The 72,089-nt window shown below is 47.2% G+C and overlaps 1 protein-coding gene across 1 annotated transcript; it reads right to left on the reverse strand.

Annotated features, from left to right (window-relative positions):
• Positions 1-11,400: 11,400 nt before the first annotated feature.
• Positions 11,401-50,123, reverse strand: LOC129846005 (CCR4-NOT transcription complex subunit 4-like). Its single transcript, XM_055913998.1, has 11 exons — positions 49,903-50,123; positions 35,464-35,683; positions 33,109-33,306; positions 27,600-27,686; positions 27,286-27,387; positions 23,983-24,108; positions 23,597-23,718; positions 19,415-19,630; positions 16,329-16,404; positions 15,131-15,395; positions 11,401-14,742 (listed from the first exon to the last, which is right to left on the reverse strand). Exons 2-11 carry the CDS (start codon positions 35,611-35,613, stop codon positions 14,030-14,032), a joined length of 2,055 nt encoding a protein of 684 aa, XP_055769973.1. The 5' UTR covers positions 35,614-35,683; positions 49,903-50,123; the 3' UTR covers positions 11,401-14,029.
• Between the last annotated feature and the right edge of the window lie 21,966 nt (positions 50,124-72,089).

The raw sequence follows: 72,089 nt of genomic DNA on the forward strand, positions 1-72,089 counted from the left end.
CAGGCAGGAAGTCCAGCTGGATGTACAGCATCAGGAGAAACACACCATGCAAGGCAGGAAGTCCAGCTGGATGTATAGCATCAGGAGAAACACACAATGCAAGGCAGGAAGTCCAGCTGGATGTATAGCATCAGGAGAAACACACCATGCAAGGCAGGCAGGAAGTCCAGCTGGATGTATAGCATCAGGAGAAACACACCATGCAAGGCAGGAAGTCCAGCTGGATGTATAGCATCAGGAGAAACACACCTTGCAAGGCAGGAAATCCAGCAGGATGTATAGCATCAGGAGAAACACACCATGAAAGGCAGGAAGTCCAGCTGGATGTATAGCATCAGGAGAAACACACCATGCAAGGCAGGAAGTCCAGCTGGATGTATAGCATAAGGAGAAACACACCATGCAAGGCAGGAAGTCCAGCTGGATGTATAGCATCAGGAGAAACACACCATGCAAGGCAGGAAGTCCAGCTGGATGTATAGCATCAGGAGAAACACACCATGCAAGGCAGGAAGTCCAGCTGGATGTATAGCATCAGGAGAAACACACCATGCAAGGCAGGAAGTCCAGCTGGATGTATAGCCTTAAGAGAAACACACCATGCAAGGCAGGAAGTCCAGCTGGATGTATAGCATCAGGAGAAACACACCATGCAAGGCAGGAAGTCCAGCTGGATGTATAGCATCAGGAGAAACACACCATGCAAGGCAGGAAGTCCAGCTGGATGTATAGCATCAGGAGAAACACACCATGAAAGGCAGGAAGTCCAGCTGGATGTATAGCATCAGGAGAAACACACCATGCAAGGCAGGAAGTCCAGCTGGATGTATAGCATAAGGAGAAACACACCATGCAAGGCAGGAAGTCCAGCTGGATGTATAGCATCAGGAGAAACACACCATGCAAGGCAGGAAGTCCAGCTGGATGTATAGCATCAGGAGAAACACACCATGCAAGGCAGGAAGTCCAGCTGGATGTATAGCCTTAGGAGAAACACACCATGCAAGGCAGGAAGTCCAGCTGGATGTATAGCATCAGGAGAAACACACCATGCAAGGCAGGAAGTCCACCTGGATGTATAGCATCAGGAGAAACACACCATGCAAGGCAGGAAGTCCAGCTGGATGTATAGCATAAGGAGAAACACACCATGCAAGGCAGGAAGTCCAGCTGGATGTATAGCATCAGGAGAAACACACCATGCAAGGCAGGAAGTACAGCTGGATGTATAGCATCAGGAGAAACACACCATGCAAGGCAGGCAGGAAGTCCAGCTGGATGTACAGCATCAGGAGAAACACACCATGCAAGGCAGGAAGTCCAGCTGGATGTATAGCATCAGGAGAAACACACAATGCAAGGCAGGAAGTCCAGCTGGATGTATAGCATCAGGAGAAACACACAATGCAAGGCAGGAAGTCCAGCTGGATGTATAGCATCAGGAGAAACACACCATGCAAGGCAGGCAGGAAGTCCAGCTGGATGTATAGCATCAGGAGAAACACACCATGCAAGGCAGGAAGTCCAGCTGGATGTATAGCATCAGGAGAAACACACCATGCAAGGCAGGCAGGAAGTCCAGCTGGATGTATAGCATAAGGAAAAACACACCATGCAAGGCAGGAAGTCCAGCTGGATGTATAGCATCAGGAGAAACACACCATGCAAGGCAGGCAGGAAGTCCAGCTGGATGTATAGCATCAGGAGAAACACACCATGCAAGGCAGGAAGTCCAGCTGGATGTATAGCATCAGGAGAAACACACCATGCAAGGCAGGAAGTCCAGCTGGATGTATAGCATAACGTAATGCCATAAGGAAATTATATTTTCTTTATGGCATTTGTGTTCTATGTTTTGTACTGACTCTGCACTCTAAACAGAAATAACATCAGATGTAAAATGGTATATTTCCATTCCATACACAGCCTCTCCTAATAACAGATACAAATTAACAATAGACCTACATATTCTGACAGAGCAATATGCTGGGATTACGTGTGCTGAATACATTTAATCTCAGATTACATGTAGATTTGTGGTTGTTTCTGACAAATCTAAATCCTGGGCCTACATCTGCCAAGCAAGCCCTGGCTTGACTATCTCTGCCCTGCCCAAAACACGACATACAGTGCATTCGGGAAGTATTCAGACCCCTTGACTTTTTCCCCATTTTGTTACGTTACAGCCTTATTCTAAAATGGATTAAATTCATGTTTTTCTCTCATCAATCTGCACACAATACCCCATAATGACATTACAACACCTCATAATGACATCACAATACCCCATAATGACATCACAATACCCCATAATGACATCACAATACCCCATAATGACAAAGCGAACAGGATTGTTCAGATTTTTTTGCAAATTAATAAAAATAAAATACCTTATTTACATAAGTATTCAGACCCTTTGCTATGAGACTTGAAATTGAGTTCAGGTGCATCCTGTTTCCATTGATCATCCTTCAGATGTTGCTACAACTTGATTGGAGTCCACCTGCGGTAAATTCTATTGACCGTCCAAACTGAGCAATCAGGGGGAGAAGGGCCTTGGTCAGGGAGGTGACCAAGAACCCGATGGTCACTCTGACAGAGCTCCAGAGTTCCTCTGTGGAGATGGGAGAAGCTTCCAGAAGAACAACCATCTCTGCAGCACTCCATCAATCAGACCTTTATGGTAGAGTGGCCCGACGGAATCCACTCCTCAGTAAAAGGCACATGACAGCCTGCTTGGAGTTTGCCAAAAGGCACCTAAAGAGTCTCAGACCATGAGAAATAAGATTCTCTGGTCTGATGTAACTAAGATTGACCTCTTTGACCTGAATGCCAAGCTTCACGTCTGGAGGAAACCTTGCACCATCCCTACGGTGAAGCACGGTGGTGGCAGTATCATGCTGTGGGGATGTTTTTCAGTGGGCAGGGACTGGGAGACTAGTCAGGATGGAGGGAAAGATGAATGTAAAGTACACAGCTTGACCTCAGCTAACACACTAATAAATATGTGTTCAGGACCGGTGCCACACAGCAGACAAAGACAGAGTTTAATGTTGGTCCTGCCTGCCGGTTAGTCTTTCCCACCAACATTAACACGGTACCACATTACACGTGCAATATGACGCTCAATCTGATCCTGCACTGTGTTAGTGGTAAAACTCCAACTGACAATTAGTGAGCCACTTCCACCAACAGCAAACAACACAAGTATTTAAGAAGTAAAGGAATGCAAATGTCCCTCCAACCAATTAGCAAAGAGTTGACATCCATCCAACAAGTCAAACCACAGACACACCAAACCACAGACACACCACACCAAGACACACCACACCACAGACACACCACACCAAGACACACCACACCAAGTCCCACCAAGACACACCAAGTCCCACCAAGACACACCACACTAAGACACACCACACCACACCATAGACACACCACACCAAGACACCACACCAAGACACACCACACCAAGACACACCACACCAAGACACACCACAACAAGACACACCACACCATAGACACACCACACCAAGACCCACCAAGACACACCACACCAAGTCCCACCAAGACACACCACACCAAGACACACCACACCATAAACACACCATAGACACACCACACCAAGACACACCAAGACACACCACACAAGTCCCACCAAGACACACCACACCAAGTCCCACCAAGACACACCACACCAAGACACACCACACCATAAACACACCATAGACACACCACACCAAGACACACCAAGACACACCACACCAAGTCCCACCAAGACACACCAAGACACACCACACCAAGTCCCACAAGACACACTATAGACACACCACACCATAGACACACCACACCATAGACACACCACACCATAGACACACCACACCAAGTCCCACCAAGACACACCAGACACACCACACCAAGACACACCACACCATAGACACACCACACCAAGACACACCATAGACACACCTACACACAAGACACACCACACCAAGACACACCACACCAAGACACACCACACCAAGACACACCACACCAAGACCACACCAAGACACACCACAGACACACCACACCAAGACACACCTACACTTGAGCGACGTTAGTGGTTAGTTTCTAGTGGCTCCAGATCATGCCACAGGCCTATTGGTTTCTAACTAGTGCCTGGCTACAGATCATGCTACAGGCCTATTGGTTTCTAACTAGTGCTTGGCTACAGATCAAACTACAGGCCTATTGGTTTCTAACTAGTGCCTGGCTACAGGCTCCAGATCATGCCACAGGCCTATTGGTTTCTAACTAGTGCCTGGCTACAGATCAGGCTACAGGCCTATTGGTTTCTAACTAGTGCCTGGCTACAGATCAGGCTACAGGCCTATTGGTTTCTAACTAGTGCCTGGCTACAGATCAAACTACAGGCCTATTGGTTTCTAACTAGTGCCTGGCTACAGGCTCCAGATCAGGCTACAGGCATATTGGTTTCTAACTAGTGCCTGGCTACAGTTAATGCTACGGGCCTATTGGTTTCTAACTAGTGCCTGGCTACAGATCAGGCTACAGGCCTATTGGTTTCTAACTAGTGCCTGGCTACAGATCATGCTACAGGCCTATTGGTTTCTAACTAGTGCCTGGCTACAGATCAGGCTACAGGCCTATTGGTTTCTAACTAGTGCCTGGCTACAGATCAGGCTACAGGCCTATTGGTTTCTAACTAGTGCCTGGCTACAGATCATGCTACAGGCCTATTGGTTTCTAACTAGTGCCTGGCTACAGGCCTATTGGTTTCTAACTAGTGCCTGGCTAGAGATCATGCTACAGGCCTATTGGTTTCTATCTAGTGCCTGGCTACAGATCATACTACAGGCCTATTGGTTTCTAACTAGTGCCTGGCTACAGACCTATTGGTTTCTAACTAGTGCCTGGCTAGAGATCATGCTACAGGCCTATTGGTTTCTATCTAGTGCCTGGCTACAGATCAGGCTACAGGCCTATTGGTTTCTAACTAGTGTCTGGCTACAGATCAGGCTACAGACCTATTGGTTTCTAACTAGTGCCTGGCTACAGATCATGCTACAGGCCTATTGGTTTCTATCTAGTGCCTGGCTACAGATCATGCTACAGGACTATTGGTTTCTATCTAGTGCCTGGCTACAGATCAGGCTACAGGCCTATTGGTTTCTAACTAGTGCCTGGCTACAGATCAGGCTACAGGCCTATTGGTTTCTAACTAGTGTCTGGCTACAGATCAGGCTACAGGACTATTGGTTTCTAACTAGTGTCTGGCTACAGATCAGGCTACAGGCCTATTGGTTTCTAACTAGTGTCTGGCTACAGATCAGGCTACAGGCCTATTGGTTTCTAACTAGTGTCTGGCTACAGATCAGGCTACAGGCCTATTGGTTTCTAACTAGTGCCTGGCTACAGATCAGGCTACAGGCCTATTGGTTTCTAACTAGTGCCTGGCTACAGATCATGCTACAGGCCTATTGGTTTCTAACTAGTGCCTGGCTACAGATCATGCTACAGGCCTATTGGTTTCTAACTAGTGCCTGGCTACAGATCATGCTACAGGCCTATTGGTTTCTAACTAGTGCCTGGCTACAGATCAGGCTACAGGCCTATTGGTTTCTAACTAGTGCCTGGCTACAGATCATGCTACAGGCCTATTGGTTTCTAACTAGTGCCTGGCTACAGATCATGCTACAGGCCTATTGGTTTCTAACTAGTGCCTGGCTACAGATCAGGCTACAGGCCTATTGGTTTCTAACTAGTGCCTGGCTACAGATCATGCTACAGGCCTATTGGTTTCTAACTAGTGCCTGGCTACAGATCAGGCTACAGGCCTATTGGTTTCTAACTAGTGCCTGGCTACAGATCAGGCTACAGGCCTATTGGTTTCTAACTAGTGCCTGGCTACAGATCATGCTACAGGCCTATTGGTTTCTAACTAGTGCCTGGCTCCAGATCAGGCTACAGGCCTATTGGTTTCTAACTAGTGCCTGGCTACAGATCAGGCTACGGGCCTATTGGTTTCTAACTAGTGTCTGGCTACAGATCATGCTACAGGCTCCAGTTACCTGTGACGATGTCTGGATCCATCCAGCTGGTGGTGCCCGTCCCATAGCTCCCGTCCCAGCTAAGGCTATGTGACATGTCCCCCGGGCCACCAGACCTTGGTCCCGAAACTGACCTGACCCCCGGCCCGAAGCCCAGCGGTGCCCCCATGTGGTGAACACTGGACGAAGAAGAGGAGGCGGAGGTAGAGGAGGAGTTGGGCGGCAGCCCCTCAAAGTTGACGTTGATGTTTGGCAGTAGGGCTCTAAGGGCGTCTTGGTTCTCTTTAATGTTTCTACGCTGTTCTAGTGAACCTCTGACAACACCAATGCTGCTTTCTGCTGCACACAAAACACACACACACACACACACACACACACACACACACACACACACACACACACACACACACACACACACACACACACACACACACACACACACACACACACACACACACACACACACACACACACACACACACACACACACACACACACACACACACACAACACAGAGATACAACCAGCTCAGACCACAGCGGGCAGGAGAGTCAACGATGACGCGTCTCAAAACTCTATTCAATTCAACACGCGCTCCTTGGACCCCAGGAAGAGTAGCTGCTGCTTTTGCAACAGCTACTGGGGATCCTAATAAAACACCCAACAAATATATTAATACATTGACACTCTAAGCAAGACAATCTGATCAAAATCCTAATATTTTTGAATGGACGCCAAATGGCAACAAACGACAGACTTCCTATATAGCATTTATGTTACTAAGTTATTTACCAAAATGTGAATCCAACGAAATTACTCTACTTATCAAAAAGACAAACACACTAAGAAATCTCCTCCATATCTATACAGCACAACATTACACAGAGAGAGGAGAGAGACAGAAGGAGAGACAACGAGAGAAAGAGAGAGAGAGAGAGAGAGAGAGAGGAAGGAGGAGACAGGGGTGAGGAAGGAGGAGAGAGGAGACAGGGGTGAGGAGACAGGGGGGTGAGGAGGGAGGAGATGGGGTGAGGAGAGAGGAGACAGGAGACAGGGGTGAGGAGACAGGGGGGTGAGGAGGGAGGAGATGGGGTGAGGAGGGAGGAGACAGGAAACAGGGGTGAGGAGACAGGAGACTGAGGTGAGGAGGGAGGAGACAGGGGTGAGGAGGGAGGAGACGGGGGTGAGGAGGGAAGAGACGTTGTTGTACATATTTCACAAAAAGATCATGAGGCTTTATCCAGAGGCCATCTCAGGGAACCAGAGAGCCAGACAGGCCATCTCAGGGAACCAGAGAGCCAGACAGGCCATCTCAGGGAACCAGAGAGCCAGACAGGCCATCTCAGGGAACCAGAGAGCCAGACAGGCCATCTCAGGGAACCAGAGAGCCAGACAGGCCATCTCAGGGAACCAGAGAGCCAGACAGGTCATCTCAGGGAACCAGAGAGCCAGACAGGCCATCTCAGGGAACCAGAGAGCCAGACAGGCCATCTCAGGGAACCAGAGAGCCAGACAGGCCATCAGACAGGCCATCTCAGGGAACCAGAGAGCCAGACAGGCCATCAGACAGGCCATCTCAGGGAACCAGAGAGCCAGACAGGCCATCTCAGGGAACCAGAGAGCCAGACAGGCCATCAGACAGGCCATCTCAGGGAACCAGAGAGCCAGACAGGCCATCAGACAGGCCATCAGACAGGCCATCAGACAGGCCATCAGACAGGCCATCTCAGGGAACCAGAGAGCCAGACAGGCCATCAGACAGGCCATCAGACAGGCCATCTCAGGGAACCAGAGAGCCAGACAGGCCATCAGACAGGCCATCTCAGGGAACCAGAGAGCCAGACAGGCCATCAGACAGGCCATCAGACAGGCCATCTCAGGGAACCAGAGAGCCAGACAGGCCATCAGACGGGCCATCAGACAGGCCATCAGACAGGCCATCAGACAGGCCATCTCAGGGAACCAGAGAGCCAGACAGGCCATCAGACGGGCCATCAGACAGGCCATCTCAGGGAACCAGAGAGCCAGACAGGCCATCAGACAGGCCATCAGACAGGCCATCTCAGGGAACCAGAGAGCCAGACAGGCCATCTCAGGGAACCAGAGAGCCAGACAGGCCATCAGACAGGCCATCAGACAGGCCATCAGACAGGCCATCAGACAGGCCATCAGACAGGCCATCTCAGGGAACCAGAGAGCCAGACAGGCCATCTCAGGGAACCAGAGAGCCAGACAGGCCATCTCAGGGAACCAGAGAGCCAGACAGGCCATCTCAGGGAACCAGAGAGCCAGACAGGCCATCTCAGGGAACCAGAGAGCCAGACAGGCCATCTCAGGGAACCAGAGAGCCAGACAGGCCATCTCAGGGAACCAGAGAGCCAGACAGGCCATCTCAGGGAACCAGAGAGCCAGACAGGCCATCAGACAGGCCATCTCAGGGAACCAGAGAGCCAGACAGGCCATCAGACAGGCCATCTCAGGGAACCAGAGAGCCAGACAGGCCATCTCAGGGAACCAGAGAGCCAGACAGGCCATCAGACAGGCCATCTCAGGGAACCAGAGAGCCAGACAGGCCATCAGACAGGCCATCAGACAGGCCATCAGACAGGCCATCAGACAGGCCATCAGACAGGCCATCTCAGGGAACCAGAGAGCCAGACAGGCCATCAGACAGGCCATCAGACAGGCCATCTCAGGGAACCAGAGAGCCAGACAGGCCATCAGACAGGCCATCTCAGGGAACCAGAGAGCCAGACAGGCCATCAGACAGGCCATCAGACAGGCCATCTCAGGGAACCAGAGAGCCAGACAGGCCATCAGACGGGCCATCAGACAGGCCATCTCAGGGAACCAGAGAGCCAGACAGGCCATCAGACGGGCCATCAGACAGGCCATCTCAGGGAACCAGAGAGCCAGACAGGCCATCAGACAGGCCATCAGACAGGCCATCTCAGGGAACCAGAGAGCCAGACAGGCCATCTCAGGGAACCAGAGAGCCAGACAGGCCATCAGACAGGCCATCAGACAGGCCATCAGACAGGCCATCAGACAGGCCATCAGACAGGCCATCAGACAGGCCATCTCAGGGAACCAGAGAGCCAGACAGGCCATCTCAGGGAACCAGAGAGCCAGACAGGCCATCAGACAGGCCATCAGACAGGCCATCAGACAGGCCATCTCAGGGAACCAGAGAGCCAGACAGGCCATCTCAGGGAACCAGAGAGCCAGACAGGCCATCAGACAGGCCATCAGACAGGCCATCAGACAGGCCATCAGACAGGCCATCAGACAGGCCATCAGACAGGCCATCAGACAGGCCATCAGACAGGCCATCAGACAGGCCATCTCGGGGAGCACCTCAGAGTGGAGCGAGGCAGACATCATCCTGGAGAAGGACGACCAAGAAGGTGTAATTGAACTCTCTGTCTGCAGCAAACACAACACAGAGGAGAGAGAACTGCCCCTTATAAACATTCATCTAACTGAATTATAATGCTGTTGTAAGATGGGCTAGGGGATTTGGGGAGCTGGGAGGGAGGGTAGTAATGTCTGCCAAAAAGCTCAGTGGCTCGCTGTGAACTATGACTTGATAGTCAGAGCACACGCAACATAAAACACTGCACACTAACTACCACAACAATGAGAGGCTGTCAGTCCAAAAGCACCTGCTTTCAAAATGGAGACTGTTGGAGGGATGGAGGAAGGGCTGTACAGATGGAGAATGGGCTGTACAGATGGAGGATGGGCTGGACAGGTGGAGAATGGGCTGGACAGATGGAGAATGGGCTGGACAGATGGAGAATGGGCTGTACAGATGGAGGATGGGCTGTACAGATGGAGGATGGGCTGGACAGATGGAGAATGGGCTGGACAGATGGAGAATGGGCTGGACAGATGGAGAATGGGCTGTACAGATGGAGAATGGGCTGTACAGATGGAGAATGGGCTGTACAGATGGAGGATGGGCTGGACAGATGGAGAATGGGCTGTACAGATGGAGAATGGGCTGTACAGATGGAGAATGGGCTGTACAGATGGAGAATGGGCTGTACAGATGGAGAATGGGCTGTACAGATGGAGAATGGGCTGTACAGATGGAGAATGGGCTGGACAGATGGAGAATGGGCTGGACAGATGGAGAATGGGCTGGACAGATGGAGAATGGGCTGGACAGATGGAGAATGGGCTGTACAGATGGAGAATGGGCTGGACAGATGGAGAATGGGCTGGACAGATGGAGAATGGGCTGGACAGATGGAGAATGGGCTGTACAGATGGAGGGGATGGAGGATGGGCTGTTCAGATGGAGGGATGGAGGATGGGCTGTACAGATGGAGGGATGGAGGATGGGCTGTACAGATGGAGGGATGGAGGATGGGCTGTACAGATGGAGGGATGGAGGATGGGCTGTACAGATGGAGGGATGGAGGATGGGCTGTACAGATGGAGGGATGGAGGATGGGCTGTACAGATGGAGGGATGGAGGATGGGCTGTACAGATGGAGGGATGGAGGATGGGCTGTACAGATGGAGGGATGGAGGATGGGCTGTACAGATGGAGGGATGGAGGATGGGCTGTACAGATGGAGGGATGGAGGATGGGCTGTACATATGGAGGGATGGAGGATGGGCTGTACAGATGGAGGGATGGAGGATGGGCTGTACAGATGGAGGGATGGAGGATGGGCTGTACAGATGGAGGATGGGCTATACAGATGGAGGATGGGCTGTACAGATGGAGGGATGGAGGATGGGCTGTACAGATGGTGGGATGGAGGATGGGCTGTACAGATGGAGGGATGGAGGATGGGCTGTACAGATGGTGGGTACAAAACATGGCCAATGACAGTTGATCATCATCATCGACCCCAAACGACCTGGTCAGAAGTTGTTCTACACTATATAGGGAACAAGTGCTATTTGAGACGCAGCCCTAGGCTCAGTCCAGGGGGGGGGCGGGGGTTGAGAGAGAAACTGGCCAATGACAGTTGATCATGTTTTCTGGGCAGCCATCCAGAGAGCAGAGGTGTGTCAGCAACAGCCAAATAAAAAGCTGGTGGACGAATGAGGAGCGAGAGGGGAGGTGCTCTGTTTGTTTCTGTTCTTCACACAGGAAGAGGTTGTTCAGGTCAGAGACCACATGGTCTGATTCCTCTCCTGGTCAGACAGATCTGACTAGTCCTGTTCTTCACACAGGAAGAGGTTGTTCAGGTCAGAGACCACATGGTCTGATTCCTCTCCTGGTCAGACAGATCTGACTAGTCCTGTTCTTCACACAGGAAGAGGTTGTTCAGGTCAGAGACCGCATGGTCTGATTCCTCTCCTGGTCAGACAGATCTGACTAGTCCTGTTCTTCACACAGGAAGAGGTTGTTCAGGTCAGAGACCACATGGTCTGATTCCTCTCCTGGTCAGACAGATCTGACTAGTCCTGTTCTTCACACAGGAAGAGGTTGTTCAGGTCAGAGACCACATGGTCTGATTCCTCTCCTGGTCAGATCTGACTAGTCTTGTTCTTCACACAGGAAGAGGTTGTTCAGGTCAGAGACCACATGGTCTGATTCCTCTCCTGGTCAGACAGATCTGACTAGTCCTGTTCTTCACACAGGAAGAGGTTGTTCAGGTCAGAGACCACATGGTCTGATTCCTCTCCTGGTCAGACAGATCTGACTAGTCCTGTTCTTCACACAGGAAGAGGTTGTTCAGGTCAGAGACCACATGGTCTGATTCCTCTCCTGGTCAGACAGATCTGACTAGTCCTGGGAGGATTTAGTTGTCTGTCAGTCAGAGAGAAAGCTGGATTGTAGTAAAATGGTTTTCAGACAACGTAGCAGCTCAACTACCTAACCATATGCATTTAGATTCTTTGATCAATTTACTATATATTATTATTTTTATAATTATACATTATTTCAAAGCTAGGTAGCCAAACAGTGATGCATAATCTGTACATTTGACCCTGGCATTAACATCCTATGACATCTTCTATACTGTTGTGCTGACTGGGTCAGTCTGATCTGATGGTCATTCCAGCCACTACACCAATACTAGGGTAATCAAGTGCTGCCACCCAGTGGTTCTCTCGCTCATGTTTACCTTTTACTTACCCACAATGCAATGCAATTCAATGACCTCATGGGATTGTTTGTGGACAAAAAACAAATAAATAAAAAGAGCTGCAGGGCTGGGCTTTTCCCCAGTCGTAGCTGCCACTGGCAGAGTCCATGTCTCCATTATAAACACGGCTAGTTTGGAACCTGGATGCGTATTGACTAAGTATATAGCACTACATGTATCTATACTACTGTATATTTCATACATTATCCCCAAGTCCTTCTCACTGACTATTCAAATACATTATCCCCAAGTCCTTCTCACTGACTATATTTCATACATTATCCCCAAGTCCTTCTCACTGACTATATTTCATATATTATCCCCAAGTCCTTCCCACTGACTATATTTCATACATTATCCCCAAGTCCTTCTCACTGACTATTTAAATACATTGTCCCCAAGTCCTTCTCACTGACTATATTCCATACATTATCACCAATGATATGATTCTCACTGAGTCTGTACTGGGAGTCTGGACTGTATCATGTTATCTCTCCACTGAGTCTGTACTGGGAGTCTGTACTGTATCATGTTATCTCTCCACTGAGTCTGTACTGGGAGTCTGTACTGGGAGTCTGGACTGGGAGTCTGGACTGGGAGTCTGGACTGTATCATGTTATCTCTGTACTGGGAGTCTGGACTGTATCATGTTATCTCTGTACTGGGAGTCTGGACTGTATCATGTTATCTCTGTACTGGGAGTCTGGACTGTATCATGTTATCTCTCCACTGAGTCTGTACTGGGAGTCTGGACTGTATCATGTTATCTCTCCACTGAGTCTGTACTGGGAGTCTGGACTGTATCATGTTATCTCTGTACTGGGAGTCTGGACTGTATCATGTTATCTCTGTACTGGGAGTCTGGACTGTATCATGTTATCTCTGTACTGAGTCTGTACTGGGAGTCTGGACTGTATCATGTTATCTCTCCACTGAGTCTGTACTGGGAGTCTGGACTGTATCATGTTATCTCTCCACTGAGTCTGTACTGGGAGTCTGGACTGTATCATGTTATGGGAGATGGGAGAACCTTCCAGAAGCACAACCATCTGCAGCACTCGACCAATCAGGTCTTTACGGTAGAGTGGCCAGACGCCAGCCACTCTTCAATAAAAAGGCACATGACAGCCCGCTTGGAGTTTCCCCAAAATGCACCAAAAGAGTCTCAGACCATGAGAAACAAGATTCTTTGGTCTGATGACACCAAGATTGACCTCTTTGACCTGAATACCAAAGGAAACCTGGCACCATCCCTATGGTGAAGCATGGTGGTGGCAGCATCATGCTGTGGGGATGTTTTTCAGCGGCAGGGACTGGGAGACTAGTCAGGAATGAGGCAAAGATGAACAGAGCAAAGTACAGAGAGATCCTTGATGAAAACCTGCTCCAGAGCGCTCAGGACCTCAGACTGGGGCAAAGGTTCACCTTCCAACAGGACAACGATCCTAAGCACACAGCCAAGACAAAACAGGAGTGGCTTTGGGACAAGTCTCTGAATGTCATTGAGTGGCCCAGCCAGAGCCTAGAGTTGAACCTGATCAAACATCGGGTTCAAGAAACCTGAAAATTGCTGTGCAGCAACGCTCCCCATCCAACCTGACAGAGCTTGAGAGGATCTGAAGAGAAGGATGGGAGAAACTCCCCAAATACAGGTGTACCAAGCTTGTAGAGTCATACCCAAGAAGACTTGAGGCTGTAATCGCTGCCAAAAGGTGCTTCAACAAAATACTGAGTAAAGGGTCTGAATACTTATGTAAATGTGATATCAGTTTTTTTTTTTTTTAAGAAATTAGCAAACATTTCTAAAAACCAGTTTTTGCTTTGTCATTATGGGGTATTGTTTGTAGATTGTTTGTAGATTCATTTCAGAATAAGGCTGTAACGTAACAAAATGTGTAAATAGGGAAAGAGGTCCGAATCCTTTCCCAAGGCACTGTATACATTATTATGGTATGTATTACCTGTGATGGCGATGCCTCCCAGCCCTGTACTGTGGTGACGCATACTGGGCAGCATCCGATCCAGGAAGCTGCTGTGTTGTGACGCCGGACGGTTACCGCCGAAGTGCGTGGTGAAGTTATTGCGCGTCGGAGCCGAGCCTACAGCCGCGGAGGACGTCATCCAGGGGGGACGGCCGGTCTGTGATGAAGACGATGATGATGATGATGATGGAGGCAGAGGAGGCTGTCCGGGGAAGCTGAAGGAGTTATAGACATCCCGTTGTTGAGGGTGTTGGTGCATCTGGGAGTAGCAGTGATTACTAGACAGACCAGAGTTCAGCCCAGAGAAGAAGTGGTTACGGGGTATCAGATCTCCAGGGACACCAGCGCCAGCTTGGGTGGGTACAGAGGAGAGGAGTGAGTGGTGGTGGTGGGGGGGGAAGGGACCTGGGGAGATGGAGAGGGACGGGAGGCTGTCCTGAACGCTGAGCTCCTTCTCTATCAGGTCCTCCAGGGCTTTACGGGTGATGTCGAAGGGATCAAATCCCAGGTCGTCTTCTGACGTCTGTTGTTTGGATGAGCCGAAGCCGAACGCTGCCTGCCAGTCTGTTGAGGACGATACTGGGATGGTATCTGGAGGAGGAGACAGGGACCAAAGATATTAGTCATGTCAAATTTAACAGAAAAAGATTTTAAAACGCCTAGAATTAATACACAAACAAACAAGGCCGCCCCGTCGCCGCCGGGCTAGGCCGCCCCGTCGCCGCCGGGCTAGGCCGCCCCGTCGCCGCCGGGCTAGGCCGCCCCGTCGCCGCCGGGCTAGGCCGCCCCGTCGCCGGCTAGGCTACCTCGTTACCAGCTAGACATTTGGTCTGTGTTGTCCAGCCTGACTCTCAAACCCCCAGTAAATCAATTAGATTACGTGATCTAAAATAGTATAGATCTCCCATTTGTAACGTACGCAGATTAAAAAAAAATATATATACTTGTCATTTATATGCAGGTAGAGTTCCCACTGTACCTGAAGTAAAGAGGCTGTGTGGTTGGGGTGCAGTGGGCCAGGTGTCGTGGTTGTTATGTGTGGAGGTGCTGGGGAACCCACGGAGGCTGCTGGGGATGGGGTTAGGATGGAGGAAGTTGTCTGAGAACAGAGACTGGGACTCGGCGGCAGCCCCCTGAAAGGGAGACCGGCTCGTCACACTGACGGGAACCACTTGGCTGGCTTTGGAGAAACCAGGAGGGCCGGAGAGGACAGGAGGGGGCGACGGAGAGTCACTGTCTGGGAGCTGGGGGAGAGAGAGGGAGGGAGGGAGGGAGGGAGGGAGGGAGGGAGGGAGGGAGGGAGGGAGGGAGGGAGGGAGGGAGGGAGGGAGGGAGGGGAGAGATGAGATAGAGAGAGGAGAGAGAGAGATGAGAGAGAGAGAGGGACAGAGAGGGAGGGAGGGAGGGAGGGAGGGAGGGAGGGAGGGAGGGAGGGAGGGAGGGAGGGAGGAGAGAGATGAGGGAGGGAGGAGAGATATGAGGGAGGGAGGAGAGATATGAGGGAGGGAGGAGAGAGATGAGGGAGGGAGGGAGGGAGGGAGGGGGGAGGGAGGGAGGGAGGGAGGGAGGGAGGGAGGGAGGGAGGGAGGGAGGAGAGAGATGAGATAGAGGAGAGAGAGAGAGGAGAGAGAGAGATGAGATAGAGGAGAGAGAGAGAGGAGAGAGGGAGGGAGGGAGGGAGGGAGGGAGGGAGGGAGGGAGGGAGGGAGGAGAGAGATGAGGGAGTGAGGGAGGGAGGAGAGAGATGAGGGAGGGAGGGAGGGAGGGAGAGAGAGATGAGGGAGGGAGGAGAGAGAGAGAGAGATGAGGGAGGGAGGGAGGAGAGAGATGAGGGAGGGAGGGAGGGAGGAGAGAGATATGAGGGAGGGAGGAGAGAGAGATGAGAGAGGGAGAAGCGAGAGCAAGCGTGAGAGAGAGAGAGAGAGAGAGAGAGAGAGAGAGAGAGAGAGAGAGAGAGAGAGTCAGTCTTCTCAATCAAATTAGAATGAATAAACCATTAGTCAGCAACACTGATTAGTTAAAACATAATAATAATACTGACCAATGTGTAACAGCTTTTCAATCAAAATGTCAAGGAATCAACAGATAGACTTGGTAGATGGGAAGCTGCAGCTCAAATAAAGACCAACTTGGCATAACATTTCCCCCTGAAAACTCGACCATGTTCTCCATCCTACCAGGTTGTGCCGTTCTGAGGAGCCTCCGTGTTGCGTGTCACTGCTCCTGATGACGTCTGGCAGAGCGTCACTGGGGCTGAAAGACACAGCAGCCGGTTAGAACAACCATGTGGTGTGGCGAGGATGACCAGAGATGAAATGTCTAAATTACACTACATGACCAACAGGATGTGGACACCTGCTCGTCAAACATCTCATCCAAAATCATGGGCATTAATATGGAGTTGGTCCCCCCTCTTTGCTGCTGTAACAGCCTCCACTCTTCTGGGAAGGCTTTCTACTAGATGTTGGAACATTGCTGCTATAACAGCCTCCACTCTTCTGGGAAGGCTTTCCACTAGATGTTGGAACATTGTTGCTACAACAGCCTCCACTCTTCTGGGAAGGCTTTCCACTAGATGTTGGAACATTGCTGCTGTAACAGCCTCCACTCTTCTGGGAAGGCTTTCCACTAGATGTTGGAACATTGCTGCTATAACAGCCTCCACTCTTCTGGGAAGGCTTTCCACTAGATGTTGGAACATTGCTGCTATAACAGCCTCCACTCTTCTGGGAAGGCTTTCCACTAGATGTTGGAACATTGCTGCTATAACAGCCTCCACTCTTCTGGGAAGGCTTTCCACTAGATGTTGGAACATTGCTGCTATAACAGCCTCCACTCTTCTGGGAAGGCTTTCCACTAGATGTTGGAACATTGCTGCTATAACAGCCTCCACTCTTCTGGGAAGGCTTTCCACTAGATGTTGGAACATTGCTGCTATAACAGCCTCCACTCTTCTGGGAAGGCTTTCCACTAGATGTTGGAACATTGTTGCTACAACAGCCTCCACTCTTCTGGGAAGGCTTTCCACTAGATGTTGGAACATTGCTGCTATAACAGCCTCCACTCTTCTGGGAAGGCTTTCCACTAGATGCTGGAACATTGCTGCAGGGGGGACTTGCTTCCATTCAGCCACAAGAGCATTAGTGAGGTCGGGTGCTGATGTTGGGTGGTTAGGCCTGGCTCGTTCAAATCCATCCCAAAGGTTTATGATTTGGTTGAGGTCAGGGCTTTGTGCAGGTCAGTCAAGTTCTTCCACACCGATCTTGACAAACCATTTCTGGATGGACCTCGCTTTGTGCACGGGTGCATTGTCATGTTGAAACAGGAAAGGGCCTTCCCCAACTGTTGCCACAAAGTTGCACAGAATCGTCTAGAATGTTATTGTATGTTGTAGCATTAAGATTTCCCTTCACTGGAACTAAGGGGCCCGAACCACTAAAAACAGCCCCAGACCATTATTCCTCCTCCACCAAACTTTACAGTTGGCACTATGCATTGGGGCAGGTTGTGTTCTCCTGGCACCCGGCAAACCCAGATTCGTCCGTCGGACTGGTGAAGTGATTCATCACTCCAGTGAACGTGTTTCCACTGCTTCAGAGGCCAATGGCAGCGAGCTTTACCCCACTCCAGCTGACGCTTGGCGTTGCGCATGGTGATCTTAGGCTTGTGTGCGGCTGCTCAGCCATGGAAACCCATTTCTTGAAGCTCCCGACGAACAGTTATTGTGCTGATGTTGCTTCCAGAGGCACAATAATTTTTTTTACGCGATTCTGTGAGCTTGTTTGTCCTATCACTTTGCGGATGAGCCGTTGTTGCTCCTAGACGTTTCCACTTCACAATAACAGCACTTACAGTTGACCGGGGCAGCTCTAGCAGGGCAGAAATTTGTCGAACTGACTTGTTGGAAAGGTGGCATCCTATGACGGTGCCACGTTGAAAGTCACTGAGCTCTTCAGTAAGGCCATTCTTGTTTGACATTTTTTTCACCCCCTTTTATCTCCCCAATATCATGAAATCCAATTGGTAGTTACAATCTTCACTCATCGCTGCAACTCCAATGGGCTTGGGAGAGGCGAAGGTAGAGCCACGCGTCCTCCAAAACCTTAACCGCCAAGCCACCGCTGCTTCTTAACACCCGCCTGCTGAACCCGGAAGCCAGGGAAATTTCCGTTGTGCGCAGCCCTACGCCAGTAGGTGACAGATAACAGCCACGCCAGTAGAAGAGAGATAACAGCCACACCAGTAGATGAGAGATAACAGCCACACCAGTAGATGAGAGATAACAGCCACGCCAGTAGATGAGAGATAACAGCCACGCCAGTAGATGAGAGATAGCAGCCACACCAGTAGATGAGAGATAACAGCCACGCCAGTAGATGAGAGATAACAGCCACGCCAGTAGAAGAGAGATAACAGCCACGCCAGTAGATGAGAGATAGCAGCCACGCCAGTAGAAGAGAGATAACAGCCACACCAGTAGATGAGAGATAACAGCCACGCCAGTAGATGAGGGATAACAGCCACACCAGTAGATGAGAGAGAACAGCCACGCCAGTAGATGAGAGATAGCAGCCACGCCAGTAGAAGAGAGATAACAGCCATACTAGTAGATGAGAGATAACAGCCACACCAGTAGATGAGAGATAACAGCCACGCCAGTAGATGAGAGATAACAGCCACACCAGTAGATGAGAGATAACAGCCACGCCAGTAGATGAGAGATAACAGCCAGTAGATGAGAGATAACAGCCACGCCAGTAGATGAGAGATAACAGCCAGTAGATGAGAGATAACAGCCAGTAGGTGAGAGATAACAGCCAGTAGGTGAGAGATAACAGCCAGTAGATGAGAGATAACAGCCAGTAGGTGAGAGATAACAGCCACGCCAGTAGATGAGAGATAACAGCACCGCCAGTAGAGCATCGAAGGAGGTTTGAAGGAGTTGTTCTGGAACAGGATAAATTACAATTCTACTTCTCTCTCTTGAGAAGTTAAGAGTCTCATGTTCGTCATGTTTCTTTGTGTGAAAACATTGCAGTGGATCCTTTATAAAAGAAGCAGTGTGTGTAAGTGGGTTGGGGAGGTAATGTCCGCGGATAGTTGTTTAAAGACTGATACACACTTCACACGAACAGAGCGACGGAGCGTCGTATACAAGCGCCTCGCAACATTTTAGCTACACGAGTGAGTTTGTAGAACGGACGCGAGAACACGACGCTCCGTCGCGGGCGCTTGCGTGAAGTGTGTACGGGCCCCCCTTTACCTGGGAGGGTCACAGCTTGAGGAGAAGAGCGAGAGGCCAGTCACAGAGGCCAGACCGATGTCACGTTCTGGTCCATCCGGTGTCACGTGTTCAGAGTCCGAGCCGCCGCCGTTCGACGGCGGGCTCTTACGGTGCTCCGATAGACCGTTGGTTGTTTTCCCCGTGGGTTGTAACGTCGGCCACACGTCTTGTCCGTGACTGTTGTTACTGTTGGATCTGTAGAGGAGAGGAGAGAGAAGAGAGCGAGCGGAGCAAGAGAGAAAGAAGGAATAGTGAATCATTAGAGAGGCAGAGAAGGGAGACGAATGTACCACACGAGTCAAGAGTCAAATCTCAGCTCTTCAAAAGACATCAGTCAAGTGTCAGGTAACAAAATGGATCCCAGGATAGTGTGTACCTCTAAAGAGTTTAGCCCTACCTCTGTAAAGAGCTGGGTTTAGAGCTTTTAGCCCTACCTCTGTAAACAGCTGGGTTTAGAGCTCTACGCCTACCTCTGTAAACAGCTGGGTTTAGAGCTCTTAGCCCTACCTCTGTAAACAGTTGGGTTTAGAGCTTTTAGCCCTACCTCTGTAAAGAGCTGGGTTTAGAGCTCTACGCCCTACCTCTGTAAAGAGCTGGGTTTAGAGCTCTACGCCCTACCTCTGTAAAGAGCTGGGTTTAGAGCTCTACGCCCTACCTCTGTAAAGAGCTGGGTTTAGAGCTCTTAGCCCTACCTCTGTAAACAGCTGGGTTTAGAGCTCTACGCCCTACCTCTGTAAACAGCTGGGTTTAGAGCTCTACGCCTACCTCTGTAAACAGCTGGGTTTAGAGCTCTTAGCCCTACCTCTGTAAACAGCAGGGTTTAGAGCTCTTAGCCCTACCTCTGTAAACAGCTGGGTTTAGAGCTCTACGCCTACCTCTGCAAACAGCTGGGTTTAGAGCTCTTAGCCCTACCTCTGTAAACAGCTGGGTTTAGAGCTCTTAGCCCTACCTCTGTAAACAGCAGGGTTTAGAGCTCTTAGCCCTACCTCTGTAAACAGCTGGGTTTAGAGCTCTACGCCCTACCTCTGTAAACAGCTGGGTTTAGAGCTCTACGCCTTACCTCTGTAAACAGCTGGGTTTAGAGCTCTACGCCTTACCTCTGTAAACAGCTGGGTTTAGAGCTCTACGCCTTACCTCTGTAAACAGCTGGGTTTAGAGCTCTACGCCTTACCTCTGTAAACAGCTGGGTTTAGAGCTCTACGCCTACCTCTGTAAACAGCTGGGTTTAGAGCTCTTAGCCCTACCTCTGTAAACAGCAGGGTTTAGAGCTCTTAGCCCTACCTCTGTAAACAGCTGGGTTTAGAGCTCTACGCCCTACCTCTGTAAACAGCTGGGTTTAGAGCTCTACGCCTTACCTCTGTAAACAGCTGGGTTTAGAGCTCTACGCCTTACCTCTGTAAACAGCTGGGTTTAGAGCTCTACGCCTACCTCTGTAAACAGCTGGGTTTAGAGCTCTTAGCCCTACCTCTGTAAACAGCTGGGTTTAGAGCTCTACGCCCTACCTCTGTAAACAGCTGGGTTTAGAGCTCTCAGCCCTACCTCTGTAAACAGCTGGGTTTAGAGCTCTTAGCCCTACCTCTGTAAAGAGCTGGGTTTAGAGCTCTTAGCCCTACCTCTGTAAACAGCAGGGTTTAGAGCTCTTAGCCCTACCTCTGTAAACAGCTGGGTTTAGAGCTCTTAGCCCTACCTCTGTAAACAGCAGGGTTTAGAGCTCTACGCCCTACCTCTGTAAACAGCTGGGTTTAGAGCTCTACGCCCTACCTCTGTAAACAGCTGGGTTTAGAGCTCTACGCCCTACCTCTGTAAACAGCTGGGTTTAGAGCTCTACGCCCTACCTCTGTAAACAGCTGGGTTTAGAGCTCTACGCCTACCTCTGTAAACAGCTGGGTTTATAGCTCTTAGCCCTACCTCTGTAAACAGCTGGGTTTAGAGCTCTACGCCCTACCTCTGTAAACAGCTGGGTTTAGAGCTCTACGCCCTACCTCTGTAAACAGCTGGGTTTAGAGCTCTACGCCCTACCTCTGTAAACAGCTGGGTTTAGAGCTCTTAGCCCTACCTCTGTAAACAGCTGGGTTTAGAGCTCTTAGCCCTACCTCTGTAAACAGCTGGGTTTAGAGCTCTTAGCCCTACCTCTGTAAACAGCTGGGTTTAGAGCTCTTAGCCCTACCTCTGTAAACAGCTGGGTTTAGAGCTCTACGCCTACCTCTGTAAACAGCTAGGTTTAGAGCTCTTAGCCCTACCTCTGTAAACAGCTGGGTTAGAGCTCTTAGCCCTACCTCTGTAACCAGCTGGGTTTCGAGCTCTACGCCCTACCTCTGTAAACAGCTGGGTTTAGAGCTCTTAGCCCTACCTCTGTAAACAGCTGGGTTTAGAGCTCTTAGCCCTACCTCTGTAACCAGCTGGGTTTCGAGCTCTACGCCCTACATCTGTAAACAGCTGGGTTTAGAGCTCTTAGCCCTACCTCTGTAAACAGCTGGGTTTAGAGCTCTTAGCCCTACCTCTGTAAACAGCTGGGTTTCGAGCTCTACGCCCTACCTCTGTAAACAGCTGGGGTTCGAGCTCTTAGCCCTACCTCTAAACAGCTGAGTTTAGAGCTCTTAGCCCTACCTCTGTAAACAGCAGGGTTTAGAGCTCTTAGCCCTACCTCTGTAAACAGCTGGGTTTAGAGCTCTTAGCCCTACCTCTGTAAACAGCTGGGTTTAGAGCTCTTAGCCCTACCTCTGTAAACAGCTGGGTTTAGAGCTCTTAGCCCTACCTCTGTAAACAGCTGGGTTTAGAGCTCTTAGCCCTACCTCTGTAAACAGCTGGGTTTAGAGCTCTTAGCCCTACCTCTGTAAACAGCTGGGTTTAGAGCTCTTAGCCCTACCTCTGCAAACAGCTGGGTTTAGAGCTCTTAGCCCTACCTCTGTAAAGAGCTGGGTTTAGAGCTCTACGCCCTACCTCTGTAAACAGCTGGGTTTAGAGCTCTACGCCCTACCTCTGTAAAGAGCTGGGTTTAGAGCTCTTAGCCCTACCTCTGTAAAGAGCTGGGTTTAGAGCTCTTAGCCCTACCTCTGTAAAGAGCTGGGTTTAGAGCTCTTAGCCCTACCTCTGTAAAGAGCTGGGTTTAGAGCTCTTAGCCCTACCTCTGTAAAGAGCTGGGTTTAGAGCTCTTAGCCCTACCTCTGTAAAGAGCTGGGTTTAGAGCTCTTAGCCCTACCTCTGTAAAGAGCTGGGTTTAGAGCTCTTAGCCCTACCTCTGTAAAGAGCTGGGTTTAGAGCTCTTAGCCCTACCTCTGTAAAGAGCTGGGTTTAGAGCTCTTAGCCCTACCTCTGTAAAGAGCTGGGTTTAGAGCTCTTAGCCCTACCTCTGTAAAGAGCTGGGTTTAGAGCTCTTAGCCCTACCTCTGTAAAGAGCTGGGTTTAGAGCTCTTAGCCCTACCTCTGTAAAGAGCTGGGTTTAGAGCTCTTAGCCCTACCTCTGTAAAGAGCTGGGTTTAGAGCTCTTAGCCCTACCTCTGTAAAGAGCTGGGTTTAGAGCTCTTAGCCCTACCTCTGTAAACAGCTAGGTTTAGAGCTCTTAGCCCTACCTCTGTAAACAGTAGGGTTTAGAGCTCTTAGCCCTACCTCTGTAAACAGTAGGGTTTATAGCTCTTAGCCCTACCTCTGTAAACAGTAGGGTTTAGAGCTCTACGCCCTACCTCTGTAAACAGCTGGGTTTAGAGCTCTTAGCCCTACCTCTGTAAACAGTAGGGTTTAGAGCTCTACGCCCTACCTCTGTAAAGAGCTGGGTTTAGAGCTCTTAGCCCTACCTCTGTAAACAGCTGGGTTTAGAGCTCTACGCCTACCTCTGTAAACAGCTGGGGTTTAGAGCTCTTAGCCCTACCTCTGTAAACAGCTGGGTTTAGAGCTCTTAGCCCTACCTCTGCAAACAGCTGGGTTTAGAGCTCTTAGCCCTACCTCTGTAAACAGCTGGGTTTAGAGCTCTTAGCCCTACCTCTGTAAACAGCTGGGTTTAGAGCTCTTAGCCCTACCTCTGTAAACAGCTGGGTTTAGAGCTCTTAGCCCTACCTCTGTAAACAGCTGGGTTTAGAGGTCTTAGCCCTACCTCTGCAAACAGCTGGGTTTAGAGCTCTTAGCCCTACCTCTGTAAAGAGCAGGGTTTAGAGCTCTACGCCCTACCTCTGTAAAGAGCAGGGTTTAGAGCTCCTGGTCGTCTCCCCTCCTGAGGTCTGGCTGGTAACGGTGGGGTTCTGGTACAGATCCTGTAACAGCCTCTGCTCATACTCTTGATGCTTCCCTGCCTGACGGAACAACACAGAGCAACACAAAGGACCAGGTTAGAAGGATAAAACCTGCTGTTTAGTCTACACTCCAACACTACTACAATCTAAGGACTCGCATCCCATCTATTCATCTCCTTCTCAAGCATATTGGAGGAGAAGGTCCCAGGTCCCTCCCCTCAGACCTTCTACAATGTGTTTTGAAAGGTAGGAGACAGCATGTGAGGATCGGAGGAAAGATGAATTGAGAAAGAGCCTTACTAAGTATCGAATTGGTCATCTTACCTGCATCTCCTCTTTAGTGAAGCTGGCTGCATCATCCCCCAGCTCGTGTAGATACATGCAGTCAGGTTTGGGACACCCCATGCTCTTCAGAAAGTAGCTGCAGTATTTCGTCGTCCCTAAAGAAGCCTGTAGAACACAACGACAGTTCGTTAGCTGCAGTATTTCGTCGTCCCTAAAGAAGCCTGTAGAACACAACGACAGCTCGTTAGCTGCAGTATTTCGTCGTCCCTAAAGAAGCCTGTAGAACACAACGACAGTTCGTTAGCTGCAGTATTTCGTCGTCCCTAAAGAAGCCTGTAGAACACAACGACAGCTCGTTAGCTGCAGTATTTCGTCGTCCCTAAAGAAGCCTGTAGAACACAACGACAGCTCGTTAGCTGCAGTATTTCGTCGTCCCTAAAGAAGCCTGTAGAACACAACGACAGTTCGTTAGCTGCAGTATTTCGTCGTCCCTAAAGAAGCCTGTAGAACACAACGACAGTTCGTTAGCTGTAGTATTTCGTAGTCCCTAAAGAAGCCTGTAGAACACAACGACAGTTCGTTAGCTGCAGTATTTCGTAGTCCCTAAAGAAGGCTGTAGAACACAACGACAGCTCGTTAGCTGCAGGACGACAGCTCGTTAGCTGCAGGACGACGTCTCGCCAGCCCGCCCAACCAGCCTGGACGACGTCTCGCCAGCCCGGCCCAACCAGTCTGGACGACGTCTCGCCAGCCCGGCCCAACCAGTCTGGACGACGTCTCGCCAGCCCGGTCCAACCAGTCTGGACGACGTCTCGCCAGCCCGGTCCAACCAGTCTGGACGACGTCTCGCCAGCCCGGTCCAACCAGTCTGGACGACGTCTCGCCAGCCCGGTCCAACCAGTCTGGACGACGTCTCGCCAGCCCGGTCCAACCAGTCTGGACGACGTCTCGCCAGCCCGGTCCAACCAGTCTGGACGACGTCTCGCCAGCCCGGTCCAACCAGTCTGGACGACGTCTCGCCAGCCCGGTCCAACCAGTCTGGACGACGTCTCGCCAGCCCGGTCCAACCAGTCTGGACGACGTCTCGCCAGCCCGGTCCAACCAGTCTGGACGACGTCTCGCCAGCCCGGTCCAACCAGTCTGGACGACGTCTCGCCAGCCCGGTCCAACCAGTCTGGACGACGTCTCGCCAGCCCGGTCCAACCAGTCTGGACGACGTCTCGCCAGCCCGGTCCAACCAGTCTGGACGACGTCTCGCCAGCCCGGTCCAACCAGTCTGGACGACGTCTCGCCAGCCCGGTCCAACCAGTCTGGACGACGTCTCGCCAGCCCGGTCCAACCAGTCTGGACGACGTCTCGCCAGCCCGGTCCAACCAGTCTGGACGACGTCTCGCCAGCCCGGTCCAACCAGTCTGGACGACGTCTCGCCAGCCCGGTCCAACCAGTCTGGACGACGTCTCGCCAGCCCGGTCCAACCAGTCTGGACGACGTCTCGCCAGCCCGGTCCAACCAGTCTGGACGACGTCTCGCCAGCCCGGTCCAACCAGTCTGGACGACGTCTCGCCAGCCCGGTCCAACCAGTCTGGACGACGTCTCGCCAGCCCGGTCCAACCAGTCTGGACGACGTCTCGCCAGCCCGGTCCAACCAGTCTGGACGACGTCTCGCCAGCCCGGTCCAACCAGTCTGGACGACGTCTCGCCAGCCCGGTCCAACCAGTCTGGACGACGTCTCGCCAGCCCGGTCCAACCAGTCTGGACGACGTCTCGCCAGCCCGGTCCAACCAGTCTGGACGACGTCTCGCCAGCCCGGTCCAACCAGTCTGGACGACGTCTCGCCAGCCCGGTCCAACCAGTCTGGACGACGTCTCGCCAGCCCGGTCCAACCAGTCTGGACGACGTCTCGCCAGCCCGGTCCAACCAGTCTGGACGACGTCTCGCCAGCCCGGTCCAACCAGTCTGGACGACGTCTCGCCAGCCCGGTCCAACCAGTCTGGACGACGTCTCGCCAGCCCGGTCCAACCAGTCTGGACGACGTCTCGCCAGCCCGGTCCAACCAGTCTGGACGACGTCTCGCCAGTCCGGTCCAACCAGTCTGGACGACGTCTCACCAGTCCGGTCCAACCAGTCTGGACGACGTCTCACCAGTCCGGTCCAACCAGTCTGGACGACGTCTCACCAGTCCGGTCCAACCAGTCTGGACGACGTCTCACCAGTCTGGTCCAACCAGTCTGGACGACGTCTCACCAGTCCGGTCCAACCAGTCTGGACGACGTCTCACCAGTCTGGTCCAACCAGTCTGGACGACGTCTCACCAGTCTGGTCCAACCAGTCTGGACGACGTCTCACCAGTCTGGTCCAACCAACAATGCTACAAGCTCTTTTTTCGCACCCAAATAAAAATCAGTTAAAAAATGTATTCAGGATATGGCAACTAAAATCAACTTTTGTAGACAATGTTTTTGGTTAGCTTGTTAGCTAGCTATCCAGCTCATATAATTACCAGAACATAACTGGAAACGTTTTATTCACCATAACAGAAAAATGATCGCATTACAAGTTAATGATTTACGGCGAGCTGCTAACGGACTGTTGAGAATGTGAAGAAATAAAAAATTAGAATTTAGGTTACCGTGACAACGATCCCAACAACAGGGTCAAAGTTCAACGTCTCTTTCTCCTTGCCGGCTAAGCAATGGCTATATAAAAGATGAATCCCGCGACAAGAAAGAGGTAAAAACGGGGCTGTTTGAAAAAGGAGATTATAAACATCGCCCAATTGTTTTTTACAGCCAACATACAGTAAAATCCTATGTGAAAGGTGTAGAAATTCACATCAGAGAAGCTGACATTTCAAATGTTAATCTGATACAGAGATGCTTATTTTTTTGTCCTGTGCACAGACTAGGACGTACATCCCGTTGTTTATTGTCCCCAAGTTTACCTACAGTGTTCTGCACAGACTAGGATGTATATCCCGTTGTTTATTGTCCCCAAGCTTACCGTCAGTGTTCTGCACAGACTAGGACGTACATCCCGTTGTTTATTGTCCCCAAGTTTACCTACAGTGTTCTGCACAGACTAGAACGTACATCCCGTTGTTTATTGTCCCCAAGCTTACCGTCAGTGTTCTGCACAGACTAGGACGTACATCCCGTTGTTTATTGTCCCCAAGTTTACCTTCAGTGTTCTGCACAGACTAGGACGTACATCCCGTTGTTTATTGTCCCCAAGTTTAACTTCAGTGTTCTGCACAGACTAGGATGTATATCCCGTTGTTTATTGTCCCCAAGTTTACCTACAGTGTTCTGCACAGACTAGGACGTATATCCCGTTGTTTCTTACCTTCAGTGTTCTGCCGTCTACTACTAGGTTGTTGACACACTGTATTGCTCTGAGGGCGTCTTCTGACCGGATGTAGGTGACATAGGCGCTGGCACTGGGGCCCTTTGGGGGGACAAGACCAAGACAATCAATGTGTCAATCAATCAATCTGTGTACTTTATGTATTGCCATTGCAATTGGTGTTACGGCTGTATATTGTGTTAGTAATACATTACTAATGCACTCCCATCAACCAACCAAAATCCCACCAATTTAAAACTACAACATTACTGTCAATCATCCTAGCCCACAGGAAGTTCCCGCCCCCTCATTACCTGTGATCCGGCGTATGAGGTGCTGTTGTTGATGACTACTTTATGGACCTTCCCGAACTTCACAAAATACTCCGGTCTCTTTAGAACCTGGGTCGGGACAGAGAAAACAGAGGGACTGTTGGGATATGTAGTTTGTTTACATATCAAGACATGACCCTTATAATCATGTTATTCTGTAACAGAGGCGTGTTATATTGACGTTATTGGTGTGTTGTGGCGTGTTATTCTGTAACAGTGGCGTGTTATTCTGTAACAGTGGCGTGTTATTCTGTAACAGTGGCGTGTTATATTGATGTTATTCTGTGATTTCAAATAGGAAATGAACTGGACAGGTGAATGACACTGCCGTCCGGGTTTGGCCGGGGATAGGCCGTCATTGTAAATAAGAATTTGTTCTTAACTGACTTGCCTAGGTAAATAAAGGTAAAATACATTTTTAAATTAAATTGGTGAACATATCGTGAAATGCCGATATTAGCTATAAATGCCAACATCGGTATCGGCCCGATGTCTAGTTTAACGCCGATGTCAAAGCTGACGTGCATACCTATATAACGTAGGTACATGACAGTCATATTCAGATCCTGATTGGTCAAATAGTGTCATATTCAGATCCTGATTGGTCAAATAGTGTCATATTCAGATCCTGATTGGTCAAATAGTGTTATATTCAGATCCTGATTGGTCAAATAGTGTCATATTCAGATCCTGATTGGTCAAATAGTGTCATATTCAGATCCTGATTGGTCAAATAGTGTCATATTCAGATCCTGATTGGTCAAATAGTGTTATATTCAGATCCTGATTGGTCAAATAGTGTCATATTCAGATCCTGATTGGTCAAATAGTGTCATATTCAGATCCTGATTGGTCAAATAGTGTCATATTCAGATCCTGATTGGTCAAATAGTGTTATTTGACGTGGATCTTTTTTGACATTCAAAGACCTAAACGGCGTTCCATAGAAATCCTGGTTGAAAATGAAACGACTGAACAACGAAATATCGCAGCAAGTAAGTGAAAGAAATAGGTTTTGATTATGTTTAACTGGTAATGGGGACCTACGTAAATGCCAACAAACAAATTTTGGTGTCAGTGTGTGTGTGTGTGTGTGTGTGTGTGTGTGTGTGTGTGTGTGTGTAACCTTTATTTAACTAGGCAAGTCAGTTAAGAACAAATTCTTATTTACAATGACGGCCTACCCCCGGCCAAACCCGGACGGCGCCGGGCGAATTGTGCGCCGCCCGATGTGACTCCCAATCACGGCCGGATGTGATACAGCCTGGATTCGAACCAGGGACTGTAGTGACGCCTCTTGCACTGAGATGCAATACCTTCGACCGCTGCGTCCATGTGTGTGTGTGTGTGTTAACTATTTAACTGTACTAGAATGCTTAAAAGGCCACTAAAATGTTACATATCGGTTATCGGTATTGTGTTGTTTTTTTTTAGCAAGGAAAATATCGGATATCGACTTCGGCCTGTATTTAGACATTATTAAACCAGAATGAACATGAAGCCGTTACTGTACAATCGAAGCATGCTGTTACTACTTCCTGTTGGGAGTAATTGACATCACAGAACTAGGAGGGGAAAAGGATGATGGAACACATTTCAAGAAGAACTCAAATCTGATCCGCAGTGAGGAGGTTTTCCGATCCGCAGTGAGGAGGTTTTCCGATCCGCAGTGAGGAGGTTTTCCGATCCGCAGTGAGGAGGTTTTCCGATCCGCAGTGAGGAGGTTTTCCGATCCGCAGTGAGGAGGTTTTCCGATCCGCAGTGAGGAGGTTTTCCGATCCGCAGTGAGGAGGTTTTCCGATCCGCAGTGAGGAGGTTTTCCGATCCGCAGTGAGGAGGTTTTCCGATCCGCAGTGAGGAGGTTTTCCGATCCGCAGTGAGGAGGTTTTCCGATCCGCAGTGAGGAGGTTTTCCGATCCGCAGTGAGGAGGTTTTCCGATCCGCAGTGAGGAGGTTTTCCGATCCGCAGTGAGGAGGTTTTCCGATCCGCAGTGAGGAGGTTTTCCGATCCGCAGTGAGGAGGTTTTCCGATCCGCAGTGAGGAGGTTTTCCGATCCGCAGTGAGGAGGTTTTCCGATCCGTAGTGAGGAGGTTTTCTGATCCGTTGTGTTGGTGGTTTCTGTGGAAGGAGTCCAGGGTAGTGAGAGGGGTAAAGAGGGAAGTGGTTGGTGGTTGTGTTGGTGTTGGTGTTTCTGTGGCCCGAGCCGCTGGGCGACGATGGTTTTGATATTCTGGTCACTCTCCGTCCACTTTGACCCAAGCTCACGCATTTCTTTGCAGCCTTTGTTTGACCAATGCTCCCTCCTTTCTCTCCCTTAAAGACTGAGTGAAACCATTGGCAGTAGCAGCTGTGTGATTATCAAACACCACTATCAGGACAGCCAGAAACAACGAGGACAGACATGGGAAAAATGTTTCTGGCCGTGTGCGTACAAACAGCAGTACACGTGAGCAGACGAGGTTAAACCGTGAAAGAATGTGACAACAGAAAGGTATTGTCATGTCCACTTCCAATTTCACCAGCATTGTAACTCAGTATCTTTCTGACACTTCATAGACACATCATTTTTTTTTCTGTGAACAGATGAATATTGTGTCCCGTCTATTTGTGTGGAGGGTTGTTGCTATGACGACCATCCGGGACCACGTCAGAACACGCTGTTGTCGTCGTCCTGTACTTATGTTGTTGTTGTTATTGTTGTCCTGTACTTATGTTGTTATTGTCGTCCTGTACTTATGTTGTTGTTGTTATTGTTGTCCTGTACTTATGTTGTTGTTGTTGTTGTTGTCCTGTACTTATGTTGTTGTTGTTGTCGTCCTGTACTTATGTTGTTGTTGTTGTTGTCGTCCTGTACTTATGTTGTTGTTGTTGTTGTTGTTGTCCTGTACTTATGTTGTTGTTGTTGTCGTCCTGTACTTATGTTGTTGTTGTTGTTGTCGTCCTGTACTTATGTTGTTGTTGTTGTTGTTGTTGTCCTGTACTTATGTTGTTGTTGTTGTTGTTGTTGTCCTGTACTTATGTTGTTGTTGTTGTTGTTGTTGTCCTGTACTTATGTTGTTGTTGTTGTTGTTGTTGTCCTGTACTTATGTTGTTGTTGTTGTTGTTGTTATGTTGTTGTTGTTGTTGTTATGTTGTTGTTATGTTGTTGTTGTTGTTGTTGTTATGTTGTTGTTGTTGTTGTTGTTGTTGTTGTCGTCCTGTACTTATGTTGTTGTTGTTGTCCTGTACTTATGTTGTTGTTGTTGTTGTTGTCCTGTACTTATGTTGTTGTCCTGTACTTATGTTGTTGTTGTTGTTGTTGTCCTGTACTTATGTTGTTGTTGTTGTTGTTGTCCTGTACTTATGTTGTTGTTATTGTTGTCCTGTACTTATGTTGTTGTTGTTGTTGTTGTCCTGTACTTATGTTGTTGTTGTTGTCCTGTACTTATGTTGTTGTTGTTGTCCTGTACTTATGTTGTTGTTGTTGTCCTGTACTTATGTTGTTGTTGTTGTTGTCCTGTACTTATGTTGTTGTTGTTGTTGTCCTGTACTTATGTTGTTGTTGTTGTTGTCCTGTACTTATGTTGTTGTTGTTGTTGTCCTGTACTTATGTTGTTGTTGTTGTTGTCCTGTACTTATGTTGTTGTTGTTGTTGTCCTGTACTTATGTTGTTGTTGTTGTCCTGTACTTATGTTGTTGTTGCTGTCCTGTACTTATGTTGTTGTTGTTGTCCTGTACTTATGTTGTTGTTGTTGTCCTGTACTTATGTTGTTGTTGTTGTCCTGTACTTATGTTGTTGTTGTTGTCCTGTACTTATGTTGTTGTTGTTGTTGTTGTTGTTGTTGTTGTTGTCGTCCTGTACTTATGTTGTTGTTGTTGTCCTGTACTTATGTTGTTGTTGTCGTCCTGTACTTATGTTGTTGTTGTTGTCCTGTACTTATGTTGTTATTGTTGTCCTGTACTTATGTTGTTGTTGTTGTCCTGTACTTATGTTGTTGTTGTTGTTGTCCTGTACTTATGTTGTTGTTGTTGTCCTGTACTTATGTTGTTGTTGTTGTCCTGTACTTATGTTGTTATTGTTGTCCTGTACTTATGTTGTTGTTGTTGTCCTGTACTTATGTTGTTGTTGTTGTCCTGTACTTATGTTGTTGTTGTTGTTGTTGTCCTGTACTTATGTTGTTGTCCTGTACTTATGTTGTTGTTGTTGTTGTTGTCCTGTACTTATGTTGTTGTTGTCGTCCTGTACTTATGTTGTTGTTGTTGTTGTGTGGGAAATTAGCAAACAGAAAGGCTGATGCCTAGAAGCCATATAGACCAACTAGCACCTACACCAGATTCCAGACAATCCCGATTCCAGACAATCCCGATTCCAGACAATCCCGATTCCAGACAATCCCGATTCCAGACAATCCAGCTATTTTTCCTCCCTAGAGATTTTAGATAAGGTCTGGTTTATTCTGGTGTTGCTGGGTTCACTAAAACCCTTCTGTTGTACATCATACTACAGAGGAAATGCAAACCTATTGCAGCTATGCTGCTAATGGAGCTTTTCACAACACTGAACAAATCAACAACTAGTGTGATTCTACATGAGGTTTAGTGATGAAACAGTCCTGGGTCATTTATACCACAGAGGGGATTACAAACCTTATCAACCACAAGCCTTACTTTAAATCTAATTGTATTAGTCACATGCGCCGAATACAACAGGTGTAGGTAGACCTTACACTGAAATGCTTACTTACTAGTCCCTAACCAACAGTGCAGTTTGAAGAAAATACAGATAAGAATAAGAAATAAAAGTAACAAGTAATTAAAGAGCAGCAGTAAAATAACAATAGTGAGACTATATACAGGGGGAGGTACCGATACAGAGTCAATGTGCGGGGGCACCGGTTAGTCGAGGTAATATGTACATGTAGGTAGAGATATTGAAGTGACTATGCACAGATGACAACAACAGAGAGTAGCAGTGGTGTAAAGAGGTGGGGGGGGGGGGGCAATGTAAATAGTCTCGGTAGCCATTTAATTACTTTCCATTATAAACTAGCTTTGCCCTATAATCTCATCTTCTGCATATTATATCACACTCCACTGCCTCCCAGAGTTCCCCTCAGAGCTGACAGTCTCTCTCTCTCTCTATCCCGCTCTCTCTCTATCATTAAGTGAATTTATAGGAAGCAGGGAAGGACAGGAAGTATAATCTCAGAGCAGTCATTGATGACGACGATAATGAACACATATTCTCTATGATTGGTTTAGGAGTGTTATTCTCAGATCTCCGGGTGTCTGTGTTCCTACCTCAGGGTCGGCCAGTCTCTGCGACAGCCCCACTAGAAACACCAGGTTTCTCTATGATTGGTTTAGGAGTGTTATTCTCAGATCTCCGGGTGTCTGTGTTCCTACCTCAGGGTCGGCCAGTCTCTGCGACAGCCCCACTAGAAACACCAGACTTCTCTATGATTGGTTTAGGAGTGTTATTCTCAGATCTCCGGGTGTCTGTGTTCCTACCTCAGGGTCGGCCAGTCTCTGCGACAGCCCCACTAGAAACACCAGGTTTCTCTGCACCACTCTGACGCTGGCCAGGAGCTTCCTGTTTTCTGTCGTCTTCAGTTTCTTCTCCACCTGTTTGGCCTTCTTCTCATCCTTTATCCTCTGCAGCTCCTCCGCTGACAGGGGGTTGTACACCGCTGGGTCTTCTGGGTAAGGCTGTAGGCAGAGACAGGAGAGAGAGAGGTGTGTGTTAGATAAAAGGACAGGGGTTTGTACACCTCTGTGTAAAGCTGTTACAGAGACAGGAGAGAGAGAGAGAGGGGGGGGGGGGTGTTACAGAGACAGGAGAGAGAGATGTATGTGTTAGATAAAAGGACAGGGGTTTGTACACCTCTGTGTAAAGCTGTTACAGAGACAGGAGAGAGAGAGGGGGGTGGGGGGTGTTACAGAGACAGGAGAGAGAGGGAGGGGGGTGTTACAGAGACAGGAGAGAGAGGGAGGGGGGTGTTAGATAAAAGGACAGGGGTTTGTACACCTCTGTGTAAAGCTGTTACAGAGACAGGAGAGAGAGAGGGGGGGGGGGTGTTACAGAGACAGGAGAGAGAGAGGGGGGGGGGGTGTTACAGAGACAGGAGAGAGAGAGGGGGGGGGGTGTTACAGAGACAGGAGAGAGAGAGGGGAGGGGGGTGTTACAGAGACAGGAGAGAGAGGGAGGGGGGTGTTACAGAGACAGGAGAGAGAGGGAGGGGGGTGTGTTAGATAAAAGGACAGGGGTTTGTACACCTCTGTGTAAAGCTGTTACAGAGACAGGAGAGAGAGGGGGGGGGGGGTGTTAGATAAAAGGACAGGGGTTTGTACACCTCTGTGTAAAGCTGTTACAGAGACAGGAGAGAGAGGGGGGGGGGGGGTGTTAGATAAAAGGACAGGGGTGTGTACACCTCTGTGTAAAGCTGTTACAGAGACAGGAGAGAGAGAGGGGGGGGGGGGGTGTTACAGAGACAGGAGAGAGAGAGAGGGGGGGTGTTACAGAGACAGGAGAGAGAGAGGGGGGGGGTGTTACAGAGACAGGAGACAGGAGAGAGAGAGAGAGGGGGGGGGGTGTTACAGAGACAGGAGACAGGAGAGAGAGAGAGAGGGGGGGGGGGGTGTTACAGAGACAGGAGACAGGAGAGGGGGGTGTTACAGAGACAGGAGAGAGAGAGGGGGGGGGTGTTAGATAAAAGGACAGGGGGTTGTACACCTCTGTGTAAAGCTGTTACAGAGACAGGAGAGAGAGAGAGGGGGGGTGTTACAGAGACAGGAGAGAGAGGGGGGGGGGGGTGTTAGATAAAAGGACAGGGGTTTTGTACACCTCTGTGTAAAGCTGTTACAGAGAGGCAGCACGTTACACCGCACCCAAACTTTCCCAGAATTCCCCGGTTTCCTGTTGTTACCAGACCAGGCTATACCCCGACATCGCCTTTTTATTCTTTAAATAATTATTTTATGTCGGAAGCTACATTTTTGGCCAATTGCAATTTTAAGTAGGCTTCATTTTTTAAATTTTAAATCCCACTTATATTTGGCCATATCTTTTTTATTGTGAAAGATGCTGTGAAGTCTCATAGCCAGTGAAGTTATAATCGGCCTAATATATAGTGAGCTATATTTTCAGCACCAGGCGCTGTCCACCTATTGATTGCAGTACTGTTGCAGAGTTTACGTTTCAGCACCACTAGATGGTCCGCTGGCCTGCTTTATTAGCTGACTGTCTTCTCTCTCCTCATGAAGGAAGTTAACATTTTAGGCAGGGTAACATTTTAGGCAGCTAACTTCCTTCTTCGAAAATTACATTTGGCACTTCTTGAATCTCGGGTCTGAGATTTAAAAAAAATAATAATACTTTTTTAATGAAACAAATATTAAATCATTTCGGGGCTTTTTGGGGGCCAAATAATATTGGCTGCAGGTCAGATTTGGCCCGTGAGCTGCCAGTTGGGGAACCCTAGGGTAGGGGTTAGTGTAGGATAGGATATGGGGTAGGGATTAGACTAGGGTTTAGGGTAGGGTAGGATTTGGGGTAGGGATTAGACTAGGGTTTAGGGTAGGGTAGGATATGGGGTAGGGATTAGACTAGGGTTTAGGGTAGGATATGGGGTCGGGGTTAGTGTAGGATAGGATATGGGGTCGGGGTTAGACTACGGTTTAGGGTAGGATATGGGGTAGGGGTTAGACTAGGGCAGGGTTTAGGGTAGGATATGGGGTAGAGGTTAGACTATGGCAGGGTTTAGGGTAGGATATGGGGTCGGGATTAGACTAGGGCAGGGTTTAGGGTAGGATATGGGGTAGGGCTAAACTAGGGTAGGGTTTAGTGTAGGGTAGGATATGGGGTACCTTTCTGCAGGCAGGGCAGAGGCCGTTCTCGTCCGTTCGGATACGGTGCCAGCAGAAGCGGCAGATCTGGTAGCCGCAGGTGCAGGGGAAGAAGTTGGCATCATCTATCTCCAGCGGCTCCAAACACAGCGGACACTCCGTAGTATCCATATCCCTCCGGACGGCAGGATATCCAAGACAAGGCGCAGAGAGAGACACACGTGGCAGAGGGCAGCGCAGGCTGGAAAGAGACGGGGGGGGGGGGAGAAAGAGATTACAACACTGAACAGAAAGTCTCACCAGTGGACACAGTGTGTAGAATTGCAGGAAATTAGCTTTGAAAGTGCCATATTATCTTGGAGGGGTGTGAACTGTTTGGGGGAAGCATTTGTCACGAGGTGGGCGTTTAGTTACTATGTCGATAAACGATTACATCTATCCGAACCGTTGCCACCTAGGAAATTAGTGACCAGACCTTCTCAAATAGTAGCTGGTTGAGTACCCCTGGTGTGAGTACCCCTGGTGTGAGTATTAATAGCAGCTAGTTGAGTACCCCTGGTGTGAGTGTTAATAGCGGCTGGTTGAGTACCCTGGTGTGCTGGTTGAGTACCCCTGGTGTGAGTGTTAATAGCAGCTAGTTGAGTACCCCTGGTGTGAGTGTTAATAGTAGCTGGTTGAGTACCCCTGGTGTGAGTGTTAATAGCAGCTAGTTGAGTACCCCTGGTGTGAGTGTTAATAGCAGCTGGTTGAGTACCCCTGGTGTGAGTATTAATAGCAGCTAGTTGAGTACCCCTGGTGTGAGTGTTAATAGCAGCTGGTTGAGTACCCCTGGTGTGAGTATTAATAGCAGCTAGTTGAGTACCCCTGGTGTGCTGGTTGAGTACCCCTGGTGTGAGTGTTAATAGTGGCTGGTTGAGTACCCCTGGTGTGAGTGTTAATAGCAGCTGGTTGAGTACCCCTGGTGTGAGTGTTAATAGCAGCTGGTTGAGTACCCCTGGTGTGAGTATTAATAGCAGCTAGTTGAGTACCCCTGGTGTGAGTGTTAATAGTAGCTGGTGTGAGTGTTATTAGTGGCTGGTTGAGTACCCCTGGTGTGCTGGATGAATACCCCTGGTGTGAGTGTTAATAGTAGCTGGTGTGAGTGTTATTAGTGGCTGGTTGAGTACCCCTGGTGTGCTGGATGAATACCCCTGGTGTGCTGGTTGAGTACCCCTGGTGTGAGTGTTAATAGTGGCTGGTTGAGTACCCCTGGTGTGCTGGTTGAGTACCCCTGGTGTAAGTATTAATAGCAGCTAGTTGAGTACCCCTGGTGTGCTGGTTGAGTACCCCTGGTGTGAGTCTTATTAGTGGCTGGTTGAGTACCCCTGGTGTGCTGGATGAATACCCCTGGTGTGCTGGTTGAGTACCCCTGGTGTGAGTATTAATAGCAGCTAGTTGAGTACCCCTGGTGTGCTGGTTGAGTACCCCTGGTGTGAGTGTTAATAGTGGCTGGTTGAGTACCCCTGGTGTGCTGGTTGAGTACCCCTGGTGTGAGTGTTAATAGTGGCTGGTGTGAGTGCTAATAGTGGCTGGTTGAGTACCCCTGGTGTGCTGGTTGAGTACCCCTGGTGTGAGTGTTAATAGCAGCTGGTTGAGTACCCCTGGCGTGAGTATTAATAGCAGCTAGTTGAGTACCCCTGGTGTGCTGGTTGAGTACCCCTGGTGTGAGTGTTAATAGTGGCTGGTTGAGTACCCCTGGTGTGCTGGTTGAGTACCCCTGGTGTGAGTGTTAATAGCAGCTGGTTGAGTACCCCTGGTGTGCTGGTTGAGTACCCCTGGTGTGAGTGTTAATAGTGGCTGGTGTGAGTGCTAATAGTGGCTGGTTGAGTACCCCTGGTGTGCTGGTTGAGTACCCCTGGTGTGAGTGCTAATAGTGGCTGGTTGAGTACCCCTGGTGTGCTGGTTGAGTACCCCTGGTGTGAGTGCTAATAGTGGCTGGTTGAGTACCCCTGGTGTGCTGGTTGAGTACCCCTGGTGTGAGTGTTAATAGTGCTGTACAGAGAACCAATGACCAACAAACGATACTGACTACACAGTACCGTACAGAGAAACAATGATTGGCTTAAAAGGTCTCTGGCTGAACATGTGTCTGAGTGAGTCTTAACCAACCACTGAGAGAAAGAAAGGCTTCTATGTTCTGCCGTGTGGCCCGTTTTCCACTCAGCCATTTGAGGAATTCAATTGATTTAGTGGTCTAGACCCCATTAGAACTCTCATGTTCTTCTACCCAGAGAGAGATGAGGAAGAGCCATTGGAGAGGTTGAAACACAAGCCTATGTTTAAAGTCTTAAGTGGACACTACACATAATGAGTTGCTGTTTCCGGTGTTGACCGGCTAAAGCCTTCCGGTAAGCTTTGGTTCGGGTTGGCGCCGAGGACCTCATCTACGCCAACCGAACGAGCTCCATACTGCCTTAAAAAGACCTTCACTTGATAAATGAGAAGAGAGAAAAAAAATGGTAATAGTAAAGTTTGTCCATCTTGAGACGCCGTAGCCAGTATATTATGACTATTCCTCAAAATAGTCAGAAAAAAAAAAAAACTAAGAATCTAACTCATGAAAATCGATCAATAATTTTGAGGTGGAGATCTTAGTCGCCCAATTTTACATCCACCACTAAGACGTGCATTATTTCTCAAGTCAGAAAAAGTAGCAAGGCGGCGATTCCTCGTTGAATGACAAACTTCACTTTGGCTACCGACGTCGTCTTGCATAGAGAGAGAGAAAAACATGTCTTGTGCGCAAACAGCCGAAAGAACCCTCGTCAAAGACCCCAAAAACACCAGAAAATGTCCTAATATATGCAGGAACGGTTCTGAACTGTTTCAGATGGGAAGCATACAAGAAGATATAACGAACCAGAGTCTCGTGAGGGTAATAACAGCAGCCTAATTAAAACTACCATTAATAACATGCCCAATACTCTACACCCGTACTCATCTACATTCTCTGCAAAACAGATGACATCTTTCCTCATGTGACGGCTGAATAGGTTGAGACAATTATAAAGTGACAGAGCAGACATCTGGTGTGACGTGAGGAGTGTTGTATGTGTCAGGGAAGGTGTGATTCATAAGAACTATGAGCATTCAGACTACAGATACAGTGCCTTGGGAAAGTATTCAGACCCCTTCCCTGTTTCCACCTTCTGTTACGTTACATCCTTATTCTAAAATTGATTAAATAATGTGTCCCTCAATCTGCACACAATACCCCATAATGACATCACAATACCCCATAACGACATCACAATACCCCATAACGACATCACAATACCCCTTAAATGACATCCCAATACCCCATAGTGACATCACAATACCCCATAATGACAAAGTAAAAACAGGTTTTTAGAAATGTTAGCATAAGTATTCAGACCATTTGCTAGGAGACTCAAAATTGAGCTCGTGTGCATCTTGTTTCCATTGATCATCGTTGAGATGATTCTACAACTTGGAGTCCACCTGAGGTAAATTCTATTGATTGGACATGATTTGGAAAGGCACACACCTGTCTATATAAGGTCCCACAGTTGACAGTGCATGTCAGAGCAAAAACCAAGCCATGAGGTCGAAGGAATTGCCCGTAGAGCTCAGAGACAGGATTGTGTCGAGGCACAGATCTGGGGAAGGGTACCAAAAAATGTCTGCAACATTGAAGGTCCCAAGAACACAGTGGCCTCCATCATTCTTCAATGGAAGAAGTTTGGATCCAACAAGACTCTTCCTAGAGCTGGCCGCCCGGCCAAACTGAGCAATCTGGGGAGAAAGGCCTTGGTCTGGGAGGTGACCAAGAACCCGATGGTCACTCTGACAGAGGTCCAAAGTTTCTCTGTGGAGATAGGAGAACCTTCCAGAAGGACAACCGTCTCCACAGTACTCCACCAATCAGGCCTTTATGGTAGAGTGGACAAACGGAAGCCACTCCTCGGTAAAAGGCACATGACAGCCCGCTTGGAGTTTGGCCAAAAGGCACCTAAAGAGTCTCAGACCATAAGAAACAAGATTATCTGGTCTGATGAAACCAAGATTAAACTCTTTGGCCTGAATGCCAAGTGTCACGTCTGGAGGAAACCTGGCACCATCCCTACGGTGAAGCATGGTGGTGGCACCATCCCTACGGTGAAGCATGGTGGTGGCAGCATCAACAAAGTACTGAGTAAAGGTCTGAATACTTCCCGAATGCAAAGTCACTAACACACATGGACACTGACACACACAAAGAGGAGAGGAAGAAAGAATCTCACACACACACACACACACCAGGAAGTATATAAATGAGACCGGCTGAGTCAGAGGCACACTGGAAGACTCCCCCGGAGAGGATCATGGGTAAACAACACTCATCAAGCTCTCACCAGGATGTCTCATCAGAGAGAGAGAGAGAGAGAGAGATACAGCATGCCTGTCTGTCAAAAGGGCTCTGAATGGATGTGCTGGACGATAACAAGGGCCTTTACAATCCATCCCCAGATACCTGTCTTTCTCATTGGGAAAGGATCACCTCATTCTATGTGTTTCACTCTAACAGTAAGCTATACATACACTACGTGACCACCTGTATGACATCCAACATCTCATCCAAAATAATGGCCATTAATATGGAGTTTGTCCCCCCCTCTTTGCTGCTATAAAAGCCTCCACTCTTCTGGGAAGGCTTTCCACTAGATGCTGGAACATTGCTGCAATTACAGCCTCTACTCTTCTGGGAAGGCTGTCCACTAGATGTTGGAACATTGCTGCTATAACAGCCTCCACTCTTCTGGGAAGGCTTTCCACTAGATGTTGGAACATTGCTGACTTGCTTCCATTCAACCACACTCCTCAGGCTGCATCTTGTTCTGTTTCTCACAGAGAGAGAATGTCTCTTCAGGCTCCATCTTGTTCTGGTTCTCACAGAGAGAGAATGTCTCCTCAGGCTCCATCTTGTTCTGGTTCTCACAGAGAGAGAATGTCTCCTCAGGCTCCATCTTGTTCTGGTTCTCACAGAGAGAATGTCTCCTCAGGCTCCATCTTGTTCTGGTTCTCACAGAGAGAGAATGTCTCCTCAGGCTCCATCTTGTTCTGGTTCTCACAGAGAGAATGTCTCCTCAGGCTCCATCTTGTTCTGTTTCTCACAGAGAGAATGTCTCCTCAGGCTCCATCTTGTTCTGGTTCTCACAGAGAGAGAATGTCTCCTCAAGCTCCATCTTGTTCTGGTTCTCACAGAGAGAATGTCTCCTCAGGCTCCATCTTGTTCTGGTTCTCACAGAGAGAATGTCTCTTCAGGCTCCATCTTGTTCTGGTTCTCACAGAGAGAATGTCTCCTCAGGCTCCATCTTGTTCTGTTTCTCACAGAGAGAATGTCTCCTCAGGCTCCATCTTGTTCTGTTTCTCACAGAGAGAATGTCTCCTCAGGCTCCATCTTGTTCTGTTTCTCACAGAGAGAATGTCTCCTCAGGCTCCATCTTGTTCTGGTTCTCACAGAGAGAATGTCTCCTCAGGCTCCATCTTGTTCTGGTTCTCACAGAGAGAGAATGTCTCCTCAGGCTCCATCTTGTTCTGTTTCTACCAGAGAGAATGTCTCCTCAGGCTCCATCTTGTTCTGGTTCTCACAGAGAGAGAATGTCTCCTCAGGCTCCATCTTGTTCTGGTTCTCACAGAGAGAATGTCTCCTCAGGCTCCATCTTGTTCTGTTTCTACCAGAGAGAATGTCTCCTCAGGCTCCATCTTGTTCTGGTTCTCAGAGAGAGAATGTCTCCTCAGGCTCCATCTTGTTCTGGTTCTCAGAGAGAGAATGTCTCCTCAGGCTCCATCTTGTTCTGTTTCTCACAGAGAGAATGTCTCCTCAGGCTCCATCTTGTTCTGGTTCTCACAGAGAGAATGTCTCCTCAGGCTCCATCTTGTTCTGGTTCTCACAGAGAGAATGTCTCCTCAGGCTCCATCTTGTTCTGTTTCTCACAGAGAGAGAATGTCTCCTCAAGCTCCATCTTGTTCTGGTTCTCACAGAGAGAATGTCTCCTCAAGCTCCATCTTGTTCTGCTTCTCACAGAGAAAGACTGGTCTGCTAAAAGACATCCTTGTAGACATTACATGCATATGCCGTTTCTCAATTGGGTTAGCTCAACTCCTGCATCCTCTTCTCAGTCCTCACTTCCTTTTGACAAAGGTAAAAAATAATCAAGGAGAGGCGGCGAGGAGAGGGAAAGCGGACTAAAATCCTGGGCTAGGGCCCACAGACCCGGGCTAGGGCCCACAGACCCGGGCTAGGGCCCACAGACGCAGGCTAGGGCCCACAGACGCAGGCTAGGGCCCACAGACCAGGGCTAGGGCCCACAGACCCGGGCTAGGGCCCACAGACCCGGGCTAGGGCCCACAGACCCGGGCTAGGGCCCACAGACCCGGGCTAGGGCCCACAGACCCGGGCTAAGGCCCACAGACCCGGGCTAAGGCCCACAGACCTGGGACGCAGCCTAGAGGTTGGCAGCCAAGGACTGCTAGTATGTGAAAACAATGGCATGGTATTCCTACTGTATCTCACATCGCCTGGTCAGCTTCATGTCTTTCTGTTGATCCTTCACTATATACTGTCAATAGAATAACCTGGTCAGGTTCATGTCTGTCTGTTGATCCTTCACTATATACTGTCAATAGAATAGTCTGGTCAGGTTCATGTCTTTCTGTTGATCCTTCACTATATACTGTCAATAGAATAGTCTGGTCAGGTTCATGTCTTTCTGTTGATCCTTCACTATATACTGTCAATAGAATAGTCTGGTCAGGTTCATGTCTTTCTGTTGATCCTTCACTATATACTGTCAATAGAATAGTCTGGTCAGGTTCATGTCTTTCTGTTGATCCTTCACTATATACTGTCAATAGAATAGTCTGGTCAGGTTCATGTCTTTCTGTTGATCCTTCACTATATACTGTCAATAGAATAGTCTGGTCAGGTTCATGTCTTTCTGTTGATCCTTCACTATATACTGTCAATAGAATAGTCTGGTCAGGTTCATGTCTTTCTGTTGATCCTTCACTATATACTGTCAATAGAATAGTCTGGTCAGGTTCATGTCTTTCTGTTGATCCTTCACTATATACTGTCAATAGAATAGTCTGGTCAGGTTCATGTCTTTCTGTTGATCCTTCACTATATACTGTCAATAGAATAACCTGGTCGGCTTCATGTCTTTCTGTTGATCCTTCACTATATACTGTCAATAGAATAGTCTGGTCAGGTTCATGTCTTTCTGTTGATCCTTCACTATATACTGTCAATAGAATAGTCTGGTCAGGTTCATGTCTTTCTGTTGATCCTTCACTATATACTGTCAATAGAATAGCCTGGCCGTCTTCGTGTCCTTCTGTTCCTTGTCTATTGGAGGTGGGCTTGAGTCGTGTTCATTAGGCACCAAACTAAAGAAAACGGACCCGGGAGGGACTACCTGAAACTTATAAGAAATGCTTGTTTTACTTTTTCCATTGCAAAACGTTTTTCTACGGTGTGCACTAATGAATGTGACCCACGGGTTCAGCCAGTGTAGGTGGCTGTAGTTCTGTCTCACTAGGGGCAGGGGAGAGGCCAGAGAGAGAGAGAGAGCGATACACACACACACACACTAGGGGTAGAGGAAGGGGGAGTCTAAAAATACCCTGTCCAGTCCCTAGCATGGAGAGAGGAGGAGCCAGCTCCCCAGTCCTCTCTTTAAAGGTGAAGGGAAGCATGGTGCTCTTTGACCCCTCCCCTTCTTCTCCTGCCTGCTCTACATGTAAGGCAAACAGCCCTTCCTGGGGCCGACCCTGTGATGCGGCCCAAATAGAGCCCTATTCCCTTTATAGTGCACTACTTTTTCACCAGGGTCCATAGGGCTCTGGTCTAAAGTTGTGCACTATATAGGGAATAGGTTGCCGTTTGGGGGACAGCCCCACTGGACACAGGCCAGAGGTGGGGTATCCGAGTGGGCCCTACCCTGATTGGATGGGTGAATGGCCTGCAGAGTGGAGCTCGTCTGACTCACGCTCCTACATGTGTCTAGTATGAAATTAGAAACAGCCACGGACGCATTTTAGCCTCTCAGTTAAGTTACTGTTCAGCGTTGAGACTTCGGGCTGTGGTTTCCCAGAATGCAGTCATGGTAGGATCTGTCTGTCTGGCTACGGAGAGAACCACCACTGTGGTCGTTCCTACCAGGCGGCATAGACAGGAGCTGTGTCTGCACCATATACTCTCACAACTGGTGTCCCTCAGGGCTCGGTTCTAGGCCCTCTCCTCTTCTCTCTAAAGACCAAGTCACTCTGCTCCTCACGTGGTCTCTCCGATCATTGCTATGCGTAGACACTCCACTACATTTACTCAACATTTCTTCTTTTTTTTCTATGTTGTTTCATACAAAAGTACTTTTATGCCGCAAAAATATTTTTCTCCTTTTTTGGGGACCCCACTGCAGTTCCCCTGCGACAACAATAGGGGTCGCCACCCCACCTTTAACATCAGAGTGACATACCACCCCACCTTTAACATCAGTAGAGTGACATACCACCCCACCTTTACCATCAGCAGAGTGTGACATACCACCCCACCTTTACCATCAGCAGAGTGTGACATACCACCCCACCTTTACCATCAGCAGAGTGACATACCACTGCTCTATAACATCAGTAGAGTGACATACCACTGCTCTATAACATCAGTAGAGAGTGACATACCACTGCTCTATAACATCAGTAGAGTGACATACCACTGCTCTATACCATCAGCAGAGTGTGACATACCACTGCTCTATAACATCAGTAGAGTGACATACCACTGCTCTATAACATCAGTAGAGTGTGACATACCACTGCTCTATAACATCAGTAGAGTGACATACCACTGCTCTATAACATCAGTAGAGTGACATACCACTGCTCTATAACATCAGTAGAGTGAGACATACCACTGCTCTATAACATCAGTAGAGTGTGACATACCACTGCTCTATAACATCAGTAGAGTGAGACATACCACTGCTCTATAACATCAGTAGAGTGACATACCACTGCTCTATAACATCAGTAGTGTGACATACCACTGCTCTATAACATCAGTAGAGTGAGACATACCACTGCTCTATAACATCAGTAGAGTGACATACCACTGCTCTATAACATCAGTAGAGTGACATACCACTGCTCTATAACATCAGTAGAGTGACATACCACTGCTCTATAACATCAGTAGAGTGACATACCACTGCTCTATACCATCAGCAGAGTGTGACATACCACTGCTCTATAACATCAGTAGAGTGACATACCACTGCTCTATAACATCAGTAGAGTGTGACATACCACTGCTCTATAACATCAGTAGAGTGACATACCACTGCTCTATAACATCAGTAGAGTGACATACCACTGCTCTATAACATCAGTAGAGTGAGACATACCACTGCTCTATAACATCAGTAGAGTGAGACATACCACTGCTCTATAACATCAGTAGAGTGTGACATACCACTGCTCTATAACATCAGTAGAGTGAGACATACCACTGCTCTATAACATCAGTAGAGTGACATACCACTGCTCTATAACATCAGTAGTGTGACATACCACTGCTCTATAACATCAGTAGAGTGACATACCACTGCTCTATAACATCAGTAGAGTGAGACATACCACTGCTCTATAACATCAGTAGAGTGACATACCACTGCTCTATAACATCAGTAGAGTGACATACCACTGCTCTATAACATCAGTAGAGTGACATACCACTGCTCTATAACATCAGTAGAGTGACATACCACTGCTCTATAACATCAGTAGAGTGACATACCACTGCTCTATAACATCAGTAGAGTGACATACCACTGCTCTATAACATCAGTAGAGTGACATACCACTGCTCTATAACATCAGTAGAGTGACATACTACTGCTCTATAACATCAGTAGAGTGTGACATACCACTGCTCTATAACATCAGTAGAGTGACATACCACTGCTCTATAACATCAGTAGAGTGTGACATACCACTGCTCTATAACATCAGTAGAGTGTGACATACCACTGCTCTATAACATCAGTAGTGTGACATACCACTGCTCTATAACATCAGTAGTGTGACATACCACTGCTCTATAACATCAGTAGAGAGACATACCACTGCTCTATAACATCAGTAGAGTGTGACATACCACTGCTCTATAACATCAGTAGAGAGTGACATACCACTGCTCTATAACATCAGTAGAGTGACATACCACTGCTCTATAACATCAGTAGTGTGACATACCACTGCTCTATAACATCAGTAGTGTGACATACCACTGCTCTATAACATCAGTAGAGTGACATACCACTGCTCTATAACATCAGTAGTGTGACATACCACTGCTCTATAACATCAGTAGTGTGACATACCACTGCTCTATAACATCAGTAGAGTGACATACCACTGCTCTATAACATCAGTAGAGTGTGACATACCACTGCTCTATAACATCAGTAGTGTGACATACCACTGCTCTATAACATCAGTAGAGTGTGACATACCACTGCTCTATAACATCAGTAGAGTGTGACATACCACTGCTCTATAACATCAGTAGAGTGTGACATACCACTGCTCTATAACATCAGTAGAGTGTGACATACCACTGCTCTATAACATCAGTAGAGTGACATACCACTGCTCTATAACATCAGTAGAGTGACATACCACTGCTCTATAACATCAGTAGAGTGTGACATACCACTGCTCTATAACATCAGTAGAGTGACATACCACTGCTCTATAACATCAGTAGAGTGTGACATACCACTGCTCTATAACATCAGTAGAGTGACATACCACTGCTCTATAACATCAGTAGAGTGACATACCACTGCTCTATAACATCAGTAGAGTGACATACCACTGCTCTATAACATCAGTAGAGTGTGACATACCACTGCTCTATAACATCAGTAGAGTGTGACATACCACTGCTCTATAACATCAGTAGAGTGTGACATACCACTGCTCTATAACATCAGTAGAGTGTGACATACCACTGCTCTATAACATCAGTAGTGTGACATACCACTGCTCTATAACATCAGTAGAGTGTGACATACCACTGCTCTATAACATCAGTAGAGTGACATACCACTGCTCTATAACATCAGTAGAGTGACATACCACTGCTCTATAACATCAGTAGAGTGTGACATACCACTGCTCTATAACATCAGTAGAGTGTGACATACCACTGCTCTATAACATCAGTAGAGTGACATACCACTGCTCTATAACATCAGTAGAGTGACATACCACTGCTCTATAACATCAGTAGAGTGACATACCACTGCTCTATAACATCAGTAGAGTGTGACATACCACTGCTCTATAACATCAGTAGTGTGACATACCACTGCTCTATAACATCAGTAGAGTGACATACCACTGCTCTATAACATCAGTAGTGTGACATACCACTGCTCTATAACATCAGTAGTGTGACATACCACTGCTCTATAACATCAGTAGTGTGACATACCACTGCTCTATAACATCAGTAGAGTGACATACCACTGCTCTATAACATCAGTAGTGTGACATACCACTGCTCTATAACATCAGTAGTGTGACATACCACTGCTCTATAACATCAGTAGTGTGACATACCACTGCTCTATAACATCAGTAGAGTGACATACCACTGCTCTATAACATCAGTAGAGTGACATACCACTGCTCTATAACATCAGTAGAGTGACATACCACTGCTCTATAACATCAGTAGAGTGACATACCACTGCTCTATAACATCAGTAGTGTGACATACCACTGCTCTATAACATCAGCAGAGTGACATACCACTGCTCTATAACATCAGTAGAGTGAGACATACCACTGCTCTATAACATCAGTAGTGTGACATACCACTGCTCTATAACATCAGTAGAGTGAGACATACCACTGCTCTATAACATCAGTAGAGTGAGACATACCACTGCTCTATAACATCAGTAGTGTGACATACCACTGCTCTATAACATCAGTAGTGTGACATACCACTGCTCTATAACATCAGTAGAGTGACATACCACTGCTCTATAACATCAGCAGAGTGACATACCACTGCTCTATAACATCAGACTTTTCCTCACACAGGAAGTGGCGCAGGTCCTAACCCAGGCACATGTCATCTCCAGTCTAGACTGCTGCAACTCTGTTGCCTGGGCTCCCCGATGAGCCATCAAATCCCTGCAACTTATCCAGAATGTTTTATTTCACCTTTATTGAACTAGGCAAGTCAGTTAAGAACATATTCTTATTTTCAATGACAGCCTAGGAACAGTGGGTTAACTAGCTTGTTCAGGGGCAGAACGACAGATTTTTACCTTGTCAGCTCAGGGATTCGATCCAGCAACCTTTCAGGTTACTGGCCCAATGCTCTAACCGCTAGGCTACCTGCCGCCCCACAATGAATGACACAGCCCGTCTGGTCGTTCAACGTTCCTAAATTCTCCCATGTCACCTCGCTCCACCGCACTCTCCACTGGCTTCCAGTCGAAATTCGCATCATCTTCAAGACCATGGTGCTCGCCTACGGAGGAGCAAGGGGAACTGCCCCTCCCTACCTCCAGGCTATGCTCAAACCCTACACCCCAACCCGAGCACTCTGTACTGCCACCCCATGTCTCTTGAGGCCTCCCAACTAGGGCTGGGCAATATGGCCTAAAAATCATATCTTGCTTTTTTCAAATTTATGGGTGATTGTGGGGGTATGCATGTCCGAGCTGTGTGCTAGTCGTTTAAAAACAGACAGCTCGGTGCTTTCAACATGTCAATACCTCTTACAAATACAAGTAGTGATGAAGTCAATCTCTCCACTACTTTGAGCCTGGAGAGATTGACATGCATATTATTCATGTTTGCTCTCTGTCTACATGCCAGCCGTGCTGCCCTGTTCTGGGCCAATTGCAATTTTCCAAAACATGGAGGATTAGGGCCTTGTAAAAACCGCCATGCAGAGAACATGGACAGAATCCAAACATTAAAACGGAATTGAACAATATTCAGTAAAGTTTATCATAAGACATGAACAGAATGCTTCAGTGATTTGTATTTCCTGCAACTTTCTTAACAGCCAATGAGATCTCCTGTGTGTATGTGCCTGTCTACCACTTTGTGTAGACGTTTGCAAAAATGCTAATAAAAACAGTCTTCTGGTAGATGGCAAGGCTTTCCCAAAAACTCTGTCAATTAAATGTTAACTACAAAGTAGCCTATGCTTACCTGGCAGAATGATATCTTGATTCTTTACAAACTCTACCATCATGTGCACTACAAAAACACTGCTAAACAACAGCCTCGCTTTGTGCACGTTAAAGGGAAACTACACCCAAAAATATCTGTAACTGTTTTAAAGTCACTATTGGCCTATTGGCGGTTTCTTTCCTCTCCGGCAACTTAGTTAGAAAGGACGTCTGTATCTTTGTATTGACACACCATCCAAAGTGTAATTAATAACTTCACCATGCTCAAAGGGATATTCAATGTCTATTTCGCCCCCCCATCTACCTAGCTTGCTGGTCTTTGTGGTTGAATCTGTGTTTGAAATTCCCTGCTATACTGCAGAACCTTAAAGATAATTGTATGTGTTGGGTACAGAGATGATGTAGGCGTTCAAAAATCATGTTAAACACTATTGAACACAGTGAGTCGATGCAACTTGTGACTTGTTAAGTACATTTGTACTCCTTAACTCAATACCATTTGAATACATTTGTAAAGACTTTGACATTACTATACGGGGTATTGGGTGTAGGCCAGTGACAAACTAATCTAAAATGTTATCAATTTTAAATTCAGGCTGTAACAACAAAATGTGATAAAACTACAGTGGTGTGAAAACTTTAAGGGCACTGTATTTGACGGATGTTTTACACTTTTTTTAAAAGCCGGTCAAGTGACGCGAATGTAGCTAGCTAGCGCTAGCGGATGGAGCTAGCAACTCTCTGTAGGCTAGCTAGCTAACCAGACAATCCAACAATAATAAACAAAACTGAATACTTATGCCATTCTAAAATACTATTTTCATATTTTAAACAAGAACACTACACTACTTTTAGACGTATAAAACACGTTTTCAAACGTGAAAGAAGTGTCAGGTTTGCTATCTGTTAGCTAGTTAGGTTCAGTATTAGCAACAAAAAAAGAAAAACCGTTCAAAACTGACAGTGCGGCCTATCCCTTCCCGGCAAAGCCTGCGACTCTCCTACTTAGATTGCCTCCAAGACCGGCAAGCATTTTGGGCGAACCTTTTGACTTTTCCACTGCTCTTATAACATGAACTTCGAAGACAGGGGTAGGATATTTGTGAATGGTGGATTTGTACTCCATCCCCATTTACTTTTGTAATCCTTGCAACCTATCTGGCGATAGTTTCAGGCGATAGTTTGAGTTACTCACCCTGTCTATTTTGCTGGGATTTCTCTCCAGGGGATATCCAGACCAAACTGGGGCCGGGGTTGATAATATTTCTAAGCTCGCAACTGTATTTCAGTCAGCGTTTAAATTCAATTCTAGTTGTATTTCTTGAGAAAACGCCTTGCTTTTTCTTTTTCAGGCTCTGTGTAACGATAGCGGTACCTTCTCTTCTTCTTCGTGTGGTCTGGCAGACTAGAGGCTTTTTTTTGCGTATTACTGCATTTTACAGGTCGGAGTGTGAATTGCAGATTTTGTTAAAATCAAATCAAATTGTATCCGTCACATAAACATATTTAGCAGATGTTATTGCATGTGTAGCAAAATGCTTGTGTTCCTAGCTCCAGCAGTGCAGTAGTATCTAACTAAATGCTTGTGTTCCTAGCTCCAGCAGTGCAGTAGTATCTAACTAAATGTTTGTGTTCCTAGCTCCAGCAGTGCAGTAGTATCTAACTAAATGCTTGTGTTCCTAGCTCCAACAGTGCAGTAATATCTAACTAAATGCTTGTGTTCCTAGCTCCAACAGTGCAGTAGTATCTAACTAAATGCTTGTGTTCCTAGCTCCAGCAGTGCAGTAGTATCTAACTAAATGTTTGTGTTCCTAGCTCCAGCAGTGCAGTAGTATCTAACTAAATGTTTGTGTTCCTAGCTCCAGCAGTGCAGTAGTATCTAACTAAATGCTTGTGTTTCTAGCTCCAACAGTGCAGTAGTATCTAACTAAATGCTTGTGTTTCTAGCTCCAGCAGTGCAGTAGTATCTAACTAAATGCTTGTGTTCCTAGCTCCAACAGTGCAGTAATATCTAACTAAATGCTTGTGTTCCTAGCTCCAACAGTGCAGTAGTATCTAACTAAATGTTTGTGTTCCTAGCTCCAGCAGTGCAGTAGTATCTAACTAAATGTTTGTGTTCCTAGCTCCAGCAGTGCAGTAGTATCTAACTAAATGCTTGTGTTCCTAGCTCCAGCAGTGCAGTAGTATCTAACTAAATGCTTGTGTTCCTAGCTCCAGCAGTGCAGTAGTATCTAACTAAATGCTTGTGTTCCTAGCTCCAGCAGTGCAGTAGTATCCCCTTCACAAAAAAAGGGAAAAGGGGAATGGTATTTTTTTTTTATTGCACTACAATCTAACCCTACCACAGGAGGCTTCTGAGGGGAGGGCGGCTAATATTAATGGCTGGAACGGGGCAGACACAATGGCATCAAATACATGGAAACCATGTGTTTTATGTATTTGATACCATTCCACATCAGCCATTACCATGAGCCCGTCCTCCCCAATTAAGGTGCCACCAACCTCCTGTCAACCCTACATACACTCCACTAAACCCACCACCGCTTCCAACTACTTTGGCCCTACCAGATCCTACAACAGGGTTTCGGCCTGGGGGGCTGGAACCCCTTCTCTCATAACCCCATGTACTTATTCTACACTAAAACCTCTGACGCCCAATAACTTATCTGTGGCTGATACCACTAGATCAACCTTCTGGGATTTCCATTCCATCTGTGCGGTACAATTAATGACCACAGAAATAAAAACTCAAGAAATCATACCTTACTAAAACTCATCCTCTCTGGCTCTCTCTCTTTAGTTCTACTCACTGACGGGCTCCCAGTGGAATCACTCCCCCTTGGGCTATTCTCTAGTCTCTTCACTGCCTCAGCACAGGAAACTTTCTACCCCACTCGAAACTAGCAATCTCAACCTGTCTGTCTCTCACAGGGCACTTCGCATCCCCAGCTGCAGTTAACACACAGTGCTTTTTTCTATCTCAACTCTATCCCAACTTTACACTCCCTCTGACCATGCACTCCGAAACATCTCCCTTTTACACAGTGCTGCAACATGTCTGAATCCTTGGCACCTAAAGCACCGTAGCGGGTTCGGAACATGGGCCCTCACAGAATATCAAATATAACCTAACCTAACCTTATCAGGTGGTGAACTCTGTGTCAAAGCTAACAAACAGACAGGGTATTGCCACTGGGGCTACATCTCATCAAACGGCGGGCGTCACAAATACCAGCAATATTATTTTTCCATTTGATCCACCCCACTGATCACTCCTTTGAGCCGCGCCCTGCTCCGGATTGCAAAGCACGACACAGGTTGAGCCCTGAGACGCGTGACGGAGAGCGTCTGCTGCCTCTGGGCAAGGGATGCAGAAAAACAATAAACACAATTACACTTCTCAAAACTTTGACAGATTTAACCCGCTGCCAGTTTGTTCTTCAACCAGCTTGACACGACATACACTACAAATCTCCTGATGATTTCCCCATCAGTTCACTTAAAGCTCTTCAACATCATTACTCCTTAAAATATAATAACTATCTCTCCCCTTTCCCCTCCCATATTGCTGGGACTAAAATAGAATGTGTTCCTTTGTCTCCATCTTCTCTTGTCAGTGATGACACCTCCCAGTCGGATGTTTTCCCACCAATCAACTGTTAAGCCTGATGTGCCCAAACCCTTTGTTTCCTCCGTTCTCTCTCGAACCTGAGAATATTTCTGTCGCCACCTTTTCCTGGATCTTATACAGGTGTCTTTCCATTTCTTTTTCTCTCCCTGTTCCACAACTCTTGCCATTTTGTTTTAAAACAATGTTATAATTAAACCCCTTGGCTTCTGCTTTACTGATGGACATTTCCATATCAATAGTAGAATGTTGGAGAGCCTGCTTGGCAAGAACATCCACTTCCTCATTCCCCTGTACTCCAACCTGAGCTGGTACCTAGAAGGAACCCCACAAATACCCTCTGGCTGCAGAAATAGTCATTATAATGGGCTCATGGGTATTGTAGTCACCAACATTGCTTTCTCCAAACGTTCCATTCAATAATATTGAAGGCAAATAGAGCACAAAATATGATGTTGTTGTAGTTAAAAGCATTAAAATACAAAATAATTCCTTTAATAAAACACCGAAATAAAGGACGCACACAACTGATGGACAGCATTACATTTCCTGATAAGTAATGCATTTAAGCATAATGTTTGGGCATTTAGACATCATGTTTGGGCATTTAGGCATAAAGTTTAGGTATGAGAAACATTTGATAAAAATCACAAATAGGCCTTAGAATTATTTAAAAACATTTTATAATTTTTTTTGTCACATTGTTATTGAAACGCTGACACATACACATGGTATTTACAATGACATATTCTATGATATCCTACAGGAGAAAAAGGTGCTCAACCCTGGTCTGTCATCAGAGGTAACGGATCAGCTATATCTGCAGCCAGGTCCTTTAGCACCATGCTGTGTTTACAAAGGCAGCGATTTATAACCAGACGCATCGCTTTCAAATGTCTCAAAAGGATCACATTGCAGTTATTGTGGAATAACCTAACCAACCCACTTTAGTATTGTTGTCTGTGTTTCATTCAAGTCCAAGAGGAAGTCCTTGAAAATGGTATGTTAAAGGGGTCATTTCCTTTAAGAGACTTGAGCTTGGTGAGAGAACCAGATTCATATCTCCGTCGCTCACTTCCTGTCACTAAAACCAAGGTGTTTTAAAGATATACGTTTCACAACGGGTCAAAGTCAATGTTGTTCACTGAAATAAGAAGTTGTGCTCCCAAGCACAAGGAATTCAAGATGGGTTAAGGTTTTCAAAGGTACTTGGCAGTCGATAGCTGTCATACAGGTGGCTTGGTAAGGTCCAGGATCTGGAGTTGAGGTAACGAGAGATCCAGGATGGTTGATAAGGTCCAGGATCTGGAGTTGAGGTAACGAGAGATCCAGGATGGTTGATAAGGTCCAGGATCTGGAGTTGAGGCAACGAGAGATCCAGGATGGTTGACAAGGTCCAGGATCTGGAGTTGAGGTTGAGGTAACGAGAGATCCAGGATGGTTGACAAGGTCCAGGATCTGGAGTTGAGGTAACGAGAGATCCAGGATGGTTGATAAGGTCTAGGATCTGGAGTTGAGGTAACGAGAGATCCAGGATGGTTGACAAGGTCCAGGATCTGGAGTTGAGGTAACGAGAGAATCAGGATGGTTGACAAGGTCCAGGATCTGGAGTTGAGGTAACGAGAGATCCAGGATGGTTGATAAGGTCCAGGATCTGGAGTTGAGGCAACGAGAGGTCCAGGATGGTTGACAAGGTCCAGGATCTGGAGTTGAGGCAACGAGAGATCCAGGATGGTTGACAAGCAGTTGTGAGTTACATTCAGAACCTTTAGCTTCGTGGTGTGAACAAATGCATCAGGAGATATGAACCTCAGACCCACAGTGAGTTGCCTCCTGGATGTATGAACCTCAGACCCACAGTGAGTTGCCTCCAGGAGATATGAACATCAGACCCACAGTGAGTTGCCTCCAGGAGGTATGAACCTCAGACCCACAGTGAGTTGCCTCCAGGAGGTATGAACCTCAGACCCACAGTGAGTTGCCTCCAGGAGATATGAACCTCAGACCCACAGTGAGTTGCCTCCAGGAGATATGAACCTCAGACCCACAGTGAGTTGCCTCCAGGAGATATGAACATCAGACCCACAGTGAGTTGCCTCCAGGAGGTATGAACCTCAGACCCACAGTGAGTTGCCTCCAGGAGGTATGAACCTCAGACCCACAGTGAGTTGCCTCCAGGAGATATGAACCTCAGACCCACAGTGAGTTGCCTCCAGGAGATATGAACCTCAGACCCACAGTGAGTTGCCTCCAGGAGACATGAACCTCAGATCCACAGTGAGTTGCCTCCAGGAGACAAAGGTGGTTTTAATCCAGTGAGGTCCTATTCATCTAGTCTATCAATGGTGCTGTGGGAAACTGTCTAGGTATTGGGGTGTCGTCGGGCGGATTTGGTGACACCCTGCTGAGATTCTGATAGGATAAAATTCTTTATTCTCTTGAAGTGACACACACAGGTCCAATCCTCTCTCTCCTCCCTCTGGAAGCACGCAGTCAGGAGGGATGGCATGGCAACGGGCCAAAAGAATAAAGACATACTGGGAAGAAGAAAAAAAAAGAGTTACATTTAATAAACTTGTCAAATTAAAAGATTTGAATGTAGCTTTAACACATGACTAGATACAGCTATCTGAGGAAAACACAAGGAACTGCACACTGCTCTTGATAGTATCACTGCTCTTTAATAATAAGCTTTACGTATCGGCCTCGAGGACTTCGTCAGAGTACAAAAGCTTGAGGCCGACACGTCAAGCTTATTAAAGAGCAGTGATACTACCAAGAGCAGTCTGCTGGTTTCTCCTTTTTTCTTGCACCTGCAACAAAGATAGGCCAGATGTGTGAGTGCCTTTTTGAATTGATTGAAAACGTCATGAAAATGTGAAAAAACACCAAATAAATGTCATATTAAAACTCTAAATAAAGTGTCGAAAATCAATGTGAGATTTTCTGAACATATACCTTTGCCTGGCCACAGCTTCTTCTGCAACGAGGTAAGTAGACGGTTTCACATAGTACTTTGTCAGGTTGAAAGTGTGCTGTTCAACAGTTGACCGGTTCTACCAGTTGAGTTTCATTCTGCAGGTATTTCCCGTCTGTAAATATCCTCACTGTTGAAAAGCTTTACTCCAGAGTTTTATGAGTTGACTTTGTGTCTGTATTCTGTTTGTACATTGTCTATTGCTACCAACACCTATTCATTAAGTTACATTACAGGTAAGGCCTATGTGCAAATGTACCTGTCATATAAAGTGATTCTGATGCCAGTATTTATGTGTTTCCTGATGTGGAAGAGCCTGGGGGGTCATTGTTCAGTTCCTCTTTTTCAACAATGAGTCTTAGATTTTTACTTTGGTTGCCATTTTGTTCAAATTCCTTTTTCATGTTACACTTTTTTCAATCTTGGAAAGATACATTGTCTTACGTGACGTCAGATAGTGTGACATCCGTCTACGCAGCTCAGTCTATTCTGTCGAGATACGAACTAGAAATGTTGAGATACTCTTAGTCAAATTTTTTGTTTCATAAATCCGAATTTTGAGTTACACAAGTAAACATTTTGAGTTACAGAAGTAAAAACGACCAGACACAGTAAGTCAAAATTCAGATAACTTTTTAGAGAGTAGATTGTATAAATGCTTCTTGTAGCATTGAGGTGATTTCCATCCACAGTGATCAGCACAGCAGGGCTACCAGGATACCTTTGGCTAGCTGCCATTTGCCACAGCACTTTTCAATTAGGTGGGGCACCACTTCATTTTTTTTTTTAAAGCATTAAAAAGACGGACAACCCACTGGGCAAAAACTGATCGAATCAATGCTTTTTCAACGTCATGAACGTTGAAAACTAATTGATTTTGCAAAAAGTCATCAAGGTAAGAGAATTATAATTTTTTTCACTCAACTTTTAACCTAAATGGAATGACAAGGTGACATTTTGGTTTGATTTCACGTTGCATTCACATTAGTTGACAACTCAACCAAATGTAAATAAAAACTGGATATGAAGTTGACGTCTGTGATCAGTGGGAAAATACAGTGCCTTCAGGATTATATTAATATCCCTTGACGTATTGTTGTGATACAGCCTGAATTCACACACCCCATAATGACAAAGTGAAAATATGTTTTTATTTATGTTTTTATACATTTTTGCAAATATATTGAAAATGAAATACAGAAGTATTCAAACCCCTGAGTCAATACATGTTAGAATCACCTTTGGCAGCGATTACAGCCGAGAGTCTTTCTGGGTCTCTAAGAGCTGTGAGTCTTTCTGGGTAAGTCTCTAAGAGCTGGGAGTCTTTCTGGGTAAGTCTCTAAGAGCTGTGAGTCTTTCTGGGCAAGTCTCTAAGAGCTGGGAGTCTTTCTGGGTAAGTCTCTAAGAGCTGTGAGTCTTTCTGGGTAAGTCTCTAAGAGCTGTGAGTCTTTCTGGGTAAGTCTCTAAGAGCTGGGAGTCTTTCTGGGTAAGTCTCTAAGAGCTGTGAGTCTTTCTGGGTAAATCTCTAAGAGCTGTGAGTCTTTCTGGGTCTCTAAGAGCTGTGAGTCTTTCTGGGTCTCTAAGAGCTGTGAGTCTTTCTGGGTCTCTAAGAGCTGTGAGTCTTTCTGGGTAAGTCTCTAAGAGCTTTTCACACCGGGATTGTACAATATTTGCACATTATTCTTTAAAAAATTATTTTAACTCTGTCAAGTTGGTTGTTGATCACTGCTAGACAGCCATTTTCAAGTCTTGCCATAGATTTTCAAGACGATTTCAATTCAAACTGTAACTAGGCCACTCAGGAACATTCAATGTCTTCTTGGTAAACAACTCCAGTGTAGATTTGTCCTTGTGTTTTATGGTTATTGTCCTGATGAAAGATTAATTTGTCTGCCAATGTCTGTTGGAAAGCAGACTGAACCAGGTTTTCCTCTAGGATTTTGCCTGTGCTTAGCTCTATTCTGTTTATTTTTATCCCCACCAAAAAACTCTGTAGTCCTTGCCCATGACAAGCATATCCATATCATGACGCAGCCACCAACATGACAAGCATACCCATAACATGACGCAGCCACCAACATGACAAGCATACCCATAACATGACGCAGCCACTAACATGACAAGCATACCCATAACATGACGCAGCCACTAACATGACAAGCATACCCATAACATGACGCAGCCACCAACATGACAAGCATACCCATAACAGGACGCAGCCACCAACATGACAAGCATACCCATAACATGACACAGCCACTAACATGACAAGCATACCCATAACAGGACGCAGCCACCAACATGACAAGCATACCCATAACATGACACAGCCACTAACATGACAAGCATACCCATAACATGACGCAGCCACTAACATGACAAGCATACCCATAACAGGACGCAGCCACCAACATGACAAGCATACCCATAACATGACACAGCCACTAACATGACAAGCATACCCATAACATGACACAGCCACCACCATGACAAGCATACCCATAACATGACACAGCCACCACCATGACAAGCATACCCATAACATGACGCAGCCACCAACATGACAAGCATACCCATAACATGACACAGCCACCAACATGACAAGCATACCCATAACATGACGCAGCCACCAACATGACAAGCATACCCATAACATGACACAGCCACCAACATGACAAGCATACCCATAACATGACGCAGCCACCAACATGACAAGCATACCCATAACATGACACAGCCACCAACATGACAAGCATACCCATAACATGACGCAGCCACCAACATGACAAGCATACCCATAACATGACACAGCCACCACCATGACAAGCATACCCATAACATGACACAGCCACCAACATGACAAGCATACCCATAACATGACACAGCCACCACCATGACAAGCATACCCATAACATGACACAGCCACCAACATGACAAGCATACCCATAACATGACACAGCCACCAAGATGACAAGCATACCCATAACATGACACAGCCACCAACATGACAAGCATACCCATAACATGACGCAGCCACCAACATGACAAGCATACCCATAACATGACACAGCCACCAACATGACAAGCATACCCATAACATGACACAGCCACCAACATGACAAGCATACCCATAACATGACGCAGCCACTAACATGACAAGCATACCCATAACATGACGCAGCCACCAACATGACAAGCATACCCATAACATGACACAGCCACCAACATGCTTCAGAATATGAAAAGATGGGTTGTGTTGGATTTGCCCCCAACATAATGCTCTGCATTCAGGACATAAAGTACATTTCTTTGCCACATTTTCTGCAGTTTTACTCTAGTGCAAACAGGATGCATGTTTTGGAATATTTGTATCCTGTATTACTCCTGAACAGGTAATCAAATCAAATGGCTACCCGGACTATTTGCATTGTGTGTGAGAACCCCCCCCCCCCCCCCCCCCCCCCCACACCACCACCACTCTTTTACGCTGCTGCTACTCTTTGTTTATCATCTATGAATAGTCACTTTAACTCTACCACCATGTACCTAAATTTACCCCACTACCTGGACTATCTGCATTGTGTCCCGTAACCCATCACCCGCCAACCCCTCTTTTACGCTACTGCTACTCTCTGTTTATCATCTATGAATAGTCACTTTAAGACAGGTACGTACAGTAAAATATAAGGTTTAATAAGACAGGTACGTACAGTAAAATATAAGGTTGAATAAGACAGGTAGGGACAGTAAAATATAAGGTTTAATAAGACAGGTAGGTACAGTAAAATATAAGGTTGAGTAAGACAGGTAGATACAGTAAAATATAAGGTTGAGTAAGACAGGTACGTACAGCAAATGAAAGGATTTAAATATATCCAGTTATCAATGTATATGTATTTATCAAACTGTGGTTGACATCAATTCATAAGTGGAATGAAAAGTAAACAACAATCACACTGTAGAGATCAAAACCAATGTGGGAAACCAAAACATTCACCTTTACCTGGCCGTAGCTTCTTTAGGTTCTACCTGGACTGGTTCACATTGTGAGTCCTCAGCCCCAATGGGGGAAACCAAAACATTCACCTTTACCTGGCCGTAGCTTCTTTAGGTTCTAGCTGGACTGGTTCACATTGTAGAGATCTAAAACCAACGGGGGAAACCAAAACATTCACCTTTACCTGGCCGTAGCTTCTTTAGGTTCTACCTGGACTGGTTCACATTGTGAGTCCTCCGCCCCAATGGGGGAAACCAAAACATTCACCTTTACCTGGCCGTAGCTTCTTTAGGTTCTACCTAGACTGGTTCACATTGTGAGTCCTCAGCCCCAATGGGGGAAACAAAAACATTCACCTTTACCTGGCCGTACCTTCTTTAGGTTCTACCTGAACTGGTTCACATTGTGAGTCCTCCGCCCCAATGGGGGAAACCAAAACATTCACCTTTACCTGGCCGTAGCTTCTTTAGGTTCTACCTGGACTGGTTCACATTGTGAGTCCTCAGCCCCAATGGGGGAAACCAAAACATTCACCTTTACCTGGCCGTAGCTTCTTTAGGTTCTACCTGGACTGGTTCACATTGTAGAGATCTAAAACCAACGGGGGAAACCAAAATATTCACCTTTACCTGGCCGTAGCTTCTTTAGGTTCTACCTGGACTGGTTCACATTGTAGAGATCTAAAACCAACGGGGGAAACCAAAACATTCACCTTTACCTGGCCGTAGCTTCTTTAGGTTCTACCTGGACTGGTTCACATTGTGAGTCCTCAGCTCCAATAGTCTGTAAGTGGGTCGTCTCTAAGCTATACGTGTGTATTGTGAGTCCTCAGCTCCAATAGCCTGTGAGTGGGTCGTCTCTAAGCTATACGTGTGTATTGTGAGTCCTCAGCTCCAATAGTCTGTAAGTGGGTCGTCTCTAAGCTATACGTGTGTATTGTGAGTCCTCAGCTCCAATAATCTGTGAGTGGGTCGTCTCAAACTATACGTGTGTATTGTGAGTCCTCAGCTCCAATAGTCTGTGAGTGGGTCGTCTCTAAACTATACGTGTGTATTGTGAGTCCTCAGCTCCAATAGCCTGTGAGTGGGTCGTCTCTAAGCTATACGTGTGTATTGTGAGTCCTCAGCTCCAATAGCCTGTGAGTGGGGTCGTCTCTAAACTATAAGTGTATATTGTGAGTCCTCAGCTCCAATAGTCTGTGAGTGGGTCGTCTCTAAGCTATACGTGTGTATTGTGAGTCCTCAGCTCCAATAGCCTGTGAGTGGGGTCGTCTCTAAACTATAAGTGTATATTGTGAGTCCTCAGCTCCAATAGTCTGTAAGTGGGTCGTCTCTAAGCTATACGTGTGTATTGTGAGTCCTCAGCTCCAATAGCCTGTGAGTGGGTCGTCTCTAAGCTATACGTGTGTATTGTGAGTCCTCAGCTCCAATAGCCTGTGAGTGGGGTCGTCTCTAAACTATAAGTGTATATTGTGAGTCCTCAGCTCCAATAGCCTGTGAGTGGGTCGTCTCTAAACTATACGTGTGTATTGTGAGTCCTCAGCTCCAATAGCCTGTGAGTGGGTCGTCTCTAAGCTATACGTGTGTATTGTGAGTCCTCAGCTCCAATAGCCTGTGAGTGGGGTCGTCTCTAAGCTATACGTGTGTATTGTGAGTCCTCAGCTCCAATAGTCTGTGAGTGGGTCGTCTCTAAACTATACGTGTGTATTGTGAGTCCTCAGCTCCAATAGCCTGTGAGTGGGTGTAACGGTGTTCCTCTCTCTCTTCATAAGAAGAGGAGGTGTAGTGATCGAGCCAAGGCGCAGCGGGTTGTGAATACATGATTATTCATTAAATAAACAAAACAGACCAAACTAATACGAAAACGAACTATACTTGATATAACTAACAAAATAACAAAACGATGTAGACAGACCTGAACAAACGAACTTACAAATACACGAAGCACGCCGACACAGGAACAGACTACATAAACGCACGAACAAACCGAAACAATCCCGTATGGTGTAACATTGACACAGAAACAGGAGACAATCACCCACAAACAAACAGTGAGAACACCCTACCTAAATATGACTCTTAATTAGAGGAGAACGCAAAACACCTGCCTCTAATTAAGAGCCATACCAGGCAACCAAAACCAACATAGAAACAGATAACATAGACTGCCCACCCAAAACACATGCCCTGACCTAAACACATACAAAAACAACATAAAACAGGTCAGGACCGTTACAGAACCCCCCCCCCCCCTCAAGGTGCGAACGCCGGGCGCACCAGCACAAAGTCCAGGGGAGGGTCTGGGTGGGCAGTTGACCACGGTGGTGGCTCCGGCTCTGGACGCTGTCCCCACACCACCATAGTCACCCAACGCTTCTGTCTACCCCTCCCAATGACCACCCTAAAACTCACATCCCCTAAATAAACGGCCAGCACCAGGAGAAGGGGCAGCACCGGGACAAGGGGCAGCACCGGGACAAGGGGCAGCACCGGGACAAGGGGCAGCACCGGGACAAGGGGCAGCACCGGGACAAGGGGCAGCACCGGGACAAGGGGCAGCACCGGGATAAAGACCAGCACCGGGACAAGGGGCAGCACCGGGACAAGGGGCAGCACCGGGACAAGGGGCAGCACCGGGACAAGGGGCAACACCGGGACAAGGGGCAACACCGGGACAAGGGGCAACACCGGGACAAGGGGCAACACCGGGACAAGGGGCAACACCGGGACAAGGGGCAACACCGGGACAAGGGGCAACACCGGGACAAGGGGCAGGTCCCGGCTGATATACTCTGGCAGATCCTGGCTGAGGGACTCTGGCAGGTCTATGCAGGCTGACGGGTCTCGACGCTCATTGCGGGCTGACGGCTCTCGACGCTCATGGCGGGCTGACGGCTCTCGACGCTCATGGCGGGCTGACGGCTCTCGACGCTCATGGCGGGCTGACGGCTCTCGACGCTCATGGCGGGCTGACGGCTCTCGACGCTCATGGCGGGCTGACGGCTCTCGACGCTCATGGCGGGCTGACGGCTCTCGACGCTCATGGCGGGCTGACGGCTCTCGACGCTCATGGCGGGCTGACGGCTCTCGACGCTCATGGCGGGCTGACGGCTCTCGACGCTCATGGCGGGCTGACGGCTCTCGACGCTCATGGCGGGCTGACGGCTCTCGACGCTCATGGCGGGCTGACGGCTCTCGACGCTCATGGCGGGCTGACGGCTCTCGACGCTCATGGCGGGCTGACGGCTCTAGACGCTCATGGCGGGCTGACGGCTCTCGACGCTCATGGCGGGCTGACGGCTCTCGACGCTCATGGCGGGCTGACGGCTCTCGACGCTCATGGCGGGCTGACGGCTCTCGACGCTCATGGCGGGCTGACGGCTCTCGACGCTCATGGCTCTCTGACGGCTCTGGCAGATCCTGTCTGGTTGGCGGCTCTGGCAGATCCTGTCTGGTTGGCGGCTCTGGCAGATCATGTCTGGTTGGCGGCTCTGGCAGATCCTGTCTGGTTGGCGGCTCTGGCAGATCCTGTCTGGTTGGCGGCTCTGGCAGATCCTGTCTGGTTGGCGGCTCTGGCAGATCCTGTCTGGTTGGCGGCTCTGGCAGATCCTGTCTGGTTGGCGGCTCTGGCAGATCCTGTCTGGTTGGCGGCTCTGGCAGATCCTGTCTGGCTGGCGGCTCTAGCGGCTCCTGTCTGGCGGACGGCTCTAGCGGCTCCTGTCTGGCGGACGGCTCTAGCGGCTCCTGTCTGGCGGACGGCTCTGTAGGCTCATGGCAGACGGGCGGCTGTGCAGGCTCATGGCAGACGGGCGGCTTTGCAGGCTCATGGCAGACGGATGGCTCAGACGGCGCTGGGGAGACGGATGGCTCAGATGGCGCTGGGGAGACGGATGGCTCAGATGGCGCTGGGGAGACGGATGGCTCAGTTGGCGCTGGGGAGACGGATGGCTCTGGCCGGATACGGCGCACTGTAGACCTGGTGCGTGGTGCCGGAACTGGAGGCACCGTGCTAAGGATAAGCACCTTCCTACTAGTGCGGGGAGCAGGGACAGGGCACACTGTACTCTCAAAGCCTACTCTATCCCTGATGCGAGGTACCGGCACTGGTGACACCGGGCTGAGGACAAGCACATCAGGATTAGTAGGGGGAGAAGATACAGTGTGTTCAGGGCTCTGGAGACGCACAGGAGGCTTAGTGCGTGGTGCCGGAACTGGAGGCACCGAACTGGATACACGCACTACAGAGAGAGTGCGTGGAGGAGGAACTGGGCTCAGGAGACGCACTGATAGCCTAGTGCGTAGTGTAGGCACTGTAGGTACTAGGCTGGGGAGGGGAGGTGGTGCCGGAAATACCGGACTGTGGAGGCGTACTGGCACTCTTGAGCATTGAGCCTGCCCAACCTTACCTGGTTGAATACTCCCGGTTGCCCGACCAGTGCGGGGAGGTGGAATAACCCGCACCGGGCTATGTAGGCGAACCGGGGAAACCATGCGTAAGGCAGGTGCCATGTATGCCGGCCCGAGGAGACGCACTGGAGACCAGACGCGTTGAGCCGGCCTCATGACACCTGGCTCAATACCCAATCTAGCCCTACCAGTGCGGGGAGGTGGAATAACCCGCACTGGGCTATGCACTCGTACAGGAGACACCGTGCGCTCTACTGCGTAACACGGCGCCTGCCCGTACTCCCGCTCTCCACGGTAAGCCTGGGAAGTGGGCGCAGGTCTCCTACCTGCCCTTGGCCCACTACCTCCTAGCCACCCCCCAAGAAATTTTTGGGAATTACTTACGGGCTTTTTGGGCTTCCGTGCCAGACGCGTTCCCTCATAGCTCCGGTTCCTCTCTCCGGTAGCCTCCAGCTGCTCCCATGGCTTTTCGGGCTTCCAGCCACGTCTCCTTGCTGCCTCCTCAAACCACCGCTCCTGGGCTTTAGCTGCCTCCCTCTCTTCCTGAGAGCGGCGATTCTCTCCTGCCTTAGCCCAGGGACCTTCTCCATTCAATATCTGCTCCCAAGTCCAGAAATCCTTGTTTTCCTGTCCCTTACTCCAATTACTCCGCTGCTTGGCTCTGGAATGGTGGGTGATTCTGTAACGGCGTTCCTCTCTCTCTTCATAAGAAGAGGAGGTGTAGTGATCGAGCCAAGGCGCAGCGGGTTGTGAATACATGATTATTTATTAAATAAACAAAACAGACCAAACTAATACGAAAACGAACTATACTTGATATAACTAACAAAATAACAAAACGATGTAGACAGACCTGAACAAACGAACTTACAAATACACGAAGCACGCCGACACAGGAACAGACTACATAAACGCACGAACAAACCGAAACAATCCCGTATGGTGTAACATTGACACAGAAACAGGAGACAATCACCCACAAACAAACAGTGAGAACACCCTACCTAAATATGACTCTTAATTAGAGGAGAACGCAAAACACCTGCCTCTAATTAAGAGCCATACCAGGCAACCAAAACCAACATAGAAACAGATAACATAGACTGCCCACCCAAAACACATGCCCTGACCTAAACACATACAAAAACAACATAAAACAGGTCAGGACCGTTACAGTGGTCGTCTCTAAACTATACGTGTGTATTGTGAGTCCTCAGCTCCAATAGTCTGTGAGTGGGTCGTCTCTAAACTATACGTGTGTATTGTGAGTCCTCAGCTCCAATAGCCTGTGAGTGGGTCGTCTCTAAACTATACGTGTGTATTGTGAGTCCTCAGCTCCAATAGCCTGTGAGTGGGTCGTCTCTAAACTATACGTGTGTATTGTGAGTCCTCAGCTCCAATAGTCTGTGAGTGGGTCGTCTCTAAACTATACGTGTGTATTGTGAGTCCTCAGCTCCAATAGTCTGTGAATGGGTCGTCTCTAAACTATACGTGTGTATTGTGAGTCCTCAGCTCCAATAGTCTGTGAGTGGGTCGTCTCTAAACTATACGTGTGTATTGTGAGTCCTCAGCTCCAATAGTCTGTGAGTGGGTCGTCTCTAAGCTATACGTGTGTATTGTGAGTCCTCAGCTCCAATAGCCTGTGAGTGGGTCGTCTCTAAACTATACGTGTGTATTGTGAGTCCTCAGCTCCAATAGCCTGTGAGTGGGTCGTCTCTAAACTATACGTGTGTATTGTGAGTCCTCAGCTCCAATAGCCTGTGAGTGGGTCGTCTCTAAACTATACGTGTGTATTGTGAGTCCTCAGCTCCAATAGCCTGTGAGTGGGTCGTCTCTAAACTATACGTGTGTATTGTGAGTCCTCAGCTCCAATAGCCTGTGAGTGGGTCGTCTCTAAACTATACGTGTGTATTGTGAGTCCTCAGCTCCAATAGCCTGTGAGTGGGTCGTCTCTAAACTATACGTGTGTATTGTGAGTCCTCAGCTCCAATAATCTGTGAGTGGGGTCGTCTCTAAACTATACGTGTGTATTGTGAGTCCTCAGCTCCAATAGTCTGTGAGTGGGTCGTCTCTAAACTATACGTGTGTATTGTGAGTCCTCAGCTCCAATAGTCTGTGAGTGGGGTCGTCTCTAAACTATACGTGTGTATTGTGTTAACTGAATCTCTAGGCTTTTCTTTTAGTTATCTTATCACATAACACTTCTCCAATCTTGCCAAGACAAGAGGAGGTACTTCCTGTTGTCAGCTACAACACAAATTGTTGAGTTTGGTGGTCCTGACATATTTTCTGCTTTTATCAAGGATTTAGTCAACTATCTTTGAAATCTTTGGCAGTGTTGAGTTGACACCATTTTATAATGCATGTATTTACAGAATATAATATATATATATATATTTGTATGTATATATTTGTATTTATAATGTATTTACAGAATATAATATATATATATGTATGTATATATTTGTATTTATAATGTATTTACAGAATATAATATTTATATATATATATGTATGTATATATTTGTATTTATAATGTATTTACAGAATATAATATATATAATTAAGTTGCTTTTGCTGTAAAACCCCAATAAATTATTCAACGTAGAATCAAGGTAATTTTTTTCAAATGTTATTTTATTGATAAACACATTGAACATTTTTGATCTTCTTGGGAAATTCCACTTATGTTTTGCCCAAAACAAGATAATATCATAAGGTATTCAAAGATATTTATCAAACTTTCCGACCACTAAGCCCATAACAAAGTAATATCCTAAGAGGAACTGACCCCCGAAGGAGATTTACTACAAAATAGCATCAAACATTATATTAACAATTCATATCGACATCAACATCTGAGTACATTTGAGTTCACTCTAGTACAGTAAACCATTGACCATGAAAATAATTTCATTTTATTAGAAAATTCAAATTAGAAATTCCATTTCCTGCACATCAGTAAAATGCACAGCAACAACAACAACAACAGAATCAGTAGAAAAGGTCAAGGTTCATCCTCGGTTGTGTTGGTTTAGGTGTCAACTCCGTCTGCTGTCACTCAGGGTCTGGAAGAACTTGCTTTCTGCAAACGACAAGACAAAACACATCGTCTGTTTAAAAAAAAAAAAAATAAACAACACATTTGTCATAACCTATGAATGACACGTCCAAATCAACACCATTATGGAGGAGATGTACCCTGGTTACCTGTCCTCTGTGAGATCCCCTTGAGGTGACACTTTCCAAGGTCCACGTCACAGGTGTAGAGTCCCAGGCATCCTGCACAGTGACCACGAGCACTGCAGCTTCTTGCCTGAATACCACTGCAGCCGTGCTACAGAGACATCGCAGGTAAATTAATGACTCATTTAAGTAAGATATTATTCTACGTTTCTGCTGAATGTGACGTCCTTTTGGTGGGATAGACGTCACATTATGCAGTGAGTCGATGAAGGAAGACAAACTGTCGCTTAAAGATCATTGATGACATGAAACGTTTTTTTAATGAGTTATCGAATCAACAACACTCACCGTGTCAGAGTTGAATTGACCAGAGTTGAATTGGCCAAAGCGTGTCTGGTCTCTGTCTCTGCGATTTCTGTTCAACTGTTTTGCCTGAGAAAATGAACCAAATCCCACAAAACCTCGGTCCTTATCGATTCGATCGATTACCCCGCCACGGAACGTAGAATATTCGTCACGGTGTCTCTCTTCTTCGGGGAGAAAGGAGGCTTGCTGTCCTCTCGGGGAAATCAAGCCAGTACTCTCCCTGTTACCGATATTACCTGACCAACTCAACTGACCGCCTCTCTTTCCCCGTCTTGGGTTGGACACTCCCGTCTCTGCTAAACTCAACGCTTGTGTTAAAATCAACAGGAGAAGACACGCAAACTTCTCAAGAGAAAACATGTTGTCCATTAGAACTCTGACAACAACCGAGAAGTTTAGCCTGGGTAAAAAAATTCTGTATCTATCTCAGGCTTGGGTTCCATTTATAAAGGCCGTCCTAGACCTAGAACCCCTCCTCTTTCAGACATCTATGACGTCTTTACATCTCATTAAGATACCCACTTAAAATTTGAAAAGAAAAGTAACGGCCCCCAGGGGGGGATACAAATGTTTAACTAACCGTTTAGTAAAGCTCGATGAGCAAATTGTAGTGATGTGATGATTAGTCTACTATAATGAGCTGTCTGCCAATCGCCTACTGCTTTGTTCTGGAAGATAATAAGGGGAACTTTTAATGAGTATTTACCTAGTGCTCTGTGTCCTGGAGAGCCATGCTTTTGTGACATATTAGAGAGACATAGAATCTCTCTAGTTATTCAACGATGGTGGTTTTCATTCTGTTTTTTTGTTTTGCATCTCAAGTGGCACCCTATTCCCTGTATAGTGCACTACACTCTGAGGAAAAAAGGTGCTAAGTAGAACCGTAGAGGGTTCTTTGGTTTGTCCCCACAGGTTGAACCCTACTTTGTTGCTAGGTAGAACCCTTTGCAGAGGGTTCTGCCTAGAACCCTTCATGTAGGGTTCTTCATAGAACTCTCTGTATATGGTTCAACCTAGAACCCTCTATGAAGGGTTCTACCAATAACAATTTTATAATATTTTTTTCATATTTATTTTATTTCACCTTTATTTAACCAGGTAGGCTAGTTGAGAACAAGTTCTCATTTGCAACCGCGACTTGGCCAAGATAAAGCACAGCAATTTGACACAAACAACAACACAGAGTTACACATGGAATAAACAAAACATACAGTCAATAATACAGTAGAAAAATAAGTCTATATACAATGTGAGCAAATGAGGTGAGATAAGGGAGGTAAAGGCAAAAAAAAAAGGCCATGGTGGCGAGGTAAATACAATATAGCAAGTAAAACACTGGAATGGTAGATTTGCAGTGGAAGACTGTGCAAAGTAGAGATAGAAATAAAATAAACGTTCTTTCTAGAAGCCTCTATGAACGGTTCCACCAGCCTTAGTAGCCTTTTTAAACTGTAATTATGTATGAGAATACATTACATATATCATAAGGTCTTTCCTTGAGGGTCTAATTATACCCTCACACAACGGTGTATGGAAAACTCCTGGTTTACAGGCCACATCAGGCCTGCAAGTCACATTACGCTGGCTTGCAAAGGGATGTTTAATTCCTATTGGAATCTAGTCAGAGTGAGGATATCCAACAAGTGGAATTGTTAATCACCCGCAACCTGCATTCAGAATAACTGCCAGGGTAAGAGAGATTGAATCCTGAGACTACCTCAATCCTTTAAACTGGAACAACCGTCTCGGTAACGGGTCCAACTACTAACAGATTGGATTAGTTTAGAAAAATGTACGCTATTTATCTTTGTGTAGCATTAAATTAATGATTGAATCAATGTACATTCAAAAACACAGATATTAAAACAAACAAAAAAATCATAAAATCACCATGCAACACAGCATGCTGGGAAATATGATATATGGTTCTATGTAGAACCCTTCCTGCATTCCAATGAACCCTTCCTGCATTCCAATGAACCCTTCTTGCATTCCAAAGAATCATCAAAGAACCTGTTGTCTTCCAAAAGGGGTTCTTCAGATCAAAATGGTTCCTGGTAGAACCCTCATCCCTCCGCAAAGAACCCTTTTGGAACCCTTTTTTCTTCTAAGAGTGTACTTTTAACCTGAGTCCTATGGGCCCTGGTCAAAAGTAGTGCACTACAATAGGTAGTAGGGTGCCATTTAGGACTCAGACTTTTTTTCTGGGCCTCCAGGCAACTCCTAGCCAAAACACGTCTGCAAAACAGACTCAGTGACGACTGTTGCTGACGTCCAAATTAGTGAGCCATCACTCAGAGAGTAATGAAGCTTTGCAGCTCTTTTGGAGGGAACCCAGAGTTATTCTGCCACACAGTAAGATGGTATTCGGTCACCGTGTCAAAGCAATTCCTCCATAGGATTCTCATTTGACCTTATATGTACAACTGTATAATGGTATTCTGTCTCAAAGGAAATTCCTCCATAGATTTTGGGTCAGAAGCCATTGAATGTCCATTCCAGGTCTAATAGTGGCACAACACCTGATTATCCAGTTTCCAGGGGTGGCAGTGTGTGTTTGGTCTCCAAGCAATGCTCTGAGGAGTCTAATCTCTCCTCTTATTAACGGGCCAATTCAGGTGAGGGTGATGACAGGTGATGGACAGGGAGTGCCACAGGGATCAATGTTGGGGTCAATTCTCTTCTCAGTTCCAGTCAATAACTTATTTTGACTGAGTTATAAAACTGAAGTGACTCATCCTCAGTCATAGTTGTTTGCTTCTCCAACATGGTCCTGTTGGTGTTTAAAATGGGGCTTGTTTATAGACCTCTTTCTGAAACACTACAGGTGAGAGAGTATTTTCCTTCTCTCTCTCTCTCTTTGTCTTTTGTGTTTGTCTGTTCTGTTCTGCACTGAGACCTTACAATGAAGACAAATCAACCCTCCATTTAAACCTAATGAACCCCTCCTGTCCCTGGCAGGATAGAGCTGTTTATTAAACATATTTGGATTGCTGTCTGCTGCACTGCACAGGCTGTCTCCAACCAACACGCCTCTTCTTCTGTCCTTGTTTGCTGCTCAAAAGCAGTTCAACATATAGGGAATAGGGTGCCATTTGGGACGCAACTTCTGACCTTTGGCCAGGGTTCTCATTCCTTTACGATGCAGGGTTCTCATTCCTTTACGATGCAGGGTTCTCATTCCTTTACGATGCAGGATTCTCATTCCTTTACGATGCAGGGTTCTCATTCCTTTACGATGCAGGGTTCTCATTCCTTTACGATGCAGGATTCTCATTCCTTTACGATGCAGGGTTCTCATTCCTTTACGATGCAGGGTTCTCATTCCTTTACGATGCAGGGTTCTCATTCCTTTACGATGCAGGGTTCTCATTCCTTTACGATGCAGGGTTCTCATTCCTTTACGATGCAGGATTCTCATTCCTTTACGATGCAGGAGTCTCATTCCTTTACGATGCAGGGTTCTCATTCCTTTACGATGCAGGGTTCTCATTCCTTTACGATCCAGGGTTCTCATTCCTTTACGATGCAGGATTCTCATTCCTTTACGATGCAGGATTCTCATTCCTTTACGATGCAGGGTTCTCATTCCTTTACGATGCAGGGTTCTCATTCCTTTACGATGCAGGGTTCTCATTCCGTTACGATGCAGGATTCTCATTCCTTTACGATGCAGGGCTCTCATTCCTTTACGATGCAGGGTTCTCATTCCTTTACGATGCAGGGTTCTCATTCCTTTACGATGCAGGATTCTCATTCCTTTACGATGCAGGATTCTCATTCCTTTATGATGCAGGATTCTCATTCCTTTACGATGCAGGATTCTCATTCCTTTACGATGCAGGATTCTCATTTCTTTACGATGCAGGATTCTCATTCCTTTACGATGCAGGATTCTCGTTCCTTTACGATGCAGGATTCTCGTTCCTTTACGAGGCAGGATTTTCATTTCTTTACGATGTAGGATTCTCATTTCTTTACGATGCAGGATTCTCATTCATTTACGATGCAGGATTCTCATTCCTTTACGATGCACATATTCAGAAGCACTGCACTGTGGGAATGAATCACAAACCAACTGAGATGAGTGTGACAAACACTCCAAAATGTTTTCCTAAACATCATCTGTGTTTCTGTTACCCCTCCTGCTATCAGTGAGGTGCGTGGGTAAAATCCCTGGGTAATGCCAAGCCAGTAAAAAAGCCATATTTCCACCTGTGTTGTTGTGATAATTGTGTTGTTTGCTCTATAACCCATTAGTTCATACGCCACTGTGATATACAATAAGGCCCGTGACAACAAAAAAGACAACAGTCACATGGTGGAGGAATAAATTAAACTTCACATACGTTTGTTTCATCACAAAACCGGAGAGCAACATCTGTCCGGTGAAGTCCACAAAGCAAATACTGCATGTAAACAACAGTTATATGACCAGCAGCATGGTCAAATGTTTTATTTGATTTAACTAGGCAAATTAGTTAACATCAAATTCTTATTTACAATGAGGGCCTACACAGGCCAAATCCAGACGACGCTGGGCCAATTGTGCACCGCCCTATGGAACTCCCAATCACGGCCGGGTTGTGATACAGCCTGGATTCAAACCAGGGTGTCTGTAGTGACACCTCTAGCACTGAGATGCAGTGCCTTAGACCACTGCGCCACTAGGGAGCCCTCAAGCAAGTTAATGTTTTCAACAGTTTACTAAATGACTACTGATTTGGAACCACAAGTTACCACAAATCAGCACAAAGACAACAGGAGCCCTGCCTCTGCTATTCCAGCACCCTTTAAACATAATCAAATCCACAAGGCCATAT

The sequence above is a fragment of the Salvelinus fontinalis genome, unplaced genomic scaffold, assembly GCF_029448725.1.
Source record: "Salvelinus fontinalis isolate EN_2023a unplaced genomic scaffold, ASM2944872v1 scaffold_0425, whole genome shotgun sequence".
Lineage (NCBI taxonomy): Eukaryota > Metazoa > Chordata > Actinopteri > Salmoniformes > Salmonidae > Salvelinus > Salvelinus fontinalis.

Excerpts from the sequence above, each read along its gene's own strand:
- LOC129846005 (XM_055913998.1), bottom strand. The coding sequence starts at position 35,613 with ATGGATACTACGGAGTGTCCGCTGTGTTTGGAGCCGCTGGAGATAGAT. Across the intron at positions 27,388-27,599 it reads CCTCATACGCCGGATCACAG|GGCCCCAGTGCCAGCGCCTA; the intron begins GTAATGAGGGGG and ends GTCCCCCCAAAG. Across the intron at positions 24,109-27,285 it reads TAGACGGCAGAACACTGAAG|GCTTCTTTAGGGACGACGAA; the intron begins GTAAGAAACAAC and ends TGTGTTCTACAG.